This window comes from Podarcis pityusensis, assembly GCF_964106645.2.
Source record: "Podarcis pityusensis genome assembly, chromosome: 1".
Taxonomy (NCBI): Eukaryota; Metazoa; Chordata; class Lepidosauria; order Squamata; family Lacertidae; genus Podarcis; species Podarcis pityusensis.
The window spans coordinates 19,794,989-19,855,936 of NC_138028.1; the positions used below are offsets into that span (position 1 = coordinate 19,794,989).

General features: G+C 40.6%; 1 protein-coding gene across 3 annotated transcripts; it reads right to left on the reverse strand.

The window, feature by feature from the left end:
• Positions 1-7,113: 7,113 nt before the first annotated feature.
• PAPOLA (poly(A) polymerase alpha) lies at positions 7,114-59,803 on the reverse strand. 3 transcript variants are annotated; one of them, XM_080972732.1, is made up of 22 exons: positions 59,518-59,802; positions 46,953-47,126; positions 44,519-44,585; positions 43,954-44,035; positions 36,056-36,165; positions 35,693-35,746; positions 32,069-32,180; positions 30,978-31,067; positions 30,741-30,879; positions 29,196-29,268; positions 27,474-27,594; positions 26,356-26,440; positions 21,577-21,630; positions 20,162-20,281; positions 19,090-19,199; positions 17,215-17,336; positions 15,957-16,099; positions 15,231-15,328; positions 13,606-13,826; positions 12,303-12,365; positions 9,973-10,050; positions 7,114-9,324 (listed from the first exon to the last, which is right to left on the reverse strand). In XM_080972732.1, exons 1-22 carry the CDS (start codon positions 59,523-59,525, stop codon positions 9,229-9,231), a joined length of 2,220 nt encoding a protein of 739 aa, XP_080828858.1. In that variant the 5' UTR covers positions 59,526-59,802; the 3' UTR covers positions 7,114-9,228. The 3 variants fall into 3 exon arrangements, with proteins under 3 accessions (XP_080828858.1, XP_080828857.1, XP_080828859.1); XM_080972731.1 differs by having other exon boundaries at positions 15,231-15,331; positions 59,518-59,801; XM_080972733.1 differs by lacking the exons at positions 7,114-9,324; positions 9,973-10,050; positions 12,303-12,365; ... (7 more) ...; positions 26,356-26,440; positions 27,474-27,594 and adding an exon at positions 28,220-28,556 and having other exon boundaries at positions 59,518-59,803.
• Between the last annotated feature and the right edge of the window lie 1,145 nt (positions 59,804-60,948).

Genomic DNA, 60,948 nt, shown 5'->3' on the forward strand with positions numbered 1-60,948 from the left:
AGGCAGGTGATCTGCTCTTACTGAGCCACAACCCTCCTCCTGTCCCTCGGCTGCACTTTGGGATCTTTCTTAGTACTCATTCTCAGCTTTCAGAAGTGAAGAGATATGCCCCCTCATCACCTGGAAAGTGAATGCTGCCCTATGAAGCACTCACATACTGTCCAACTTTGGAAACCACAAACTGGGACGTGTGTTTTCTGACACATGCTCCTGAGCAAGTCATGGGATCCACGTCTCGCTCCCGCCCCCCTCCCCAAAAGCTTTCTTTTGAAACGAGAGAGCAGCGCGACATTTCCACACCCAAAATGGCCCCCGCAATCTCGCATGAAAAACCAGGATGTCCCTTTTCCCCCAGGGCTCTTGGCAGGTATGCACTCAGTCTAGACCTATGTTGCTCATTAACGCAACAGCCTGTGGAATCAGAACAGTGGCCCATCTGGTCCAGCATTCTGTTCTCACAGTTTTGTTTCATTTTATAATTTTTATTAGTTTCTTTTATCAGTCCTGAATCTTCCAACATCCGGCCTCATTGGATACCCATGGGTTCTAGAGTTATGAGGGAGAAAATCTTTTATCTATCTGCTTTCTCCATGCATACTTTTTATAAACTTCCATTGTGTCTGGTCTTGTTCACCTTTTCTCTATAGTAAAAACACGCAAATGTTGCACTCTTTTCTCACAGGGGAGTTGGGTAACTACTCTGTGACACCCCCCCCAATGTGGTCAGACTACAACTCCCATCATCCCTTTACCATTGGCCTATGCTAGCAGGGGCTGATGGGAGTTGGAGTCCAGCAACATCTGGAGGGTCACAGATTTTTTTTCTTTTGTATTCTGAAAACACCAGGTTTGCCTAGAATCTGTTGGGCAGAGGTGATGTGGTTCTGGCTACATAAATGTGAGGATAAACTTAAAGGTAAAGGTACCCCTGACCGTTAGGTCCAGTCACAGACAACTCTGGGGTTACGGCACTCAAATTTCAGCACTATAGGCCGAGGGAGCTGGTGTTTGTCTGCAGACAGCTTCCGGGTCATGTGGCTAACATGACCAAGCCGCTTCTGGCGAACCAGAGCAGTGCACGGAAAGGCCATTTACCTTCCCGCCGCAGCGATACCTATTTATCTACTTGCATTTTGACGTGCTTTCAAACTGCTAGGTTGGCAGGATCAGGGACCGAGCTACGGGAGCTCACCTTGTCGTGGGGATTCGAACCGCCGCTCTTCTGATCGGCAAGCCCTAGGCTCTGTGGTTTAGACCACAGCGCCACCTGCATCCCTCTTAATGTGAGGATAGGAATTAGTATATACGATCTGATAAAACACCCGGACTTTTGAGTGCCTGGTGCACTCATGAGTGCTAGAAACTGGATAATGATGATCTCAGGCTTGGAACTGTTTTGCAGAACACCTGGGGAATGCCACCTCTCTCACTTCAAAACCCACTTATATTTGTGAAATCTTTTGCTCAGTCCCCGAATTCTATTGCAACTCAGCCTGTGCAAAGTCTAAGCTCGTGTAACGAAAACAGCTCCATATTGCTTCCCTGCTTGCTCCTGCCTCCTTTCCCTTCCACTTCTTCCCTTATTTCCCTTGTGTTGAATTTTAGATTGTAAGCTCCTAGGGGGCGGGGCCCTGTCCACTTTTACACCGTAAAGCGCACGGTGATCATGCAACCACAATATCAGGAAACCGAATTCCATGTTGCCCCTGGCTTTCTGCATGCACAGAGCCCTCCACATTCATATGCACGGAGAGATAAACTAGCAACTTTCAAGAATCCGAGGAGAAGGGAGGGACAGAGGGAAGGAAGCGAAAGAATTAGGGATTCCACGTCCATTTCAGTGCACTTTCCAGCCCTGCCGCTGACTCCCTGGGTGACCTTGGTCAAATTGCAACCTCTCGTATCTTCCTTTACCCATCTAATATGCATCTAACTCCAATGGTCCAATATTTGTTTAGCTCCTGGGGCTGTTGTGAAGCTTAATTAATGTTTGCTGAAAGCTTTGAGATCAGATGATGGAAGGTGCTTATATAAAGTTCAAAATATGACAAAGACAATGGAGGGGTTTGTGTGTGTGTACCAGTGTGAGGGCAGGCGAGTAGGAATGGCGAAGTGCCAGAACAGTCGCTTGGTCATATCAGGGTTGTCCATATTTCGGCACCTAGTTTTATCAGTAAAACATATACAAAGTTGTTTAAATAAAGACTCATACATATTCAGCTGTGTACAGAACCAGGCATTTATAGATTTGGGGACAGGAGGATATGGGAAGAAGCTGGGGAAAGGCAGTTACTGGACCTCTGAGCACCTCACCATAAATAAAAACCCACCTTCTGTAGTTGCCATGTGTTGCTGAGGACAAACCTAGTTGCAAATACCAGCAAATATGTAAAATGTCAAGGAGGGAAATGAGGTTCCAAAGAGTTAATGGCAACAGACTGAATCTTCATTGCTTGATCTCTTTTCTTCTTTAGCAGAAACTTGGGATAGACTGGTATGTCATGAACATCCAAAGAAGCACTTTGTAAAAGGTAGCAAAAATGTAAATATGTATTACAATGCCCTGGCATATGCATCTTTGAAAATTCACGACTTACCTCAGTGGTGAGGAACCTGTTCATTTCCAGATGTTGTAGACTCCCATCAACCCTGACCATTGGGCATGCTGGCTGGAGATGCACTGCATTGGCTGCCCAATTCAAAGTGCTGGTTTTCATCTATAAAGCCTTAAACGGCTCAGGGCCACGATACCTCAAGGACTGCCTCTCCCCATATGAACTTACCAGATCTCTGTGTTCATCTTCTAAGGGCCTTCTTTGCGTGCCTCCTCCACGAGAAGTCTGGAGAGCGGCAACACAAGAACAGACCTCTTCTACAGTGGCTCTCAGTTTGTGAAATGCTCTTTCCAATGAGGTTCAGCTGGCACCTTCATTATACACCTTAAGGCACCAGCCAAAAGCGTTCCTCTTCAACCAGGCCTTTGGCTGATTAATATTCTGTACCCTTTAAAAGGTGTTTGTGGGAGGGGTGAAGGGGGTTATTGGCTTGTTTTGATCATTTTTATTGTGCATTTTGTGTTTTTATTTTGTATTCTTATGCTGTGAACCACCCTAAGATCTACAGATGAAGGGAAGTAAACAAATTTAATAAATGCTTCCAATTGTTCCAATTTTTAGTGTATGTGCTGTCGAAACGAGCGCTACAGATGTCATCAATAAAATAATAATGGGAATTGGGAACCCAGATTCCTAACCTCTGTTGCAAATGACTTCAACTTGGTCAATACACCTGTGCTGCCTTTTAACCTGCATATCTCATAGAATCATAAAATTTTAGTTGCAAGGTACCACGAGGGTCATCTGGTCCAACCAACTGCAATGCAGGAATCTTTTGCCCAATGTGGTCTCGAGCCCACAACCCTGAGATTAATTAACAGTCCCATGCTCTCCTGGACTGAGCTATATCCCCGTTCTTTCAAATCAGGGGTGGGGAACCTGTGTGGCCCTCCCTGTTGCTGGACTCCCAACTCCCATCAGTCCCAGGCAGCATGGCCAATAGCCAAGGGTTGGGGGGGGGGGTAAGTAATCGTAGCTCAAATCATCTGGTGAGCCACAAGTTCACCACCCCTGATTTAAACCCATTAGCTGCTTGGAGAGATTTTTGTCTGCAGGCGTTTTCAAAAGCAAGCAAAATTCCCCCCACAATATAAATCAGTCAAGACGAGAAATGTTTTTGTTTTAGATGTTGCACATGTCAAAAGTATGCACTCTGTCAGAAGAAAGTCCTGCTCTTATGCAGAAGGCGGGATGCCTTCAAGGTGCCTGCCACTGATGTAATTTGCAAATGTATTTAGAAACACGACAGTTTAAATCTGCATCTTGAATTGGAAAGCTAGCCTGAGTTTCTCAAAAGGTTTTTTTTGGGGGGGGGGGGTAGCCCTTATAGATCTCCTATGAAAAACAACAAAAGGTATTTTTAAAAGCTGTTTCAAGTGTATTCTCCAATAGTCTGGACCAAAAACTTATTACATCCAAACTTCATTAATCGAAAAGATTGCATTTCCCCATAAAACAAGACATCAACCAAAAGATTGCTACAACTCTAATAGTAAACAGAAAGTATGTGGGTCCGTTAACCTCTAAAATTGAAACTTTTTGTCCAATATGTGGAAGCAGCTAATAAAAAACTGAGTGGGAGAGCTATCTCAGATTAAAAGGGAGTGCCGAAAACAGCAAAAGGTATGATTATTAATAATACCATGGATCCACTAAAGGCTGCAACCTTGACACCATGTCTAAGCAGGGACATTTCTCTGCTGGGTCTTCTCTTGCCAGTGATAACAAAACGTGGCCTCTCTCTCTCCACTCGTGGGGAACTAACAGCCCATCCAAACTGTCTCTTTCAGACAAATTCATCATCAGTCTCTTAACTAACAACTTCGCTGCAGACAGAATGCAAAGTTTATCAAGGCTCTTGCCAAAGTCTCCGGGAAGTGTGCATTATTCTAGAACACGATGTCTGAAATAAGGATGGAGCTATGTAGAGGCATTGGCTGGCTTCACGGTTTTTCTTCCATCGTGAATTTTGCCAGTGCCTGCTCTTGCAATTTGCTGCCTGTTGCAGGCGGCAGGGGAGAGCAGAGCTGGCAGAGTTAACAGGCGCTGCAGGAATCGGGAGAAACATTGGCTGGCTTCAGTTTTTCACACATTGTGATCTTTGCATAGCACACACACCACCCGCCCCAATTTGCGATATATTGCCAGGTCAAAAATTATGAAACCAATTTCATGATATGGACTGGTTTTGGATGATATATCTCCCAGCCCCAGCAGAGAAGCCCTGGTAAAACATTATCACAGCACTGTTGTGTTAGAAAAACTTTCCTTCCAACCTCAAGTTGCTGCTGTAACGCTTTCCACAGGCTGAAATGAACGACTGTGTCATGCTACTACTGTAGAACGGTTAGTACAAAATAGGAGGGCAGTTGGGCTGTTTTGCTACCCATTTACTCCCTACTCCCCGATTCATAAACGCAGAGTTGGAAGGGACCCAACTCTGCACCACCACCACCCCAGCTACATCTCTGGATGTATGTGCACAGATGCACTGCCAAGAAGCTACATTTAGTTAGTAAACTGCCTACTTAAATACCTCTTTTGACCTCTCCCCTTCCATCAGCCCTTTAATATCTGTTTGCAAAGTGTACGTGGTGTAAAGTTCCACATCTTTACCATTTCTTAATTTTTCCCTTTCCTAATTATAGCTAAAAACTCTTCTCCCGGTACAAATTCTTTCATATATTTTTTTGAACAGCAATTTGCTAGATGTTATGTCTCCACAGACTAATTAATGCGCAGCTTTTGCATCCGTCACAAAACAATTTTACTTGAATTCAGCTTCTTCTCACTTTGCCTTTAAAGTTCATTTTGTTATATATTTATTGAAACAGACAGGGAATTCCTAATGTACTTAAAAGCAAATTAAAATCATTTCCCTGTAGTACCGAATGCTTGGATAGTATGATGCACGGATAGAAAAAGGAAAGCAGCCAGCTCTGCCATGACCTAACCTTCATCTAAGTGTGAGCACCAAACATGGCGGAATTTAGTATCAACAAACTGACATGCCTAAACTTCATTTAAAAGTCATTAAGGGTTTAAATATCAACCAAAACAGATGGGACATCCAGCAGTGGTTCACTGTGTTATCTTTTTATAACAAGGCATAGACTCTGAAGTTTGATATCAAAGTTGGCACTATTCTTTTGGTGATGATAGTGACAGATGTTTGATGCGTATAGATTTCAAATACTAGTTTGAACCTTCTCAAATTGCATCTGCTTCAATCAACAAACTTGTGATAATGTTGTTTCTGCTGAATACCAAACTAATGCTTTAAAGATGATTAAAGCAAAACTAAAATAATTGTTAATAGAGGAGGTATTCTATAACAGGAAGAACAGAGTGACTTTAAATCTCTGAATAATTTGCCTGATTTGGTAAGAAAGCCAAGAAAGAAGCATGCTTCAAGGTGATTCAGTTTTTGGAGATTTTTACACATATAAACTCTCCAAATGTACACTTAAAGAGAGGTATGTGTTTTAAAATATACACACCCAGTGTAAAAGATGAGATGTGCAAATGGTACTAGTCAGGAGTAAATGAAAATGCACTGGAACTTGGTAGTTCCCCTAAATAAATATATTTAAAATCAAAATTTAATCAGAACTACAGGCAGTTCTTTCTTGTGCAACTGTGTTCATAGGTTTCTCAAGGCGATCAATCTCAACTCCCATTCACCCAGCTTTCAGAGACACTCTCGTGTAGCTTCTGATGCTGCACAAAAGAGCTAAATTTGGGGAAAATCCTGGAACAGGGCAACTCGGTTCTGTGCAGCTTTTATAAATTGACCCAAGAATGGCCAGCTAATTTCAGGTGCAACCAGACAGTTGATGGGATATTTCAATGAAATACTGTTTGAGGCTTACATTAACACAGCTTGTTACTTAAAGTGATTGCACAACAATTAAAAAAAAAAATCACCTGTTTTATTCTGGCCTAGAGGCCAATGGGCAATTTAAGTTAAGTGAGGCACTGTTTGTAGCAGTTCTTTGTTATCATTTTGAGTTTTAAACCACTGAAACCAAAGAAAACACTGCCATCTGCTGGTAATAAAGCAATTAACAATGCTTCTTCCACAGAGATATGTACTTACAAAGCCACATTACTGATTGGTTCAAATACAAAAAAAGAAGCAGCTTCTTCAAGCTTAAAATTAAATCCCCCCCTTCAATTGTTTGTATTCATGTGCTTTCCCCCTACTCTACCATGCAAGGTTAAGTTGGACACTATGTGATAATATGTAATAAGTACCCTATTGTTTGTCTTTTGAAAAACAAAGTAGGTCGGAAAATAGCAATTTACTCCCCCCTTTTAACAGACTCAAACTGAGCACACTGTTAATTGATGGTTTTAAAACCAGCTTCTATTTACTGAATACTTTTCTCGGCATCGTTCTTTTCACATAGTTTTCCAACTAGCAAGAGACAATTAAGTCAATTTGACCATTTTGAGACACCACTATTTTACACGTTCGAAAGAAACCAAGCCACTGTGGGATTGTGCTGTTTTTTTATTGTTTTCCATGGAGAAATACATCATCTGTTTACAAAATAGCTCTTGAAAAATACAAGGAGTACAGATACTATAAAACAAAGCAACTCCAGTCATGAGACACCTACGTACATCATGCGAAAGCAACAGTCTGATCTCCAGGTTATGAAAACTAGAATTAAAAAGTCACTATACAGAAAAGATTCCAAGTTCCCAGCTTGGCAAAACTTGGGTGCAGATACATGAAACGTTTAATAAAATGAAAAAAAAAAAAAAATTCCTCATGTGTAAACAAAATGAGACTAAATTTGTGCCTGGCAAGTTCGATCTAAACTCCATAGCTACACAAAATACACAGACAGTTTGTACACTTCAACTGTTAGTTAAACCTTTTGGACTGGGTCCCGGGGGAGAGGGAGGGTGCAAGGTAATATTACGGGAGCGAAGGTTGGGTCACAGGAGGCTGTACAGGGCAAGGGCAAGAATTTTGTATACTAAGCATCGTAGACAAAAGGGCAGAAAATAAAATCTTGGTTACTGCACAACTGGGGAGGTCGGGAGAGTAAGCTGCAATCTCTTGGCTTTGGAAAATTAACTTATGGGGGGGGGAAGGGGAAGAGCAAGTAATTTTACTTTAACATGGAAATGCACATGTAGGAGGATTGAGCACAATGCAGGGAAGGAAGTCATTAAACATGCTGATCAGAAAATATGGGAAGAGCAATTTAACCATCCCCACTTAATTTTGATTGAATCAAAAGTTATATATAGCTTGTTATCTCCATCTGATAATCACTGGCATTCCTCACTTTCTGCTGCTTAGTCACGTGAGATTTTCATACCTCTTTAAACAAAGTTGCCGCTAGTCATTTTTATAGCTCTACAGAACAAAACGAAGACAACTGGGCAAGGAGAGCTTATCAGGTTTTCAAGTGTCTGCTAGAATTGTGATTTAAAAGAAAACGCTCAGAATGTAAAAACTACTTTCAGGTGAGCTACCTAAAAATAAAATAAAATAAACTTAAAATCCTATAGGGTAAGAAAGATCTGCCTTCATATATATATATTTAAAATTTGAGATGTTTGTAATGCAGACAGGACTTTTATGGAGTGTACAAAACTCTTATATTTAGTGATGAAAAGGCCATCAAGACAGAGTTAAATGCTTCACAGGCACACTTTATTTACTCCATTTCAGTCATTGGGGGGGGGGGGGGGGCGTGGCACTTGTGCCTGAAGGGCCACAGAGTTATAGAGCTTTTGTAACCACCATCATGACCAGTTAAAAGAAATACCAGCATTTGACGGACGACATTAGTCCAAATTTAGGCATACAAACTGAAACACAAGTTAAATGCAAAAGCTTTTCTCCCCCCCCCCCCGCCTCCAAGAAATATGATGACAGGTACAGGAAGGGAATAGGAGGGGATCCGATTAGCTGAATGAAAAATTATTTGCTTTTTGATAGCTGATTTGTATGCACCATAAAATAATCCTATAAATAAAAAATAGACCACTTCTTAATCATGCCCCGCCAAATACCCAATACTTGTTTTCTCAAACTTATAACCTCAAGATTTGACATTTTCTTTTAAAGTTTTACTCTGGGTTATTGGTAACAGACCATTCTCTAATTTGAAGGTTGCAGATATTGAAGAATATCTCCAATAAAAATAAAAAAAACCTATCAAGCTGAAACGCTAAAATTAGTCATATTTCAATAAAAAAGTACATAAAAGTGCATTTTAAGGGATTCTTTTGCCAGTTTAAGCTCTATTTTTGTGTGTGTGTGTGTGTTCCAAACAATGCATCAACATAAATCCAATCAGTGTCAAATATGGCTAGAAATAGTATTCCCGTTCCTTTTGAAAGGCAGTAATCCTTTGAAGTATTCAATGTAAAACTGTTGCTAACACATTTAATAGTACTCCTGACTTCACATACTAACCTGGACTTCCAGATCAAGTGATTATAGCCCAGCAAGGGAAGTGCAGAAAACACACCTAAATCCATCTGCGTTCACATTCTCGTCTTGCACTCTCTGTTCTCCATTTCAGCATTTAGAAGACAATAGGTTGAATTGGCAGATACTGTTTATGGACCCCTGAGGTTGGTTTTATCGATTCAATCTTAGTTTTATTGAATTTTTGATAACCGGAATAGGGTTTGCAGGGAGAGCAGGAATATCTGAAAGGTCTGTACTGGGCATTTTCTGATGGAGTGGAAAAGTGAGAAAAAAGTGTTAGGACACATAATTTCAAGCACAAATGGAATTAGGAACATGTCCAACAATGCCAAGTGTGTTGCATTATTAAATTCTCCCACTGCCATAATGGTTTCAGTCACGCCCAACCTCTTTATTTTGGCCTTGTAGGTAATGAAAATAAGGAGGATTGCATAAAATTTACATAAGTCTTGTCTGGGTCTTAAACTCATGGTCCTTCACCCTTCCTCTCTTTGCCATTTGGGTGGGCAGGGGATCCTGGCACAATGAGAAATGCAGTCAATCTACCCTTCTGCTAGGATGTCTACAAAGGTTGAGAAATCAAGTGACATGCTATGGTGAATGCATGAATGCTTGCAGGTGGAGTCATAGAACTGAAGGGTTGGAAGGGACAATGAGGGTCATCTAGTTGAACCCCCTGAAATGCGGGAATTTTCTGCTTGAACTCATGACCCTGAGATTAAGAGTCTCGTGCTCTACCAACTGAGCTATCCAGGAGGATAGCAAACAACAGCTTCTCATCCATGGCTGTGTGGAACAGGTCTCTGGACCACTTGCAGCATCCCCCAAACTCTACCTATCATGGAGTTATTGGTGCCTTGTGCGATTTATTACTATGAAACGAAACTCGAGTACCTGAGGAGCTTGCAGTGATACTGTTGTCGGAAGGGTTTCTGGTTGAGAGGCCATCTCTGAATCTGTATCAAGTGCTTCCTGAAAAGGCAGAAACAAAAATGGTATGAGCAAGATCCAACATAACTTTAGCACCAGGCATTTAAGAGTTGATGCTATAGCACAGCTGGTAGCACACAAGCTTAATTATCACACAGTGGGTGGCGCTGTGGGTTAAACCATAGAGCCTAGGACTTGCCAATCAGGTTGGCGGTTTGAATCCCCGCGATGGGGTGAGCTCCCGTTGCTCGGTCCCTGCTCCTGTCAACCTAGCAGTTCGAAAGCACGTCAAAGTGCAAGTAGATAAATAGGTACCGCTCCGGCAGGATGGTAAATGGCGTTTCTGTGCGCTGCTCTGGTTCGCCAGAAGCGGCTTAGTCATGCTGGCCACATGACCCCGACGCTGTAAGCCGGCTCCCTCGGCCACTAAAGCGAGATGAGCACCGCAACCTCAAAGTTGTCCGTGACTCGACTTAATGGTCAGGGGTCCCTTTACCTTTGTACCTTTACCTTTATAACAGTGGTGCTGCAGCATCTTCCACAAGCACCCTCCTTCATTAGAGGCTTTTAAGCAGAAATTGGAGGGCCGTCTATCACAGATTTTTTATTTCAGATTCCTGCATTGCAAGTGGTTGGACTGCATGACCCTATGGGTACCTTCCAACTCTACGATTCTATTATTCACTTAACATGCAGAGCATGCGGAAACCTAAGTTTGGAAGTAATAGTATTTTCCCCCCTACACTTACTGCTGTGGTAATGTATTTTACACAGTGTCCTGTTTACACACTGCTATTTCACCCTGTTTAATCTGCAGGGTGAAGGGGAAAACAGTGATTCTCTCATATTCCCTGGCACTGTGTGTGGGGAGGATGGTGCCTTTGAAAAGGGCAATGCAGTGATACCTTGCGTTACAACACTTCGGGTTACAGACTCCGCTAACCCAGAAGTAGTACCTTGAGCTAAGAACTTTGCCCCAGGATGAGAACAGAAATTGCATGCTGGCGGCGCGGCAGCAGGCCCCATTAGCTAAAGTGGTACCTTAGGTTAAGAACAGTTTTGGGTTAAGAACGGAGCTCCGAAACGAATTAAGTTCTTAACCCGAGGTACCACTGAATGAGCTATTAATGTCAAGGAGGATAGAAATAGTTACACACTATTCCTGAGATTTTTCCATACCACCTATTTTAAGCATTCTGGGGTAAGTACTGTAAACTCCTGCCTCTTACAGGTCTTCCAGGATTAGATTCAACAACCTATTGCTGGCCAAGTGCAAACAACAGGCAAATATTCAGCATTAAAATGACAGTATCTAGACAACACGGGTGCTCCAAACAATTAAAAGAGTCTCGTTGCATCTTAATGACCAACAAATTTATCATGGCACAAGATTTCACGTTGACAGATGCATGAAGTGAAATCTTAGTTGGCAGGTATATAAAGAAGAAAACTGTACGGTGGGAGTTGGATGACAAAAATGATTACAGCTTAAATTTATATTAAACAGGCACACCTTTAACAGCACAAGATTGGTGATAATTGCTGAGATGACTGTATTAATACCTGGAGGGGGCAGGGAACCATTTGTAAGAAACAGTCAGAGATAGCACAGGAACCATGGCATTGGTAAGCTAATTAACACATGTAATGTGATAAAAATCTTTTGTCTCAATTTAACCTAGAAGTGATGCCACTAAAGTGATCGATGAATTGTAATTCTGTTGTTCCATTTGATTGGCTATAGTGGACTGGATGGATCTTTGACCTCATCTAGGAGGTATCTTATGTTCTTAATATGCTGAAGCTGTCAGAAATGGAAGATGCTAATTTTTAACTGCTGTTTTCAAAGTAAACATGGATTTATCAATGCAATTTCAAGCCTGTTTTTTTGCTCCCAAACCAATCTTTTTTCCTCACTTAGGCCTCTCTGCATTATGCAAAGTATCTCCATGAGGAACAAGAAAACAAAGTAGCCCCAAAACTTGAACGTACAAGCATCATGTTTCAGAAGCTGTGGGAATCAGAGTACAGTGGTGCCTTGGTTTAAGAACAGCTTAGTTTATGAACAACTTGGATTCAGAACGCTGCAAACCCAGAAGTAGGTGTCTTGCTTTGTGAACCTTGCCTTAGGAGCAGAACATGTTCCGCTTCCCGTTGAGTGTAATTTGAGTCCCCCGCTGCTATGGGAAAGCAAGCCTTGGATGAAGAACGCTTTGGTTTAAGAACAGACTTCCAGAACGGATTAAGTTTGTAAACCAAGGTACCACTGTACTACAGTTGTATGAGAAGTTTACCTTAGTTTCTGCTTTATCGTGATCACTCGTATCAAGACAGCTAGCATCTTCATTCACTTCCTCCTGTCACAAAACAGAACAAAAATTAACATCTTAAAAAGGACACCAGGTCATGATGCAAGACTAACCTACACGGTTGGAATTAGAGGAATGTAAACTGAAGAGGATGAATGTGAGGCAACTTTCCTGTCCCCTCCTCCTGAAAAGCCTCTCCCAAGGCACAAGAATATGGATTCCCTGAATTGGATGGAAAGTATTTCTGGTGCTAATTGATAAAAATCTGGGAGAAGTGCTCTCCATAAACTAAGCTGTGGGAAGTGCCTTCGCCTGATTTTTCTCTGATCTCTCACTGCTCCCTGTGCCAGTGTGCACCCTCTGACTCTTGGGAGAGGCTTCTTGAGAACAGGACATAAGTAGATTCAAATATTTCGTTGGAGTCCAAGAACGATATGCTGAAGGAAAATAGTTGGTAGCAGTGTTTCACAAAGGGAAGGCTTGCAAAGAAGGATTTTGACAGATGGGCAGCCCCGCCGCTGTCAATCATTCAGCATCTTAATGACGGCATTTGAGTGAGTGACAGGTACATGATCCCACACACCTGTAGGATTTGGCCTGCGAGGCTGGTCCTGATTAGGATCTGCCACCCAAAAGTTCCCCACCCCTGCACTAAATCCAGACTAAAGCCAAGCAAGTTCTTTCATCTCAGCAAGAGGCCACCCCCCCAACCCCACCCCACAACAAATGCAGGTTTGATCAAATGAGTGAGTCTGACCAGAAGTGTTTGATAGTGAGACAGATTCTGTTACAGCTTGAATTGCTGGAGCTGCAGAGATATTTTTTGCACTTGTACATATCTGTATCTGCATCGCCTACAAACTGCAACAGTAAACTATTCAGACCTTAAGCTGTGTGTTGACTGGAACTGGGAGCAACTTTTGCTACATGGGTATCTCCCAAAACATGTTATGTGCAGATAACACATACATCCCTCTCACTAACCCTGCTAACTCTGGAATCACCTAGGAATCTTCCACAGGATGTCTAAAATAGCTGGAAAAAGCAACTTGTAGTGAGAAGGCTGAACTGTGTAAAACCTTTTGCTTGCATTGCCTGCTAATTCCTATGTTATTTTCACTTGTATTGAATTGTTCAAAGAAATCTCATTGGCTGTCATAGGCAACCAATGAATTCACCACCTATTTAAAAACTCTGTTCCCAGGACTGAGGAATTAATCCTATAGTTTTGGTACCACTTCCTGGCAGCATACACAAAAAAACTCAAATCAATAGTAAATAAAATTACCTCTTCAGTCTTTATTTTTTTGGGAGACTCTTCTTTATGAGGGGATGATGTCCTCTTCACACCTGCTACAGGGCTAGTTACTTTCGGTGTGGTGTTTCCTGAAGGTCTCTGTGGTTGGTTGACAAGACGGGTTGAAGACACTACTCTAGAGATGGTAGGCTTTGGTGGTGGAGAGATGGCTGGCTGTGTGGCAGTTTGAGGAATGCTTTCACTTGAAGAACCTTGGGAAATATATTGTAACGATTACCATGAAATCAAATATTCAGCATGTGATCCCACGAGCAAGGCTGTACATTTAGAACTAAAAATAAATAAATCAAGAGTTCTGTGCCTAAGTAATCCAAGTCCTACACTGAGGAATTTTGTGGCCTGGATAATTTTCTCAAATTGTGCAAATCTCCAGTGTTTTCATATTGTATGTTATTTGTTACCCAAATTTGCTTTTTTATACAATTTATTCCAGCTTTCCAAATCATGTGGCTGAGGGACACTATGGGCCATCCTCAATCACTGATTCAACACACCTTTCTGGCACCTGAGATTTCAACAAGCATTGCTCGCACACTTTAAAACATATATTTATGTCTCAAAAGGCTACCAGTTCTCTTTAAAAACAAAAAAGAGCCCAGTTTCTCAGGAATCAACACTTTATACTTCTTTTGCACTCCCACAGAATCACAACATATGTACAGCTCTGCTCAAAGACATTTCAGTTTTCAAGGTCAAACTGCATTCAACAAGAACATTAAATGGCTACTTGGTGGGGTGGAGGAATCAAGCGTTTATGTAATACATCATACTACAAAACATGGGTTTCAGTACTTAATCTTGCCCTTGGGAAATCTGGTATTGCATTAAAAAGGTTCTAAACCTTGTTGTTACTGAGCTTTAAGCAATGACTGAAGGCTCAACGGCCATGAGTTCTGTCTTTCAGTGCTCAGAGCTCCACGGCAGGAAATACTGCCATCTGAAGGCATGCAATACATCAAATTTATAAGTCACAGTATTTATGCTGAGTTTCAAATCTGGGGCTCCTTGGCAGAGCTCTCAATGCCATGACAGAGAATTCCTAATACTGACGACCTGACATTATCAAAAGCGTAACTTTGTTTATGTTACTGTCTAGAGGAAAGACAACCATTGTATCACATTCCCTATCATTAAGATACTGACCAGCACTGGACAGCTGGTTAAATAATGGGTTATTATTCACATGTTTTATTACATGCACACTCTAGGGCAGGATAAGATTTTCTGTTTCCATATTGCCAAAATATTTTAGGGGTGGGTGACAAGGACAATAAAGCTGGTAAATAACTTCGATTTTGTCAGAGGAACAATGCCGCTTAGCTGCTGTGCAATCATTGTGTAACCATATTGTGAAGAGCACAAAGACCATTTTAAAAGATTCTGAACTTCCAAAAGTAATTCTGCTGTTTGCATTTTGGCTGCTTTATCAGCATGTAATTTCACAATACAAGTTGCAAAGTATACGACAATATTTGTACTGCAAATAAGTTTCTGCCAAGTGGCAAATCACCAACAATTTTAAAGAGAGAAAAAAATGACTTAATGGACAACTAACTTAGAAAGGTAGTATTTGCATAATATTATTATGTTCCTACCCCCTGAGCTTTCACTGGAATTTGTTTGTGGCACAGTGACTTCAGAAGCCTGTATGTTGGTCACAGATGCTGCCGTCACAGCTGGAGGAGGACTGCTTCTGCTAAAATAATTTGTTTGAAAAAACACAACACATTCATGAATTAAAGCAAGCCCACACAACTTGCAACTCACCAAGTCAAATAGTTCAGCAGCATCTAGAGAGGCTTGATAAGCCTCCTGGATTTACTAACTCCCTAGGGGTGTACAAACAGGATAGCTGAACCTGGCAAGCCAGAATACATGGCTGAGGGGCTGGCGTTCAGCTTGGTGGGCCACAATCTGTACGTGCTCGAATCACAATTATCAGCATATAAGTTTCAATCCATCAGAAAGCATCAACTTGGTGAAATACCCTCATTGGCAATTCTGCACAAAGTGTTAGAAGAGACAGGCCATCAATGATAGGAGACAAAACATAGAGAGAAATAATGCTTGCTTTTGTCTGAATAACTACTCTAGTACCAGGAAGTTCTTGTAAAAGCACTATGGTTGTGGTGGCTGAAACAGTAGGATGGGAAGAAGGAGCAACGGTGCTTAATTAGTTCACCTTGAAAGTAGGGATGGATGTTCTGCATAGATGGAAATGTGCCGAGACAAGGAAAACAAACCCAGCAAGCATTTGTTTCCTTTTACTTTGAGATAAATGTGGTTTAGATAATGTTGTCATCAGATAGCTGAATTCTTACCCCTGAGAGCTTCCAGAACTGTTCAATGGACTTGTCTTCATAGCACTAGTAGGAGAAGGCACAGATGTGCTGTTATCACTATCCATAGATAAGTCTAGGCTGCTGTCGTTCAGCGCTGTCAGCTTGACCCCTTCTGTCGAATGCTGAAATCGGTGAGACCATAAATCACAAAATGCTATTCAGGAGCAGTAAGAAACTCTACTGTAATTTGGCAGAAAAATAGTGACATCCTATATGGCCACCTGTCGGCAGGACAGACTTACGATGGTGCAACAGGAATTCCCCCCGCACTGCCAAAATCTGCCCTGGAAGTGGGAGAATCTTCAGGGCAGATTTGGGAAGGGGATGGGTTACAGAGAAAGAGAAGTCTGCTCATACCATGCCTGTTATCTTTAATTCACTCTCTCCTATATATCAATACGAAAGCTTTGTACATGTGCAAATCCCTCCCCTCACTGACAAGAGTGATGCCTGATGGGGGCTTGAGTGAGGCATGTCTAACTGACACCACATCAGAAAATTCTCCATTATTTCCTAAAATTTACATTTTTGGGGGGCCAAAAAGCAAGCAAGCAACATTGCACAAACTGGATCAGATGCTGCTTTCTTATCACTATGAAGGGGAGTAGAAAAGACCAAGTGTCTAATTACAAAGTTGAGATTGCTTCATAAGCAACATTTGAATAGGGACATAGATGCTTCCGTACACCCAAGTTTGCAGTAGGTCAGTGATCCCTCCTCTTTGCCTTTTCTTATGCAATGCCCATCTCTGGACTTTATGTGAAAGGGTATTCCAGATGAGCTGGTACTTAAAAAAAAATAATAATACCTGGGGTAAGGTAACTTCATTTTCTCACAAGTTCAACAGACCTGCTACAGCAAGTCTGAGACTTGCTGCATAAGGCTGAAATCACTATTGACAGATGTCAAAGCAGTATCTCTGCAAATGCCTCTGAGGATTTTTTTAAACATTGTTCCTTTTAATCCTTGTCCACTGTTAAAAATGAGCAAGTTTCACTAACTTGAAATGCTTCAGGAATTCTGAGCAGTTACCACCCAAACTACAAGTCAAAGATAATCCCAGAATCATGTCAGAGAAGACAAGAAGAGTGGGTTGCCTACAGAGAATTTGGGTATCCTATAATTATGACTACAAATATTTTATGACAAGTTAGTATCATCAGAAATCTGGGATACTAGAATATGCTTGTATTAAGAGTATACACACATATATTTGCCAGTTCATTTGAAGCTTTACCTTTTTCTTTTTCTGAAGCACATGACTAGGTAGCAATTGATGAAGTTGCTTCCTTTTAACATGCATTGCAGCAATTTTCATTTCCATCTCAAACATCTTGCTGTTTATTGCTTGCCTATAAACTATATAACGAGAAGACCGTTAAGATGTTTTACAGTTGGAGAAAGCCCATTACTTGCCTGTCCTGAAAGAAATTTGCATTCCTGAGAATTCTGTTTTTGGAAAGAAAAATGGTACTTTCTTCAATCCTGAGAAAAAGGAATATGCACAGTGCCGCATCATCATGCCAAATGCCTTTCTCCTAACTTTTCAAAAGGCATTATGTGATTTTTACTATTTTTGCCTCAAAGTTTATCCCAAGGTGGCAAAGAAAAAGAGTTGTTACATCTTGTATAGCACCTCCTCTTGGCTGTAGGCAGGGTCACATTGCTCAGACGCTAAGGGACGGGGTTATCCACCTTCCCAGACTGACCTCACATGGCTAGCAAGTTAACAGGATTTTGCTGTAGCTCATAGTTCAGGTTCAGAAAGCTGCACCTACCCAATCACAACTGGGGGAACAGAGATAATAACCAAGGTGGTGTAAGTAATTCTGCAGAAATGTTGCATGAAGCCTCTTTTCCTTCTTGCCTTCTTTAAACTTCAACACTGCTACTAGCAATGTGGTTGCTCCTGCAAATCTGTTTTCCTCTCTTAGCACCACCAAATCACAGGACACATTGCAGCTCCCCCTGCTCTTTCTAAGCCCCCTCTCTGGTCCCCCGAAAACCTGGCCCTGAAATTCTCTGCAGCAGCATTTCACAAGGGCTTTATGCAAAACAAAATAATCATATAGACTTCTTTACATAAACACATTATTTTCTGTAAAATTATGGGCCTGATACAACAACTTACGGTTTAGCAAGGCAGTGCAAAGAAGAACACTCCCAAAGAGCTGCTCTTAGCCACTTTGCTACTCCCTGCCAGACCTTTTTACTGTCACACTAAGCCAAGGTTTGGCTTGGCATGTTATCTGAATTTGGTCTTGTGGTTACGATCTCTCCTCACTAACCACAAGCTGTAGCCAAGAACCAACAACCATGGCTTAGTTTGGCAGCTATAAGGACTGTGGGGGAGCTGCAAACTCCTCTTTGGGAAGTCATATGTTTGCAGTGTGAACTGGCACTGGAAGTGGGAGTTGGTATTAACAGCAAGATGAGAGACTAGTGTTCCACTATGAAAACATGACACCTTCCTATAACTCCAATGCAATATGGAAGTTGGAAAGAAGGAAGTTCAGTGTCAGTGAACCTTAACACAGGGATGTTAGTGTAAGAATGGAAATTCCTGTACTGCCTTGCTATGATAAACAATGCTTCAGAAGTGGAATCTCTCTCAAGAGAAGCCTGAACTTTAGAGCTCTTTCTATCCAGGCTGCCTCTTAATGGTCTTTTTTTGCTTCACAATTCTCCATTTCTATCTTTTAAAGAAAAGCTTCTTTGCAAGTTAACCCTTTTTTGCAATGTCGAAAAGTGGACAGCATTCTGCCTTTTCAGCCCTCACTAACTGCCACTATGATGATCACAGAGAACCAACAAGTTTTAATATTGCTATGTGACTATTTTGCATGTTATGATTCAGATGGGATACAGACAACTGGTCCACTGTGGAAGCTGCAGCACAGGGTGAGACCAACTTTGCTACAATTGTTACTACTGGCCCTGGTCACAGGATCAGACCATTTATACCAACAAATGTTGAAATAATTGTTTTGAAGGAAAATATTTTGCTAGCAGTTGTCAGTAACTGCAAGGACATCTGTGATCCAAGGCAAATCACAATTAACTTAGCTGTCATATTTTTAGAGATAGAACAATTTCCATGAGTCAAGCTTACCAGTGTCAGTAAAAGACTGAATGTCATATGTAAGATCAACACTCAGATTTTCAGAGTTCTCAGTTTTCTTAAACACTAACCCAATCACCCACATTGTACGAAACTCTTCCCTGGAAAAAAATAAAAATAAAGTAAAAACTACCATCACAAATGAAAACAGCAGAAAATTCTAAAAATACACCTTTCAGTAACCAACCATTTCCAACTAGTATTAATTAATTACTGCTACTCTTCAGTGGCCAGCCACAGAAAAAATCATATTGGATGCCATAATACAGTCACAAAAAACCTGAATAACTTGAGAAACGTCATGGTCTTAGGAATATTTCACTTTAAGTCATAATAGATCTACTTCTGATTTACAAAAGAGAATATGCTAAATGTAACGTTCAATAGAAGGCCAAGTTTGCCAATCTGAGTTTTAGATCCACATTAGAATTCCAGCTCATTAGTGTGATTTTCTTCAATGTGATGCAAACCCTCCCCCCGACACACATTTATTATTTTTACCTTTCAGATGCATAAACTGCACCACTGATTTTGGTCTTAAGTAATTTGCAACAAGCAATGCCTCTCCAAAAATAGATACACAACAGCATTTGACTGTTTTGACGACAATAAATGCTTTCAGCTGGGACTGTCTGGTGCCTGATCTATAACAGGAAGGTAGAACCAGAGGTGCCCTTTTGCAAACAAGGCCTAGAAAGTTTAGTTTCCCATTATGTGCAAATGTGGCTAGTGTCTTCAAGCTAGCTCTTGTGCAACAGTTCAGCACAAATGTTATATATTTTTTTCTGCTAGTACATTTCTGGATCTAAACCAGCACTTGTAACACAGTAGAGGTAGTTTAAACTATATATTGTTTAACATGCACAGCATCAATCTTTCTAATGGTTTCCATTTCCTGTATGTATTGACAAAGAACAAGAGAGTTCCTCTTCTGAATGATGTTTTTATATTAAAAGAAGTGTAAATCTTGGTAAAGCATTTGACAATACTAACAGTAAGCCTGATTCCCACCCCTTCACTTTCAGTAAGAAGTTTCTGCCAACAGTCTTATTAAGAGCCTTACTTGTCAGGATTTTCCTTGGGTGCCGGGAATGACTGAGGATTTACATGAGCCAGTGTGATGAATTCATTCTTCTCCAAGCTTCCAACCAAAATACGGATTTTTGACTCTACCAAGCCAACCCTGAATAAAAATAAGCTTGTTAATACTGAGTATTGCAAGTAAAGATACTCTTTTTCTAGTTGAGAAAAGGAAGCTCCAATTATATTAGTACTGGAAACACACACAAAAACTGGGAGGTAAGTACACATGTAACGAAATAATTTTTACTATGTGTACTATGGGTTAGTATCCAGAGATGCCATGAACAGAGTTCCGTTCACAACTCAAGGAGGTTGGGGAAACCCTTCAAACAGTGTGGGAGGGGGCAAAAAGGATGTAGGGGGAATGGGCAAAAAATGCTTCTTTCTCGTTCTGTTAAAAGGATTAAAAGACCTTCTGTAAACATTTGTCCTTTTTGCTTTTATATTCCTAAATAAAACTTTAAACCTACAATTTGTTTCTGGATTTTGACCCCCGCCCCACTGCCAGCCATCCCATTAATATTAAACATTTTGGCATGCAGAACTGAAAACTCTCAGAATAGCCCCAAAGGCGCTCTTAAAAACTGAATGAACTGCTTATACTAGAAAGAGAAGAGGGGAAATGCTGCAACATAGACTCTTCCCCATAATCCTAATACTACGATACTATACACAGGTATCTAGGAGTTAACTTAAGGTTATAGGGATTGAGCTCTCTGTGTCCCTTAATTTTAAGGAAGCCTGTGCAGTAGCAGCAGGTTCAACAATGGCTTAGCAAAGGCTGTAAACTATAACACAGCTTTTGCATTTCTAGTGAGCTACAAATCAAACCCTAAGGTGCATTATCATTCTAAAATATTTGCTCTACTTAAAAGTTTTATACTACTTTTTTTGGAGTAAAATAGCATTCAAGAAAAAGAGAGAGAAAATATCATGGCCTTCATGGCACTTTCCCTCAGTCCCTGGTTTGCAAGGCTTTCAAGTCACAGATTAGACTGAGAAAACACTTAATTGCTAGCCTATGAATAACTTAGAAAAAGTGCTTCATCAAGCTCAGCCTAGCATGCCCTTCCCGTTCCATTATATTTTAAGGCAGGAGTTCCTGATAGCTCTAATTAGCATCTGTGTTAAGACAGGTGGTCCTGAACCCAACTGCTCCTTCAGAGTGACTTGTGCAGCCTGAAACATCTTCACATCCTTAGAATATGCACTAATTATTATTATTATTTAAATTTATATACCGCCCTAAGAACCACAGGTCTCAGGGCAGTTCATAGGATAAAATCACAATATAAAAACACAAAGCATATAATCAAAATAAAAACAAGAACAATGATCCAAATGAAATGTTAACTTTAAAAGGGGAAGAGGCATAGGGAGTGGCCACGTACTCACCACTCTAGTCGCTGTTTTTCTGTTGGTGCACTTGCTAGAAGTACAATATAATGCCTTTGAAGATAAAAAAACAAACATACTATACGATCTTGATTTTGAAAGTTCAGATTATAACTGGTATATTTTCAACACCTCATGAATTTCCAATAAACAAAATCTCATTCTAAGATTAACAATGCCTTCATAGCTTCAGTCAATGGGAAGTGAATATTCATTATGTCTAAGCTACAATTAAAATTCAGGTGACCTTTAGAAGTTATTAAGTTGTTAACATTTATCTGAAAGAGTTGCATTTGTCAAAAATGTATTAACTAATAACATTAGTAGAATCAGCAGAAATACACTCACCAGCCACGTAACTGTAACTGAGAGCAAACAGGGATAAATCATAATGGGGTGGGGGGACTTTATTGGGAAGGGTAACATAAATGTATTTTTAATCAAAAGAAGCAGGCAGGTGTTATTTTTACAGTGCACTGTTAATAAATGCTCTTCTAAATATTAGACACCCCCATGATCCATACCAAGAACTGTGATAAGACTGGTAAAGAATCAAAATAGTCCTGGAATACTACATGAATGAGCAGAGCCTTTGCAAGGCTCAAGTGACACCTCAATCCTAAATACAGATTCCAATCCGAAATACCAAATGTGTTTTGCTGTGTACGAAGCGGCAGTATCGTTCAGTTGTGTGCCAACAACGCTATCCCTTTACTATTGAAATAAAATACTGCATTTGTGGGCACATGATTTCTACGTGGTCTATGAGAACACCTGTGGCAGGATGCAGTAGTGCAATGCAGAAAGCAGAATTTAGCAAACTCTCCGCATGTGCCGATTAGACTTTAATATAGACGGAAGAGCCGCAGCTCAATATTTATTTTTCTATACAATTTATATACCACCCTTCCTCCCTTGCAAAACTGCCAGATCAAGGGAGATTTTCAGGGGAGAATCAGGTGGAAGAATTCAACATCACCAACTGCTCCAGCATATACTGCCCCCACAGCAGCATTACAAAGCAAACAGGCAGTTGGATCTAGATCTGCTGTTCATCCACTTTTGTGAGTTGGATCCAGCAGAGGCTCCTGCTCCACAAACTGGACACTCCCATGGGCAGAGGGTGGCAGTTTTTGCCCTTTTCCATGAGGCCCTCAGCTGTTACAGAGGGTGCTGCAACACTTGGGAGCAGATTTTTGTGGACAGAGGGCTATAGGAATGAAGGGGGAACTGGCCTCTATTGAGCAAACATGATTTACTTGATCCCTGAGAATACTGTCTCTCTTCCTCCTGCAGGAGCACCCATTTTTGTAGAGTTCTGCTCCATGCCAATCCTGAACACACCCCAGGACTGGGAATATTGATTTGCAAATGTGGGCCTGTTGGACATGTTAAAAAGAATAAAACTTGTGTTTTTCAGAAAGGTTCTTTGTAAGAAAGCAGAATCTTATCAGAACCTGTAACTCCATTCTTAGAAACTGGTGCAAAAACATGCACATTAACAACAGATTGTTATAAATAGCAATTTAAGCAAGTCCCAGTTTACAGCTCTTAAGGTTAGTATTAAAATAAAAATAGGGGAAAATTGCCAAGGTCTGGAATCTTTTCATACACACAAATTAAATATAATGGAGGCTTGAGCATCTTGGTGCCAATATGTACAGGTTCTTTTCTGAGTGGATGTCATCATTAAGTGGCTCTTCCTCCCACAGTAGCAGTCTAATTGTTGTTGTTTTTCACAGAAATAATATATAACTCATAATATACCAACAGAATATAATAAATATAATTTTTAAAATGCTAGAAGCAGTTTTTTTAAAAGTTATGTCACAGTATGAAATAATTTGCAAAGCTATCTGAAGGGCAAAGGACACTTTCTGAAAACCATTTTACAATATGAATACTGGTGGAATTAAAATTATGGTGATTCTTGAGAGTGTGTTTTTTGTTGACTGCAACTTTAAATACCAGTCTCCTAAATAGGCCAATCAAACTGTTTCTATTGTAACCATAAACATTTGGAGTTAAGCTTTAGCTGGTTTCTGTAAGCACACAGATGAGAAATTGGCATTTGGAGAACAAACATGGTTTACTTAGCTCCATGTGTAGCTACCAAACACCCTGATCAAAAAAATCTGATCTAGATAAATTATGGATCTAGTGTGCACAACAGTTTATTGAAGATTAGACTGCAGTCAGCATAATTTGTAGAAATGCAGACAACTCTGACAAGCAATACAGTTGGATTTAAGAACGTCTTAAGAACAGCTTCTTCTCCAGAGCGATCTCGGCCCTGAATGGGAAGCCCGGACTTTGAAAGTCATCTAATCTCCCTTGCTGTATTATACTGTATTGATTAATTAGAGTTTTTATGGAGCAGCCAAGTAATTTCGTTGTCCCCGAAGGGGGCAATGACAATAAAGATATTATTATTATTATTATTATTATTATTATTATTATTATTATTTCTTATTAGTTGGCATGTAGGTTTTTCAGCTGGAGTCCAACACTGTAGTCAGGGCTGGGGCTTCAAATTTTTATAACTAGACTCCCACGAGAGGTGGTGGATTCTCCTTCCTTGGACGTTTTAAAGCAGAGGTTGGTCACCTGCCATGTATGATCTAGTTGAGATTCCTGCAGGGGGTTGGACTTGATTACCCTCAGGGTGTCCTTCCAACTCTACAACCCAGGATTTATCAAACCATTATCCAAGACTGTGGAACTCCCTCTGAACTGAGATTAGACAGGCTACCCTCCTTGCTGAGCTTGAGAGCGCATGACTTAAGACTTTCTTGTTCCAGCAGGCATTTTAAGATTGTACTTGGTTCTATGATTAATTTGTACTGCTTTATTGACCCATTTTCTGTGGATTGGTTTTATGTACACAGCTTAGAAATGTGAATAATTAAGCAGTATATAAATGTCTACAGAATAATTACTAGAGTAATTACGAACCCAAAGGTTTTTTTGTTTGTTTGTTTTAAACAGACCTTTCTAAAGTGATCATATGGCGACATCTAGAAATTCCTATTCTGAATTTTTTGGTGAATCAATTTGAGGAAAAACAGACGAATTCATGTTCATCCTTTACTGCAAGGGGAGCTGCTGTCCAGAGTGCCACTGGTATACACAAGCTCTTGGGAATCGCTAAAGGAACTCTCTGGATTCTGACCTTTTGAATGGTGTCAAGAGTCAGGGACATGGATTTATCATATATCATAGTATATCATATCATATATCATTACAAATATTTTCCTTGATGGAAACTGTTAGCTGGCCTGCTATTTGCTGCCTTAATTTAATGGATAGATGGGAAACCACTGATCTTCCTGATGTTCTTAGACAGCAATTCCCATTAGTTCCAGCCTCCAATGCTAATGATCAGGGATAATGGGAATTATAGTCTAGCAATCTCTGGAATGCCACAGGCTTCCCTTTCCTGATTGAACACCTAGTCATCAACATTTTGCATTTGACTCATTAGCCTTCTTTTTACAGCCACTGATCATGCTGGTCTGGCAATTAGATCTCTGTTTTTAACCCCCAAACATACTTAGAGGCTTCTTTATTTCATTTTCTCACAATGTTGTTGTTGTTTTTTACCAAAGGAAATTAATATTAAATAATGTGTGTATGCTAATCTTTCATGCATCGGCTGGAAGACAAGAAGGTGATTTAGCACTGTCAGGATCCTAAAACATCTTCTCAAATTAATATCATGGATTTTAACATAACTTCTTTCACATATACCTGTATTGTAATGAAATTTCTGCTTATATTGCTATGTAAGTGACAACACATATAGGAACCAGACAGGGAGAAGACTGAATATTATGTTTCGGGCAAAGTATTCATGACCTAGTTATCCAACCTTTCAATTTCAAAATCTGGATAACACTAAATGTATACCAAATCCATTTTTCTTCCTTGATGGTCAGAAAACCTACTGCAATTAGGTTTTTGTTTTTTTTAATCTATGCAGCACCTGAATTAAGAAACCTATGACAATTGAGACACTCATATCATTTATAACTGATGGATAAGAAAGGTTTACTTCATGATAAATTAGTCCTAGCATTCCTTCCACTTTGTCAAAATGAGGTGTTAAGAGAAACATCTTCAATATTCCTTGGAATACCAGAGGTGTGCACGCTCATTTTCCATTTTGACACAAAGTGGATTAGCCTCCCAAAATTTGTTTAAGATTCTAGCATTTGTAATGCAAAGAGTTAGAGGAATCAAAACACAGACGCATTATCATGATCATCAGTCTTCTTTTAATGGGTGAAACGCTGCATTGTCATTTTGTTTAGATTAATACATAACCACCCAATACAGAAAATGTTTAAGTTTCAGCTTGGAGTGGCCATCTGACCAGTTTTAACCAAGGGCAAATAAGGTAAGTTTAAAAATAAATAAAATAAACTATGTTACAACTTTCACCCAAATACAAGAAACAGTCAAGAAGCTTTCTTCTTATTAGGAACTCTTAAAATACCTGGCAAGTCTCAACAAATCCTCCAGAAGAGAGTGCTTGCATTTAGCGGGTAACTTTTAAAAAGTGTTTTACTAGTAAATGATTAGAAGCCACAAATATCTTACATTCAAATGAAATGCATACATGTCCCATCATATTTAGGTAAAATTTGTTCAATGTCGTGCAAAGCAGGGTTATCACATCTGTCCACTATAACTATTGCTAGTAAAGTTAGCCAGTTTAAATGAGTGTGAAAGTGTTAAAATACTCATAAAACATCTTTCATGCCATAAAATACATACTTGTATTTTTGAAAGAAGTTTGGAGCTTCAAAAAGTTTGGACCACTCTGCCTTACTCAGCAAAATTTCATCTGTGATAGCAAGACCTGAATTATAAAAACACATTTCAGCCTTTTCATATATTATTTTCTTCATCGGAACAACAGTTTACTGAACACAAGGAGTTAAGAGCATATAAATGAAAATACAGCTACCCAATGAAAGCCAAATGAGTCAGACCATTAGCCTACCTAGGTCAGCAATGTCACCTCTGACTGCCTAGTAGCCCTCCAAGCTTTCCAGCCTCACCTGGAAATGATAGATCGTGAACCTGGAACCTTTTACATGCAAAGAAAGTGCTGTATCCCTGAGCTATCAGCCTGCCCCATATGGAGATAATTTTGAAAGTTTGTTCATAATTTAAGTTAGATGGTGGTATACAACTCTGTACTAAGAAATAACAAACTACAGTTTATTTAAAGTTTCAGACCAAAGCTTCTTTCTCTGCCTTGATATTTCCAAATGGAAAAATATATATATTTTAAATAGGAAGTGGTGGGAATTGAACCTGGGACATTATGAATGGTATCACTGAACTATTTACTTATTTATTCAAATTATTACCAGCCCTTCCATCCAAAGGAGCCCAAGGCAGCAAACAAATAAATACGTTTTTTAAACACCTCATTTATACGGGCTATGTGCAAGTGGCGTTTAAATAAGTTTTGCTTATCGTGTTCAATTATGGCTAAAATAATTAAGATACAACACCATCTTTCCAAGTACTAAAACTGTCTTAAGCGTCCTTTCTGACCAGCATTTTACCAGTGGAACAAGTTTCCAAGAACCCATTTTTCCCCCAGTATCTCCAAACTACCATATATTTATTTCCAGCTGCTGTAAGCAAAGAGAGTACTGGGCTACTGCAATACCCAGAAAAGCTGAAGCTGGATAAGAAGCCACACTTAAGAATTGCTGCTTTCCAATTAGTTTGGAAATGCTATTTCTAAAAGCTTTTACAATTAGAAAAAGCTACTAGATAAGCATTAGCACAATGCCTGGATCCAAACTATCAACACACACAAAATCTAAGGAGGGTTATTTTCATTCTTTCAGGAATAGATGTTCAGAATTCCTTACCTTGCTTAAATTCTTCAACCATCACCATACGTGTAGAAACGGACACATTGTAGGTAGAGTTCTGCTGGGGGTATGCTGGTGTAATTATAGGCATAAGATGGTACCTATCACTGGGGTTTACCTACATATAATAACAGCCAATCAGTTTTCTTCAATCACATTTAAGTTAAAAAATGTGGATCTGTCCACTGAAAAAAAAATCCCTATGTTATATACCACTAGTGACGTCCGTGAGGTAATTAATACTGGCAGCCTACTTCAAACTCAGGAAAAGTGACATATTTTTAAGAGCAGATTAAACTTAATTATCTGTTTTCCAATTGCACCTTTACTGAATGCTAGCCTGTCTATAATTATGAAACTGGAGTGATACCTGACTGATACATGAAGAACTTTATTACCAGGCACACTACGGTTTGCAACCCTTTTGAAATATGTAGTGCATTTTTTTCCTGTAGTATATTAATTGTCATGAAGAGGCCAATTCAAAAAAGTAAAAATAAAAAACTAAGCACCCAACAGGATCAAATGTGTTTAACATATCCTTTATTTAGAACAGTATGTTTGATGAAGGAAGGAAATGTGCAGATGCATGTCAATACTTTTAAAGTTGTAATTATTTTAAGTTGAAACCCTACCATTTCCTTACATGGTTTTCTTTAGCTACTGGAGTACAAAGGACTTGTGTTACATACTGCTCATATGCCAAAGGATAACAAGGCAAAAAACAATCATAACATCTGATGTGGGCTTTTATTAAAGTAAACTTTTTATTGAAAACGAACTGTACAGTCTTCATATACACCAATTTTTGCTTGTGTTGGTCAACCAACAGGCTCCGATTCCACGCACTGTGTAGTCACAATTCTGATATCCAACTGGGTTTCAGCAAGCCCAGAACTCGATTGTGATAGCCACATTCAATAGGGAGAAAAATACCCTATTTTATAATACATGACGTGTAATTCTTGCAGGAGCCCAGGTGCAAGTAATCCTATAGTACTGCTGAAATTAAGGAGATGTGGCCCTAATCAGTGCCAGATAGAAGATTACTGGGAGTCCCGTGAAAGTAACTTGAGTTTTCTAAAGGAAAAATGGGAAAAACTAATGGCAAAAAAGCTACTTACTATTCATGGTTTAGTATAAACACCTGCCTACAGAGTAGACACCTATGGCATAAGTGTACAGTACTGGCCCAACTTTCTATGGTCATCACAGAAATCATAGAGTGAATAAACGGATGCAATACCCAATTTAAGTATACCGTAGAACCTCCGTTTATGTAACCCTCTGGTTACATAAACTTCGGGATGCGTGCGCAGCAAACCTGGAAGTATTTTACTGGGTTTCGCCCCACGCACATGTGCAGAAGCAGTCTGCGCATGTGCAGAAGTGGTCCTCAGGTTGCAGGCACCTCAGGATCCGACCGGATCTCTGGAACGGATCCTGTCCGCAACCGGAGTTACCACTGTATTCACATTTTTAAGACTGCATTTGGGGAATTTTACAGCAAAAAAGAGAAATCCCGAGGCCAAAAACGGGGGTGGGGGGAGGAGAAGGCTTCAAGTAAAAACTTGGGACAAAATTAAGTGACAGCCTACATTTTACAGAGAAAGTAAAACTAACCAGTATTTGTATTTGTAACAAAGGTAGATTCCTTAGGGCTTAAGCAATTTGTTTTAAGCAGTTTGATCTTATAGGGGGAAAAAATAATACACTAACCCTTGGGTCCCATACAGGCAAATTAAGATTGCATTCTTCTGGCTGTTTCAATAGCACTGGATTTGGCCATTCCCTGTTTAGAGAGATTGTAGCACTGAGTAAGAAAAGCACTTATTTATAACAACAAGCAAGCATGTTTGAATGTGAGCCTTCATTTTATACACCAGACGCAGAATCAGACGAAGCTTTTTTCAAAGAAAACTGCCTAACCAGCTTTCTTAAGGAATGGATTTTGTTTTATTCCCTTCAAACAACTTTCATAGCACTTAACTGACAAATGCTTAAGGTTTGGTTTTTAGCCATTCATCTTCAAATGGATACACCTTTAGAGCATACTTCTTTAGGGCTATTGTTATGCTAGAAATATTTATGGGGAACATTATTTGAATATTTGGAATCCATCTCATTCCTCATGTTCAGGATGGGTAACAACAGACAGCAGCAAGATACCAATAGTATGGACACTCCACATAATTTGGCAAATGCATGTAGAATGTCTCCCTATAAATTGTGTCTTTGCTTAAGAGACCCCCTGACACTTGGACACTGGTGTTATGTGCAAACTGATCCTAGGACTGATAGGCAGTATTAATTTTTTTAAAAAATGGTATCTTCAATGCGTCAGCTCTTCTGTCCATAAAAAGTTATTCGTTTTAAGAAGCTAACCTTATTGCAAGTTTGAAGTGCCACTCTAGATTATACTCCACACACACTATGCTACCCATTTGTCTTAGGCCTTAGAAGTATTTGGAACAGCCGGATTATTTATTGAAACCTTGTGTACCAATAGTGCATCGGTGCAATGTACATTTTAAATTTAGTATTCTTACAGGCACAGCTCCCCCAAACTTATCAGTTTTTCCTAGAGAAACCATGCAGCAGCAGCACATGAGCCAAGGTGCTACTATCAATTGAATTCAGCAAATTAACATTAGAAAAATCAAATCTTCAAAGGTTCCAAGAAGGTTTCAGATTATGGGCAGCTAGCATGTGTTGTGCAATGAACTCTGCACTTTTAATTTGAAATCTCATCTCTATATGAGAGCACATGCAGAAATTTGTTAATTCTTGTATATGGAAATAATTCCAGTTACGCAAAATATTTTTTGTGCTTTAGAAGACAGGCAGTTCACTTATCCCAGATATTCCCCTAAACATGTAGCATAATCACATCATACATGAACTGGCAAATGCTGTTCACCTTAAAGAGTTCCCATTTTAACACACCAACCCGTTCAGACTAGGTATGAATGCTGTCTGTGACCCTTTGCTCAATTAGCCCTAAAATGGATAGAGCCACACAAAAAGGCCAGAGCTCCACAAGAGCTCATGTGTTTAAGTGCCTCACATAATGTAAGTAGATGTTTTGCACCGAGGACTATAAAATAAAACCTGACAAGTGTCTTGCAATTTCTCGGAAGGGTGATTAATATTCCTATGAGTAAACTTGTTAACCTGACACCATCTGAAGGAATGTCATAGAAACAACACTAAAATTCAGGGTCTATAATAAATTTTATTTTAGTGTAATCTAAAAAGACATACCATTTAGAAAATACCAAGAAAAATTTATGTACAAGAGTTGATGCTATTGCATTTGGATAAAGCTGGCAAGTTCTTGCTACTAGCATAGCCCAGGAAACTCCACCAAGGAAACCTAGTATATTGGAATAGATGTTGTGCCCTGTTGTTGTAGAGATAAAAGACAAGACAACTTTAGTCACTTTCATTCAACTGGAAATAAGCATTTTTTAAAAATCCATTTTGTAAAACCCCACTTACGTTTAGCCCATAGTTTGATAGCTCTCAGTGTTAATCTGAAATTGTCAATATTTGGTACTAGATGGAGAATTTCATCGGTTACTCTGCAACCTAGAAAACAGAAACCATTTTTCCATCATTAATATTAAAGAAAAGACATTAGACAAAACTGGAGAGTTTTGGGATTACTTTGCTTTTTTCAGAAGAGGGGTCTTTTTTAGCCTAATTATTTTTTAGCCTAACCAATACAAAGCTATGCACAATAAAGGTTATAAGATCACAATATAATATTGTGCTATACTATAACCTGAAAGATGGTAATTCAGCATATACAATTGTCACAGTAAGGCATAGTTACAGCCAATTCTGCATTTCTGTGTCACATCAAGCACCTCCACCATTCCGTATCAATGAGAATTTATGCCTTTGTTAAGCCCTTGCTTGACTCCCATTGCAAATTATTGCACTACTTTATGTTATCTCAAATTGTTTGTGGGACTGGGATACACAGGGTTATATCTAGCCATTTTGCTTAGCTGACAGTAAGGCTTCCATCAGTGGAACTGGGAGGGACACAGATATAAGAAGAGGGGGGTGCAGGGGATCCCCAAGATTGCTTTTCTCTCAATTTCTCTGACAGCTGAGTGACAACTCTTAGATACAACCCAAACAGATTAAATGAACTGTCTGATTTAAGCACAAATTCAGATACTTTGTAACTGAACAAAATTAAGAGCTGAAATTGCATAGAGTGATATGTATGTTTGCCTTAAGCCATATTAAGGAATGGGAAAACACACACACACTTATACATCAATCAACCTTAATTCTGTCTATGGTTAACATTGAACAGACTAATTATCTTTGCAAAGGAAGGTCAGCAGAATTCAGATTCTTGCAGTGTGCAACAATGTCATTAAAACTACCTCTAAACAGTGTTTTGACAGCTACTTTAACAATTATTACACTTTTAATCAATGTATGCTGAACAACTATTATGCGATAATGAAATATGCAGTATCTTCTGTTGCCACAGAAAATATTGGTATGAAGTTTCAAAAAAGCTACCTTCTCAATTATAAAAAAGAATACCAAATGAAATTATAACTTACCATTAAGACTTCGTATGCATCTAATGTCTAAATTTTTAAGAAGACTATCATCTCGAAGGTCTAGGTCTTCAGGAATAGTCTGAAGTGCTAATCGGGCAAACAATATATCAATCTAAAATAAGCAAGAACAAAGAAGTGAAGTATGTTATCATTCCATTGTTATGCTAATCATTAAGTCTACGAACTGGTTTGGGTTTTTTTTTAAAAAAAGTCCACAAAATGTACTTTGTAGAGACAGTGCTGCTTAGTTTCTCAGTTTGTATAGCCAGTGATTTCAGGATCACCTGCTTCTCTGGACACTGGATGCAAATTTAAACTGTTGCATCACCACTGCTTTATAATTAATTATGAGACAGAAGAAAAAGAATCCTCATTTACCCCTCATAGTAAAGTAAGGATTTGCCAAGGACACAAGTTTGCATCATATTAATGAACTCGGGACTGCTGCCCTCCTTCCAATTACACTTCACCTGCCAAGCTCCCAGCTCCTTCAAACCCACCCTTGCCTACCCATTACTCCCAGCATTGCCCAATCCTCATCCCTTCACTGCTTGCTCCAAACTTCCCCTCCTCTAGCAGCTCACCCAAATCCTAAGGTCCTGCTGCTGTCATCACTTAGAGAAAAAAGGGAAAAGAAGAGGAAAGTCTTTCGCTCCTTCACCATGCTCTGCCACCAACAATCATGCATTTTGAAATGTACACTTCCTACTGGTGGCGATGGACTAAGCAGAGAAAGACTTTCATCCTCTATCACGGTAATAGTGACAACAGGGAGTGTGTGAAAGCCAGTCTGCTCACTTGCTCTACTTGACCATTTGCCTGTCGGCTCACTCGGCCAGGCTGCCCACTTGAACCCTGGAGTTCCCTTGACCTGTTGTGCATGTACGAGACTAATGGTGGGGAGCAGAAGCAGCAACAACAACACAAAAGGCAGCAGCTAACTGCAGCATGATCTTTTTCTTACAAAGGTATTACATAGCATGTAAGACATATTGTTGACAAATTGGGGAGCATTTTAGTGTGCAGCAATGGGAAGAATGCATTTAATCAGTAACATTATTTCACGCTTGGCAATAGACCCCAAGCAAACGTTTTGGGACTGCAATGAACTGTGAATGAGCTGCTACAGGCAACAGCATCTTTCTGTACTGGGGACTGTATATGTGGATGGGTCTGGACACTTTTATTCCAAGTGGGGTCAATTTTTATGCATCTTACTGCTTCAAGCTGCACAATAATATCTGAAATAGACTCTGAAATGGATGCCACAATTTCCGACTTCCGGGGTGGCGCCATCGGCAATGGCAGACTCCCTCTGATCTGGAGGGACTAGCTCCACGCAAAACGGGTCTTTTCTACTACGGCGAAACAGGGACCCTTTCAAAAATCACAGGCGGATGAAGCCTGTGACCATGGGACTCGGCGGGCACCTTTAGCGCCCCCAACCCGCAAAAGAACCCACTAACGGGCTCCGGAGCGAAGAGGGGGAAGTGGCGCGGTGCTGAGAGTCAACTGCTTCTTCCGTGGAGCGAAGCCGCACAGCCGTTGCCGGAGAGCGCTGCCTTTTTCCTGGGACAATTTGGCTTCTAAAATAATCACCCGTGAGTACTTAAATTTCGGACAATTGGACTTTAAATAAGGACTTGCGAGCAGAAAGGAAAATTGGACTTAAAAGTTTACCTCAATTTGACACTGAAACGGGAAGGTCTAAACAGGAAGTCAGCCTTCCGTTTCTTTGTAGATAGATTAAAGCAAAGACATGGCAAACTAGAGCTCAGAAAATCGCTTGTAAAAGATTAACTTTCATCATTTAAAATTGTTGAACCCCCCTTCAGAAGCAGGAGAAGAGGGGGGAATTTTTTCGGACTGTTTAAACCTGCAGAAGTGAGTGTAAAGTAAAGTAACTTTCCACCGTCCTGATCCTGGAGCGGGGTGTCTGGACTGACGTTTTTTGAAGCTCATTGACCAGAGACAAATGTTTTTGACAGATAGCTATAAGAAGAGAAATATTGATTCCATTGTGCCCCTTCGCATTTTAAAGGAACAAATATTGACAAAATATCTGAAAAAAGGAAACTTTGTTGTTAGACTTGTCTTTAAAAGAAAGAACAAATAGAAGTTTTCCCCCTAGAGGGAGACTGTGAAACTGTAACCAACTCCAGGGAGCTTGCAGCTGTTACAGATTACAATCGTGGGAATAGACTTCTGACCTTGCAGGACAATGTATTCAGAAGCTCTGTTGCGTGCTTTCTGTAAAACAAATGCCCTACTGGAACAGCTACATGAGAAGACGGACTTGATGACTGATGCGATCAGAAATTTTGAACAGGCAGTGGGAAATTATATGGAGCCCACCCAGGAATTAAATCAGGAGTGTGCCCTGACAGAACAGATGAGGGAAGAGGATGTTGCTGAATCTTGGGCGCCAGAGATGAAGGGAGCTGTGGCCCAGCAGGAACACGAGCTTTTGGACTTGACAAATGAACTTGGAAAAAGCCAGATTTGGAAAGATAAAGTTTGGTTTGGTTTGGAAATGGGGGGTTGGATAGACCCCCCTATGCAGGGATGTTTGGACCTTTCAAGTCTGGCAATGGGCCGTGAGATGTTTGGGGTTGTGGGGGCTCTTAATTTTGGAGGGATTTTGAAACATGTTCTTAAATACCACATGGAGTTTAGTGTGGACTATGGAAAAGGGGCTGATTTGTCGAGAAGGGTCAAAAACATTGTTAAACTGGAGTTCCCACGAGTGAAAGGAGCAGGAGACAAAGGAAAATACAGTTATAAATATGAAGAAGAGCTGCGGAAGGGACATGGAAGAGACTTAAGGGCCTCGGATACAAGGTTACCAGGTTAATGCGCTAGATCGATGGGATAATAAGGACTGACAAAACCCGGGACCAGGAGGAAGGGACGCTGGATGAAGATTGGATTGTTTTCATTTCTTTTTTTTACTACTAGGATTGTTTTATAAAATTGATGAATGTTAGAAGAATGTTGGAACGAAATTACTTGGCTTTAGCAAAAATGTTTAAAGAATTATGTAAGAATATTACGGTTATGAGAAGTTGGTAAAAATAAGATTTAAGTTTTAAGCTTTAAGGTTCTTTATAGTAAGATAAGATTAAAATAGATTAAGGTAATGTAATGGCAGAATATTATGAAATATGGAAAGGATTTGCTGCGACAATTAACAACTAGGATACAAAAAAAGGGAGGAGGAGGAGGTCAAAGAAAGAAGGTAATGACAGTTGAGGATTTGAGAATGATGGATTTGTTTTTGAGTGTTTGTGGTGTATTTTTGTTTTTTGAATTTGTATTGTTTGATGTGGTTTGTTTTTTCTTTCTCTTTTTCTGCTTTGTTCTCTTTTGTAATTCTAAAAATTTTCAATAAATATCATTAAAAAAAAAAAATGAAATGGATGCCACAATTTCCAAGACTAAAGTAGCATTTTTTGAGCAGTCACTAAAAAACAAGTTACCGTTGCAAGGTATATGTCCCTTAAAAGGAAACAACTGTTCATACAAATAACTTCCATGTGAGAATGGCCTCAGTGTGGACTATGTGACTAGATGGTGGACTATGTGAACAGATGGTGGTGCAAAAGCTGTTTTAATTACTCTTACCTCTATTCCATCAAAACACAGTTTGATAACAGGAACAAATGCTTCTTCAACAGCCTGAAAAATAAATATTTTACAATGACTAGTACTCATACCTGATCTTCAACAGGAAGTATTTAAGGGCCTGGCTAGGATAGCTTTTTTATTCCATTCAACTCTAATTCTACGTCAACCAGAATATACAACAGCAAGCAATTCTATCAGAAATTGGATTCCAATATAGAAATAGATATTACAATAACCTTCCAACATCACTGAAACATTATGCTTATTTAAAACAGCCTATAATCAACTCAGTTCTTAATGTACAATTATCGTAACATTTTGGGAACTTATGTCTTTCTTTAGATAGCGTAATTCACATACCCGTAGGTCTTTTACTTCTTCCTGTAGTTTCAGTTTTTCATAAAACGAGGTGAAAAAATCACTCCTGTCAACATGCCTTGGTGCAACACACAATGCATCAATATCAGCACCTAAAAGAAGTGTGAATAAACAGAGTTAGTTACCACATAAAGCCTACCAGAAAAGAGGCAACAGTGCAATGGTATCGTTTTGAACAGAAATTATTGCAGGATTCTTTCAAATACTGCACTTAAAAATGGTAATATATTGAAATACAGTCATACCTTGGTTGAGGAACGCCTTGCAACTCGAACATTTTGGCTCCCGAATGCTGCAAACCTGGGAGTGAGTGTTCCGGTTTGCGAACATTCTTTGGAACCTAACGTCCGATGTGGCTTCCGATTGAGTGCAGGAAGCTCCTGCAGCCAATCAGAAGCCGCACCTTGGTTTTTGAATGGTTTCAGAATTCAAACAGATTCCGTTTGTCAACCAAGGTACGACTGTACATTCTTTCACTCAGTATGTACAGCAGCTTCCACTTCAAGAAATCTACCATTTGAAATCAACCACCACAAGTATAATCCTCAACTTACAAAGATATAATTGATAATGGAAATATAAGTTAAAACGAGGCTCAATTTAACTTAGTTGACTTATTGTTTTGCACTGGAGCTACTTTTGGAAAGCAGCAGTGTTTTTTTAATATAAGCAAATATAGTTCACAATTTTCAATAGTTTATATGAAACTAAAATGGCGCTTCAATGCTAGGCTTCTTATCTATACCAGAGGTAGCACAGCATGCAAGTTAAAAACTCTCATATCTCCTCACTCTTAATTTATTACCTGCCTGCAGCAGACACTGGTTGAGGATATTTTTATTATAGAGTGGCAATTAGGCCATATTGAATTAAACATGAATGCTAATAAATTCATTAGTGTACCAAACAACTAAAGATTACATAAAGTATACAGTGGCCACCAAGAAAAGGCAGCCCCAACTCTGCTCCTGACAAACAATAACATATACTGAAGGACAGTACCATCCTCTGTAGTTCTGATTGGCCTGAACTACACAAGGCAGAAATGTACTTTTAATCTCATTGCCTTGCAAGGCGCAGGTGTGCTGTGGAAGGGCAGAGAGCTCTGTTGCATTAATACCAACACCTACTCTGCCAACATCAAGTGTCAGGTCCCGGCATACTTTTATTTTAGCATCAGATCCTAGCAGTTTCTGTGTGTCTGCAGAGGCTTTTAATATTTAATCAGAATTTAATTCATTCTAAGTTCATTTTAAAAACGTATCGACTTCCGGGGGCGGCGCGAACGGCAATGGCGGTCCTCTTCTGAACGGGAGAGGAGGCTCCGCAGGCAACGGGTCGTCCGCTACGGCGAAGCGGAGACCCACATCGGAAAACCCCAGGCGGCAAGAGCCTGGGGTCTTGAGGCTCGGTGGGCGCCTAGAGCGACCCTCCAAGTGCAGAAGGAACCCCGTAAGGGGCTCCGGAGCACGGAGGGGGGTTGCGGCGCTGTGAGCTGTTTCGCAGCCTGAGGAGCGAAGCCGCGCTGCTGCTGTCGGTGAGCGCTGATCCCTTTTCCTGCCAAATTACGGATCCGGATGAAAAAGCAACTAATTTGTGAGTAAAAGACTGAATCACTCGAAATTTGAGACTTTAAAAGGGAAACTTAAATTGGCTTGAACTTGGCTGTGAGCGGAGAGACGTGGAAGCAGGAAGTCCGTCTTCCGCAGCCATTGAACTTGAAAAAAAGCAATCAGCTGGAGGAGTGGAGGCTGAAAGAAAGAGACTCTAAGTCTTACAGATCTAAGCATCTATTTGAACTTGCATTTTAAAGTAAAGACTTCAAGTTAAAGATTTGGGATTTCTATTTGTACTTGACTTTCCTCCTCTTATTGGATTACAAATTTAAAAGTGAAACCCAGAGTCAGGAGCTGCCTGAGTACTAAGGGAGCTGTCAGTACTGCAGATTTGGATACTGTATATTGGAACTGGAAACAATCTGAGGGTATTGATACCTTTTAAATTTGAAACATTCTTTTTGGAGATAAATAAGCACTGTCTGCAACAAGGTAATCATTTATAAACTCTGCTAAGTATTTGTATCTGAAGGTTCTTGGACATTAATTTAGACTCTGAAAGATAGATTAAGCTCCCTCTAGAGGATTGGATTATAACAGTGATTTTACATACACTTTTTACTTTCGATTCCCTTGCTGTTTGCTTGCTCTGGACCTTTCCATTCCCATGGGAACAACTCAGTGTGACCTTGACTGACAGATAACGTTGGAATGAGTGGCACAAGAAAAAGAGGGAGAGCTAAACAAACAACTCTAACAACTCTAACCTCAGCCTTACAGACACGCAGATCATCTGTGCCTGCTTTGCCCTCAGAAGTGGAGGGTGAGGGCGAAGCAGAGCAGTTACAATTGGAAGATATGGCCTCAGGAGCATCTGCTTCTATACTAGATAAAATCTTTGAAAAATTGGAAGCTTTGGACAAGAAAGCAGATGCCCAATCAGCAAAGATTGATAAAAATACAGAATGTTTAAATAAATTAACCACACAAGTGACACAGAATGCACAAGCAATTGGACAGCTAACGGAGGCCTCAGCAGAAAATCGGAAATTGACTGAGGACACCAGACAAAGATTTGAAAATTTAGAGCAAGAGGTAAGACCACTCACTAAACAAGTTGGGGAACACCAGATTTATCTCTCGATGATAGAACTGCGAAACCGTGAGAATAACTTAAGGATTAGATCACTACAAGAGGCAGAAGAAGGAAATCTAACTGAGTTTTTGACTAAAGAATTCTCCAAGTTCTGGAACTTGGAAGAAAAGGACTTTAAAATTGTGTCAGCTTTCAGACTTGGAAGATTCATAAAGAAGGAGAGGCCCAGAGACTGTTTGATAACATTGAGATCAAAGGAGGAAAGGGATAAGATTCTGGGACTACACTTTGTAAAATCACTGGAGGTGTTGGATAGAAGAATTGAAATTTATAAAGATATCCCAAGACTACTGCTTGACCTTAGAACCGCCTATTCTGAACTTGTTAAACTACTAAGGAGCAACGCAATTCCATTTAGGTGGGAATTTCCTCAAGGATTATCTTTTACCTTTAGAGGGAGAAAGGTTAAAGTTAGAACACTGGAAGAGAGAGACAAATTCCTGTCTACACACGGAGAGGACCTTCAAAAAAGAATTGAACTACCTTCTGGGCCTGAGGCAACGCCAATACCAACATCAGCATCTGTGGAACCTGAAGTCCCTGAGAAGATACCACCCCTTGAAAAATAACCAGATAATTCAGGATGTCTCTGCAACTGTTGAGCTGGAATATTAATGGCTGTAACATTCCGGAAAAAAGGAAGAAAATATTTCATATATTAAAAAAAGAACAATTGGACATTATTTGTTTACAAGAAACACATGTGACGAGGCTCCACAGAAAAGTGTTAATAAATAAAAGATTGGGCCAGGAATTTGTATCTTCGGACAAAGTTAAGAAGAGAGGCGTAGTGATATATGCAAAAGAGAGCCTGTCACCTAAATTCCTATTTAAAGATGAACATGGAAGAATTTTGGCCATTGAGATACAATATCAAGGAGAGAAACTGCTGATATTAGGAATTTATGCACCTAATGAAGGGAAATCGGAATTTTACAAGAAGTTGCAGGAGACAATGCTGGATTATCTAGACTACAACAACATCATAATGATGGGAGATATGAACGGGGTCGTATCAACTAACATGGACAAGTCACAAAGTCAAAATGTTACAAAAGACGGCAGACTACCTAAAACCTTTTTTGAAATGACTGACAATATGGACTTGATTGACATTTGGAGGACAAAGAACCCACTAGGAAGAGAGGGAACATTCTTTTCTGAAGCCCAACTGACCTGGACAAGAATCGACCAAATATGGATTTCTAGAGGCCTGGCACCTAAGGTTAGAAAAGTGGAAATCTGCCCAAAGACCTGCTCTGACCACAATGCAGTAAAGATGGATATGACACTATTACCAACTGGATCCTTTAGATGGAAGATGAATGACAATTTGTTTAGAGATCAGGAAATTACCAAGAAGCCCAAAAAGTTTTGAAGGACTATTTTGAGATAAACATGAATAATATGGTGGAAAAAAGAATAATCTGGGACGCAAGCAAAGCTGTAATGAGGGGATTCTTGATACAACAGAATGCAGTGAAGAAAAGAACACATAATGAGAAAAAAGATAAGATCTTGGATAAAATAAAAGAATTAGAGAAGAAATTAAGAGTGAATCCGAAGTCACAGCCAACTCTGAGAGAAATTAAACTTTATCAAACACAATATTCTAAGCTGATAAATCAGGAAATTGAATGGAAGGTTAAATTAATGAAACAAAAAACGTTTGAGTCGGCGAATAAATGTGGAAAACTGCTAGCTTGGCAGTTGAAGAGAAGACAAAGATTAAACACTGTTACAAACTTAGAGGTTGATGGAAAAAACATCCAGAATCCGGTGGACATTAGAAAGTGTTTCCAGAGATACTTCAAAAAATTATACACCCAAGGGCCGCAAGATGATGTTGAGATTAAACAATTTTTGGCAAAAAACGGATTATCTAAATTGTCACAAGAAAATAGGACAATCCTGAATTCTAAAATAACACGACAGGAGATCGAACAAGCTATCCAGAACATGCAACTTGGCAAATCTCCAGGACCAGATGGGCTGACCTCCAAGTACTATAAGACATTGAAAGACTATTTGATACAACCTTTGATGGAGGTCAGCAATGAAATTATGGAGGGGAGGAGGGCACCGGAGTCGTGGAAGGAAACATTTATCACATTAATACCAAAGTCGGAAGCTGAAAAGACACAACTTAAGAACTACCGTCCCATCTCTCTCTTAAATGTGGATTACAAAATATTTGCAGACATTTTGGCAAATAGATTTAAAAAAGTTTTAAATGAAGTAATTCATAAGGACCAGGCTGGCTTTCTCCCAGGAAGACATCTGTTTGCTAATACAAGGAACATTATTGACATTTTGGAACTTCTGCAAACAGATATAAATACAAAAGCAGTTTTAATTTTTATAGATGCGGAGAAGGCCTTTGACAATATCTCCTGGAAATTTATGATGGGAAATTTAAAAGAGATGGGAGTGGGACGGGGTTTTGAAAATGGGATTGAGGCGATATATTCAGAACAGAAAGCTAAACTGATAGTTAATAATGTGGTTACGGAAGAGTTTAAAATTGAAAAAGGGACACGACAAGGTTGCCCTATTTCCCCTTTGTTATTTATTTCGGTTCTGGAAGTGCTATTGAACATGATTAGAAGGGATCAGTTGGTGGAAGGAATTCAGGTCGGTCAGAAACAATATAAATTAAAAGCTTTTGCAGATGACCTGGTTTTGACCTTGCAGAAGCCAGAGCCCAGTACGAAAAGAGTATTACAACTGATTAATGACTTTGGTCGGGTGGCTGGATTTAAATTAAATAAACAGAAAACTAAGGTTTTGGGGAAAAACTTGACTAATACAGAGTCAGAACGGTTTCAGAATGAGATGGAACTTAATGTGGTGAAAAAAGTGAAATACCTAGGGGTAAACATAACAGCAAAAAATCTAGGTCTATTTAAGGACAATTATGAAAAATGTTGGACAGAAATCAAGAGAGACCTAGATAGTTGGACAAAATTGAAACTTTCTTTGTTAGGCCGAATTGCTGCTATTAAGATGAATGTATTGCCAAGGATGTTGTTTTTATTTCAAACACTTCAGGTTTTGGACAAAACGGAGTGCTTTCAGAAGTGGCAGAGAGACATTTCCAAGTTTGTCTGGCAGGGCAAAAAGCCCAGAATTAAGTTTAAAATATTAACCGATGCAAAACAAAGAGGGGGCTTTGCCCTGCCAGACTTAAAGTTGTATTACGAAGCCGCAGCGTTCTGCTGGCTAAAAGACTGGCTACTTCTTGAAGACACTGATGTGCTGGATTTGGAGGGGTTTAACAATACCTTTGGATGGCATGCATATTTATGGTATGACAAGGTTAAAGCAAATAAGGCCTTTAAGAACCATATTGTCAGAAAATCATTGTTTAATGTCTGGTCAAAATATAAAGACTTGCTGGAAAATAAAACACCAAGGTGGCTTTCACCTTTGGAAGCCAAGGCCCGAAAAAGACCCAATATGGAGGCTAAATGGCCAAAATATTGGGAAATATTAGAAAAGGATGGAGACAAATGGAAATTGCAGAGTCTAGAGAAAATGAAAGACAAAGTGCGAGACTGGTTACATTACGCTCAGATCAAAGAAGTTTTTAAAAATGATAAGAAATTAGGGTTCCAGGTGGAGAAATCGAAACTAGAAACAGAATTGTTAGAACCAAAGATTAAGGTACTTTCAAGGATGTATAACTTGCTGTTGAAATGGAATACACAAGACGAAACGGTTAAATCGGCTATGATAAGGTGGGCACAGGACATTGGGCATAATATCATGTTTGAGGACTGGGAGAGGTTGTGGAATAATGGACTGAAATTTACTGCATGTAACGCCCTGAAAGAAAATGTAATGAAAATGATTTATAGATGGTACATGACCCCAGTCAAACTTGCTAAAATTTACCACCTGTCTGATAATAAGTGTTGGAAATGCAAAGAGTGCGAGGGAACGTTCTTCCACCTCTGGTGGACTTGCCCTAAAGTGAAGGCGTTCTGGGAAATGATCTATAATGAACTGAAAAAGGTATTTAAATATACCTTCACTAAGAAACCAGAGGCTTTCCTTTTGGGTATTGTCGGCCAAGGGGTGGTAAAGAAGGACCAGACATTCTTTATGTATGCAACAACAGCAGCAAGGATACTTCTCGCAAAACATTGGAAAACCCAAGATCTACCCACACTGGAAGAATGGCAGATACAACTGATAGACTACATGGAACTGGCTGAAATGACCGGCAGAATCCGTGACCTGGGAGAAGAGAGGATTGAGGAGGACTGGAAGAAATTTAAGAACTATTTACAAAAGTATTGTAATTTGAGTGAATGCTAAATAAGATGCTAGACTAAAACAACTGAGCACCACTAAATTCAGAAGCTTTTTTAAGAAAATAAGTAAGACTGTGAAAAATTAGCTCCTTTTGAGAATTATATGATTATGAAATATAGAAGGGATATAAGAATTTAAACAAGATGATAAATTGCTGACAAAATGTTTTAACGATGAAAATGGGAGCGGGAGGTGTGAGGAAGTCCAAAGAAAATGTGAAAATATGTTAAGATCGATGTTACATTGTTTATTATGTCTATTTTTATTGTAAAATTTAATAAATTGCTTTAAAAAAAAAAAAAAAATTAAAAACGTATCTAATATTATACCAGAACTTATAGTAGCCCCCCACAAACACAAACGAGTTGCTATCAAAATGTATCCAACTGTGGAGGAACATTCCCTCATCTTAAGATGAGCTCCTTTTGCTGTCCTAGGACTGCATTTCAGGAGTGGCATTCTACTGAACTGTGGTGGTGCAAAAACCATAATTTATTTCAATGTAATCACATTAAAATAATTAATTTTAATGGAATCACATTAAATGGTGTAGACAGAACTACCTACGAGACCATTGTGCTTTGGAGGTATGGCTAGTCACAGAATCCAGTTGTTGCTATGACTGCTATGGTACAGTCCTTAGCGATCATCCTTTCCTAATCACATGTTTGTGTGAGGGCAAGTCTCCTCTCCAAGCCAGTCATTGATGTCACTTGCAGCAGAATCGTAAAAGGTTTTATAGTGAATCTTTAGTGAATTTTTATACTTCTATTGGCTACCAACTAGGCACTAAGCAAACATATTTTATAAATGTATAAAATATTAGGTACATATTAGGGACACATTACCTTTTGTATGTACACCTAATCTATATGATCCAAATGTAAAAATTTTCCCTCCAACGTTTTCTATTACAGACTGTGGAAGATTCTAAAAGGGAGCAAACACAGGATTTGAATTTTTATAAGCAATGCAGAACCAGTGAAATAGCAGCACACTTCAAACCCTAGATGCTGGCTTCAAGCTTACTGATAGGAGCTTATTTCAGTTGTGGCACACTGATAAGAGGTAAGGGCAGAAAGTTAGCTAGTTATCATTGCTAAGCCACTATGAGAATTTGCTGTCACACTATAGCATCCTGCTAGTTTTATCAACAGAAACAGTCAGTTGCTTAAGCTTGATGCAGCAGACACTCATTAAACTGCATATTCTACAAATCTAATTAAACATCATATTTGGCTGCTTAACAGCTAAGTATCGATGTATGCAAGACTGTGTTAAAGGATCACAAATAAAATAATCTTTCTCCCACTGATGTCAATTGCTAAATGCCAAATGCAGTGGCTTTAACATTCTGCAGCAGCTAAAGATACAAGTCTTAATGTACATCTACATGAATAAAGAAATTCATACCTTAATTTCACTGATTTCCCGTATCCATTCCTTTACTAGGTTATTTAGTTTCCCCAAAATTAGAATTCTGTTGATGGAACACATTAATAAATTACACACAATGAAGAAACTGGGTTAAGGCACTTAAACTCCCTATCACAGAAAAGGGAACTAAGAGTGTAGCAGAGGAGCTGGAGAATGTTTCAAGTAATTTGTCAAAGCTAATCCAGAAATTATTGATTTTATTTAATTTATATCCCACCATTTCTCAAAGGAATAGGGTGAGGCATACATGATCACATATATTCCTCAAAGCAGCTGCCCAACAAGGATGGCAACCAGAAAAAAATGGCCTAACCTGTTCTTGTGCCTTTCACAGCAGCTTGAGCTGCAGAAACCCACCAGTGAAGCTTTCCAAGAAATGGAGATAACCACCAGCAGCTAACAGATGCAGAACAAACTGAGTTAAAGACACAATAACAGGGGCCTTTTGGCATTCTACTTGCAAAGCAGATTAGCTGAGATAAGTGGCCCAAGGTCAACAAAAGTGTGTCATAGTTGAGCTAGTATTTGAACCAGGTCTTTCAAAACTTTATCAATTAAACCACTATTTCAAATTATAATTTAATAGATATTTGGAGGAAAGTATTTTCATCCGTGGAATATTTGGCACCTACTTTTATAGCCGGGTTCCATGCACAAATCCAAGAAGCTAAAGGCACTGCCTACACTAGCTTAGTGGCTAGAGTAAGCTACAATACTGACCAAATAGTATTTGGAAGACAAGGGTTCCAAATTACTAAGGCTTCCTTTTCTACCCCATCATATGCTGGCAGACTGGGCAGGAGGGGACAATGACAGGACGGGACATACCTGATATGGTCTGTTCACAAAATAATGCCTTCCTCCAAACATTAACTTAAACAGCAAAATTCAGCACCTTATACAGCTCAAAGTCTTGCAGTATTTTATCTTTACTATAAAGACAAAACACCTGTCTGGAATTTTGATAAATACTCAACAGTTCCCCAATTTTGTAACTGCTACTGAGTGAGAAGAGCATACAAGAACCCCCAAACCAAAATTACTAGATACAGTTAAGATTTCATTTATAAAATTTCACACAACTGCATCATTTTTTAATGCTCTATTCTTTCCCATTCCCAAGTCAATACAGTGGTACCTCGCAAGACGAATGCCTCGCAAGATGGAAAACTCGCAAAACGAAAGGGTTTTTCGTTTTTTGAGTTGCTTCGCAAGACGATTTTCCCTATGGGCTTGCTTCGCAAGACGGAAACGTCTTGCAAGTTTGTTTCCTTTTTCTTAAAACCGTTAATACAGTTGCAACTTGACTTTGAGGAGCAACTCATAGCACGTGGTGTGGTAGCCTTTTTTGAGGTTTTTGAAGACTTTGGTGATTTTTGAAGCTTTTCCAAAACTTTTCCGACACCGTGCTTCGCAAGACGAAAAAAACCGCAAGACGAAAAAACTCACGGAACGAATTAATTTCGTCTTGCGAGGCACCACTGTAGTTGTATATTATTTCTTTTACTAGTAAACTCAGGTGGTGAACGCTGTTAGAATTGTAACCAAAATGTGACACTGAGAAACAAGAGGGAAATAAAAGCACACTTGGGTATTTGAGACTTTCGGAAGTACAATATATATGGTGGGAAATGACAGGGCCACCCTTTTTCAACAACCCAATGAGGACTAAACATGCTAAGTCACCACAGAGTGTCTGAGGGAAAATAAACATGGAACAGTAAATGGGAGGGGGGGGCATGTGGAGGAGAAAGGTGGAATGTCCTTGGCTTAGGGGTAATGGTTGACTGGAACTCAGAACAGGAGCACTGCTTTCAGGAGGGACGATATGCTGCATCATTCTGTTGCAGTCCCACTTGTTGAAAATACTATGTACTACTATTTCTATGATACCCTCTCACACAAATATTTGTGAGTACAAATCCCCCCTCCATTTTGTTAGTGCCTTAGAGATTTCCACAGGAAGGAAAGGGAGGTTCCAAGCAGTAAGTAAAACTAAAACATTTCAGGAGTGGTTTACAAAAATTAATGCAATTCCCACTTCACACAGCTTAGAATAGATTATTGTGTTATTGACACATTGCTGACACAGAAGGTAATCATGTCATTCACCCGTGGTATGCAATTCCTGGATGTTACCAGCATGACATGGGAGCTGGCTGTGCAGAAACAACAACTATGCTGCAACAATAACCCATCAATGAACACTTCCAGAAACTTGGATTCATGCACAAATTAAAAGACACACTTTAATGGAATATCAAGCTATTGTTCAGAATTGTATAGCATTTCTATTACTGGGACCTGAAATAATTTGAAGATCTATTTTCAATGTTTTGTGATTCCATAACCCCAGTATGGATTGTCACCTCTCCACAGTATATTACGTATCAATAAATGTCTTATTTACCTGCGTTGCAGTTCCTCCTCCTCTTCGAAGACACCAAAGGGTTTTAGGGTTTCAATTAATTTCTGAGTAAGAACACAGTCAATCTCCTTGGGGGCAGCTAAACTGATAGGTGAGGTAATGCCATAATGCTTCTGTGGTTGCTGTGTCTGTTGTGATCCCTGGGTTGTAACTGGACTAATAAAGGTAAGTAAGACAAAATTAAGAGAGATGCAACATCAACAAATCCATTCATTGCAGTAAAAAAAAAATACAAAAAATGAAAGTGTTTACTTGGGCACATGTCCAGCTGTTTCTATACTATAAAAACATAGTTACTTGAATTGGTTTAACAACCTCTTAACAACAGCCAACAACTCTGCTTTGTTCATAATCAGGGTAGTTAAAATATGGTAAATAAGCAAACCTTCCAGATTAGTGAACACAGTACAAGAGTGTGGTCCTTTATATTGAGCTCTTTGACGACTATATGGAATTAAACTGACCTACTTTGTACAGTGACTGCAGACTCAGGCACAGTACCATTGCATGTTGTATGCATTTCACTCATGCAATTTCAACCATATGTAATTGAAGGTCATCTAGTTGAAATTCTGTAAGTTGAATGCAAACAAGACAGAGAGCTTAAAAGCACTTTCTGTGTCATTTCCACTTGGGGGACAAGGCCCTTTCTGTGTTCACACAGAGATGGTTTCAAGGAGGCAGTTTGAGTACACCCATTTTTGTGTATACACGCCATCCCCAGAACATAACCCCTGTGTAAGATGTGATCACACTGTAACTGCAAACTGTTTAGAAAAACATGAAGCCTTAGAACATCAGAGTACCAAGCTGGATAAGGCCAATGGCCCATGTAGTCCAGCATCCTGTTCTCACAGTGGCCAACCTGATGCCTGTGAGAAACCTGCAAGCAGGAACTGAATACAAGAACACTTTCCCCATCTCAGTTTCCAGCAACTGGCACTCAGCCCATCTAGTCCTGCATCCTGGTTCCCCAGAGACCACCCATATGCCTTGTCTACAAACAGAACACAAAGGCAGTAATCCTCTCCTGCACTGCTCCCCAAAAACTGGTATTAGGAGGCATGCTTCCTCTGAACCTGGAGGTAGTAGTTAACTCTCATGACTAGTAGTCATCCCGCGGAATGAGCGGGAGAATTTGGAAGTAGTAGGAGGGAAAATAAGAATATTTGATAGGAGGAAAAGGAAAAGGGAAGTAGATAAAATATTAACATTTACGGGGTGCATCTAGGTATGGGAGAAGCTGAGAAGGGAGCTTTTTCCTGGCCTCTATCCCCTTACCAAAATGTGGTATTATGATAAAATGGCCCTGTTAAGGGAGCTCATCCCAAAGGAGGTAGGGGATAAATTAAAGGCGATCACAACTGAGGAGATGGAGAAGAGCTGGGGAACAGAAGGTACGGTGGAACAGGATTGTGGTACTTAGAATAAGATTAATTGGTTACGGAAAAGACAAATTTCCTCTCTGCTAAAGGAAAAAGAAGTTAAAAAACATGGAAAATGTGGAAAAAGAATTATTACACCCTTCGAAGAATTAGTGAAAGGATATAGGACAGATAGGGCTAAAATAGTTTCAAAATTTTATAATGTGTTATTAGACAAAGAGAAAGGAAAGTTTGAAAGAATATTGGAAGCTAGATATTCAAGAACAGATTTTAGATGAAAATTGGGAAAGAGTCTTTCGGCAATCACCCTTTGTTGCGACCTCTAGGATAATCCAGGAACAAGGGTTGAAGTTGGTACAAAAATGGTATTACACAATCTGGAAGTAAGAATTGTTGGAGGAAATGTGGAGTGATGTGAACGTACAGTCATATGTGGTAGGACTGTCCGTTAGCTAATGAATTCTGGAAACAGATTGGTATAGAAATATCGGGAATTATGGGTAGGAAGGTGGAAATATTTAAATTAATGGTTCTTATAAGCCTGAGTAGGACTGAGTTAGAAACAAAACAGGAATGTAAATGGGTAAAATTGATGGTAATTGCAGCCAGACAGGTTATAGTGGGTAACTGGAAAAATACAGAAGAGCTAGGGGTGAACCAATGGAGGAAAAAAATGAAAAAATATTATAATCTTAGAATATCTAACTGTGAAGATACATAAAATGAAAGGGTTTAAGGGCAGTGAGAAGGAGTCGTTGTTGGTGATGTGTACTATTTGCAGTGGCGGGCAAGTTGTAGAGTGATTTATGGAGGTGACCCCCCCCCAAGCTCTACACCTATGGGCAATCCCCCCCCAAAGCTCTACAACTTTGGACAATCACCCCTTTTTTGTAGTCCAAAAGAAAAAAATAGGGTTATACATGGGGGCATGTTATACAAGAAAAAATACGGTACTTTTGTATGTCCCACTTCTCTCACCAGTCAGTCATTGGATGAACCAGTGTTTACTGATGAAGAAAATTCTAGTATCAACTGCTCTGTGGGAAATATTGTAGGTAAAAGAGGAAGGCAGCTGAAGACTATCTTAAGGCATGACACAAGATGGACTTTTGCTCCACTACTCACAGGATCATGCACTTCAACTGCCCTGTGATAGATACCAGCGGAGAGGCAAAGAAGACTGAGCTCAAGGTAGCTTAGCTATGAACCACCCTCTCACCTTGACACATATACAGCTAGTCTACCTGCCCTGTGAGAAAGATTCCGACAACTTTTTACATGCAGATATTGCTTTCTGTGATTTCTAAAAAGGTACTTTAATGTAACTTACAAGTCACCTTAGAAGGATCTGTATCTTGAAAGGCAATATATAACGAATTGTAATGAATACTCTATCCACTTTATCCATTCCATACATAATTCTATAAATCTCAATCATATTCCCACTTTCTCTAAAGTATTAAGTCCCATAGGTTAGTTGCTCCACTCTGCTGATAACTTTGCCCCTTTCAACACCTTCTTGAAATGCGGCAACCGGAACTGTACACAGTATTCCAAACATGCTTACACTATAATTTTGTATAAAGCATACATATGTGTTGTAATTTCCAGACCTTTCTCAATGATCCCTAGCAGACAATATTTTCAATAATTCAACTGAAAGAAAAACACTTGAAGAGAAAGTTAGCGCACATCACTTAAGGTTACTAGGATAAACCCCCATCTGCAAACTTTCTGAAGAAAACCATATACAGTCATACCTCGGGTTACAGATGCTTCAGGTTGCGTTTTTTCGGGTTACGGACCGCCGAAACCCAGAAGTACTGGAACGGGTTACTTCCGGGTTTTGGCAGTTGTGCATTCGCAAAAGTGACGAATCACGCTTTGCACGTGCACAAAAGTGCCGAATCGCAACCCACGTGTGAGCAGACACGCACAGATCATGTTTGCAACCCGAGCGTCCACTGTAGATATTAGTGTAATTGTAAAAACAGGCTCAGCTGAAATCAGGAACAGGCTTCAGGAATAATCACTCCTTGCTTTCTTCTCCTTCCCTCTCTTCTTAACAGAGATTTCCCATCACTATTTCTAACAACACTGGATTCCAGCGTAGGTAACGCAAGCTCATTTTATTTCTATTCTAGAATAGCTGATATTTTCATTGTTTCTATATTTATATCATTTATAAAGGTGCTAGTACTAAAGTAGGGACAATTTCTTATCTAGACACATCTAGCTCAAAGCAACATCTCTGCAGCACTGTGCCAAGTAGCCAGAGTCTAAGTGAAATCACATATATTGGGAGCACCCTGGAGAGACCTACCCCAGAGCCCAAGGGGCAGTGGGGCTTGTTGAGGCTGCTCAGCCTCCCTGCCTAATAGCTAATGTGTGGGGTAGAGAAGCAGTTGCTGTTTCCCTGTGCATCAGCTGAGCAGCCTCAACAATGCTCTGGCTCACACAGAGGTTCTCTTCAGGTTCTGAGGAGGGTCACCTCACAAGCCAGGACTCCTCTCCAGGGTGCTCTCCATTTCTACGTTCCACTTTCGAGTTCCAGGCACCGTGTGTATGTGCGGTCGCACACAAACAGACTGTGCATAAATGGGGAGTTGCCTGTACTTGTTTTTGCTTCAAGGGACTAACATGGCCTCACCTCTGGAAAGCACTATCTAAAGTTCTACGCTACCATATCCTGAATTACCAACATTGATGCTCCCTATGAATACTGGAAGCTGCCTTATACAGAGACAGATCATTGGTCTATCTAGCTCAGTACAGTGGTGCCCCGCAAGACGAATGCCTCGCAAGACGAAAAACTCGCTAGACGAAAGGGTTTTGCGTTTTTTTGAGCTGCTTCGCAAGACGAATTTCCCTATGGGCTTGCTTGGCAAGACGAAAAACGAAAACGTCTTCCAAGTTTGTTTCCTTTTTCTTAACACCGTTAATACAGTTGCGACTTGACTTCGAGGAGCAACTCATAGAACGCGGTGTGGTAGCCTTTTTTGAGGTTTTTGAAGACTTTGGTGATTTTTGAAGCTTTTCCAAAACTTCTTTTAAACTTTTAAAACTTTTTGGGGGGTTTTTGGATTTTGGGTTGGGGTGTTTGGAATTCAAGGACTTGGTGTTGGGGAGGGGTTTGCAAGAATCTAGAAGCTTGTGTGTTTTTTTCCTGCATTTTTATGATTTTCTGTGACCATTGGGCCACTCTGCTGTTTTTTTAAAAAAAATCTGATTTGAATTTCTGTGTGGTGGGTGGCTGGGGGAACAGTTGAGGAGGGGGTTCTTCAACAAGAAGCAAAGAGTGGAAGAGGAACCTTCTTCGAGTTGTCCCCCAGAGTCTTAGAAAATGTACTGTACACTTTGTTGATTTTTAAATGTTTTTCTGTCATGTTTAGAAACTTAATTTATTGTTCCTTCAATTTTTGAAATGCTCTTTACAGTATGTGTGACTTTAAAGAGCACTTAATAAACTCTTGTTGTACCAAATTTGGCTTTGTTTCGACTTTTTTTGACCATAGGAACGCATTAATTGAATTTCAATGCATTCCTATGGGATTTCGTGCTTCACAAGACGAAAAATTCGCTAGACGAAAAAACTCGCGGAACGAATTAATTTCGTCTTGCGAGGCACCACTGTACTGTCTACAATGACCCCTACCAGCTCCCCAGGTTTTCAAACTGAGGGCTCTAAGCTCTTCCTGGAAGTGCTGGTGATTGAACCTGGGACCTCCTGCATGCAAGGCTATGACCCTTCTTCAGTCATCATTATCAGTGTAGTGTTAACACAAAAAAAGTATCACAGCAAACCAATGTATTCCGTAGTTGATATGCCATTAAAAATAAAAACAATCTGGACATCAGGCCATAATGAGGAGTATTAGCTATGTGATCAAACCAAACATACCAAAACAGTTGACTAATTTTTACTCAGAGTAAACCCACTGAAACTTAGTCCTGGTGATTCATTTCAGATGGTGACCTCTTTAGTAAATATTGGACATTTAATACTTTCATTCTGATTACCTTTTTTTGGAATGCCAGTTATCCAGATTAGCCATGGTAAATGCCAAACCATCAGGGATCACTAATAGTGGCTAACCATTTTAATGCTCGAGGACCTCTACTGAATACAGAACATTCCACAGCCAATTTAACCTAGAAGTACATCCTACTGACTTCAATGAGATTTGCTCACCAGTAACAATGTTCAGGATTGCAGCCTTAGAGCCATTATTTCAATGTAAAAGTTTTTTGGGAATCAAATCCTTTTTCCGCATTGCAACTCAATATAGTTCTGCATTTACCATATCCTTTTTCTCTATAGTCTCTACCACAAGTTTATGATCGTGCCTGCTTACTAGTTCCCAGTTCTTTGGCCAGCTCCCACAAAGGTTTGAAACAGAGCAATATGAGAAGCCTTAATAAGAAGCTATACTGTAAAATAAACTATGGGCTACTGCATATAATAATTCTCTTGGATCAAAAATATAGGAACTAGAGGGATATGGAGCCAGGAACTAAACTAAACTCAGCTTCATGTGTCTACAGTGTACTAATCTGGAGAAGAGAAACCACCATTTAAAAATAATTATAATATACAATGGAACCTCGGGTTGCGGACATAATCGGTGACAGAGGCACGTCCACAACCCACAGCGTTCGCAAGCTGAAGTGTCGTGTCTGCGCAGGTTCCATTTGGCGCTTCAGCGCATGCGCGAAGTGCGATTTAGCACTTCTACGCATGCGGCGAAACCCAGAAGTAACCCGTTCCGGTACTTCCGGGTTTCCCACGGTCTGCAACCCAAAAACACGTAACCTGAAGCAAACGTAACATGAGGTATGACTGTAATTACTAGTACTGTGGGGATTTGGGGGGGGGGGATTCCAGTTTGCATTTGTGATGCCCCCAAAGAGATCTAATTTAGTAAGTTTATTTTACTTGCAGTCAGTAAACAAAGCTAAAAACTTTGAAACTGACAGTTTCATGTCTAATACTGCATGTCTAATACTGCATCTGCAACTAGCATCCACTTGTTGTGACTAATTAAAGTATGCTAATGATAAAACTCTGCAAAAAAATAAAGGTCTGAAAAATTCTGTGTACATCACTGTTAGTTGTACAACATGCACATACATTGTTGACTTGAATTGTACTTATGAAGCTCTGCCCAACAAGATATTCAAAATGGCTTAAATTCCATTACAAGCTGCAAATGAAGAATTTATTTTCCATATAATCCAGTAATAAAAAACACTATAACCGTCACTAGACTTGTGTATTTGTGTGACAAGTCAAAAAATAAGCCAGTTGACCTATCATATGTTTTCAAAGCATCATCTTCATTAGAACTAAAATGATACTGCTATGAAGAAAGACGTAAACTTAGTGGGCCCAGCCTGATTCCCAGGGGAACTGAAGGAGGCAGTGGTGCGCCCGCTCTTAAAGAAAACATCATTAGATCCTTTAGATCTATCCAATTACCGCCCGGTTTCGAATCTTCCGTTCCTGGGTAAGGTGATTGAGAGGGCGGTTGCTGAACAGCTTGGTGGGTTTCTGGATGAAACATCGGCTCTGGATCCATTCCAGTCCGGCTTCCGCGCTGGTCATGGGACCGAGACGGCTCTGGTCGCCCTAACAGATGATCTTCGTAGACAGCTGGATCGAGGCGGGTCGGGGCTGCTGATTCTTCTAGATCTGTCAGCAGCTTTCGACATGGTTGATCACGAACTTCTGGACCACCGCCTTGCCGACGTGGGGATCCAGGGCACAGTCCTTCAATGGCTGCGCTCGTTTCTCTCTGGTCGGGGACAGAGGGTGGCGCTTGGGGGGGAATTGTCATCGCGCCACTCCTTGGTGTGTGGAGTACCTCAGGGTGCGATACTCTCCCCGATGCTTTTCAACATCTTTATGCGCCCCCTCGCCCAGCTTGTTCGGAGTTTTGGGCTGGGTTGCCATCAGTATGCCAATGACACCCAACTCTATCTGTTGATGGATGGCCATCCTGACTCGGCCCCAGACACACTGACCAGATGTTTGGAAGCTGTGGCTGGATTGTTACATGGGAGCCGGTTGAAGCTAAATCCTTCGAAGACAGAGGTCCTGTGGCTGGGACGGGGCGATATGGGATGGGGGGGCAACTCCCATCTCTTGCGGGGGCGCAATTAGTGCCAGCACCGTCCGTTAAGAGTTTGGGTGTAATCTTCGACACCTCCCTTTCCATGGAGGCGCAGATTGCAGCTATAACAAAGGCGGCATTTTTTCATCTCCGCCAAGCTAAGCAGTTGGCTCCTTACCTCTCTCGCCCTGACCTAGCCACTGTGATCCACGCGACGGTCACCTCCAGACTGGATTATTGTAACTCGCTCTACATGGGGCTGTCCTTGAGACTGATCCAGAAAATCCAGCGGGTGCAGAATGCTGCAGCGAGACTCCTTACGAGGTCATCGCTGCGAGATCACATTCACCCGGTGCTACACCAGCTGCACTGGCTCCCGGTGGAGTACAGGATCAGGTTTAAGGTGCTGGTTTTAACCTTTAAAGCCCTATACGGCCTAGGACCCTCGTACCTACGGGACCGCCTCTCCTGGTATGTCCCACCGAGAAACTTACGGTCTTCAAATAAAAACATCTTGAAGGTCCCAGGCCACAGAGAAGTTAGGCTGGCCTCAACTAGAGCCAGGGCTTTTTCGGCTGTGGCTCCGATCTGGTGGAACACTCTGTCACAAGAGACCAGGGCCCTGCGGGACTTGACATCTTTCCGCAGGGCCTGCAAGACAGAGCTGTTCCACCAGGCCTTTGGCCAGGGCACAGCCTGACTCCCTCCCTCGGCAATCTTCGCGGAGCTCTGGCCCAATGGTTGCCAGTGGCCTGAACTAATTAATTTTATAATGAATGATTTTAGAGTGTTGTTTATGCTATACTTTTATACTGTTATTGTTGTTAGCCGCCCTGAGCCCGGCATCGGCTGGGGAGAGCGGGATATAAATAAAATTTATTATTATTTATTATTATTTCTGTCATTTTCAGCAAACAAACACATCCTAAATAAGCCTTTCCTGAGAGGCCCCAATTCTCAGGAGAGACTTTTATTATGAAGATTAAATGATTTTTATCCAGCCCTGTCTCTAAAAGAAGCAAAGGGTGGAAAACAACGATGCATGTAAAAAACCCGAAAGCCAATCATTATTACAACTAATATTTTCAAAGCTTCCAGAAATAAAATCTTTCAATGTCTTTGGGAGTTACAAGGCAATGGAAAAACCCTATTCTACATATGGCCATACTTTCATACTAATTATGAATTAAACACACTTTAATCATCAACAAGTTTTATAGTAGAAAACAAATAAACCACTCTCATCAGTGATCCATTTTTTTCCACTCAAATCGACAACTTGTAGCGAGCAAAAAAAATTATGGTTGTCAAGCCCCCAATCCTACCACAAAGGGGGGGGGGGTTCTCTCTGACCATACATTACACATCCCAATATAAGCTGAGCTCAGCCTAAGGTTACAGTAAAACTAATTATAATATGGTTAGATCAATTCCAAGAACAATACAAAGACACTCAAATCAGTTGTTTAAGCACCATGCAGAAACTATGGATTCTCCCTTCAAAATGCATAGTGTACTACCCCTCTAATCAGTTGCATTTGATTCTAAAATTCAAACCAAACTAAAATTTCCCCAAAAGATTCTAAGTCCGCAATACACTTCCACAAAGTGCAATGCTTACTTACTGAGGGAGAAGGGAGCTAATCACTGTTACAACCCAAACAACCTTTCCTCCAGTTCCAGTACAGAAGAAACAGACAGCACTAGTTTATCTTTTCTGATCCTTATGATTTTATTAATCAAGGACACAACCATAATGAAAGCTTTCAATCCTACTTCCCTTTTATGTATTCTGTCAGTACTGGGAAAAGTTATAAAGTTCCTTCACCCCATGTTGCCTTGTTATGGCACTCAAAGATCTAAATAAAACATTGAAAAGCACCACTAAGCTCCATCCCAAAGAGCCTTCAACCTGGCTCCAAAGAAAATTCAACATTGACTGCTGGGGAACACTACCTTCACAGCAAAAACAAGGCACGAGAAGACACTTTATTATATAAAGTGTTTAAAAACAATGGAAAAAAGAGAAATAAAAATTCCAATGATGTATTATGTGATGCTCAGCAACCTTTTTAAAAACATTAAGAGTATATTTCTTAAACTGTATCTTACATACATGTACTCGCAAACACATTTTTGTTAGCAAATTCATCAACCTTCATAAGCAGTTTGCAGTATGTTGCGGGAGGGATGCTGTTAGAAAAAGGGGAAATCCTACTTTGTACATGCTGAAGGGTATTACAGGTACTGGATCCAAGTCCATCAAACACCAGTCCTCTAGAGCAGATGGGGGGAGAAGGAGAAGAGAGGGAGGGGAAATTCCATAGTGTAAGCAGAAGTCCTCATGGAAACTCAAAAAACACTAAAAAGGTCTTGTGGGGAATGCAGAAGTTGGAAAGCCCAGGTAGATCAGCTTATTCTGGAGTAAGGCTCCATGTAGCCTTGCAGTACCAGGAGTTACTTTTACTTTATTGAATTCTATTATTTTGATGAATTTGTTTTACTTTGTTTATTTATACACTATTGTGTTTTATATTAGTGACCACAATGTTGGTTTTTTAAATGCTATTGTGATTATTGTGAGCCACTTTGAGCTCAACATTTGTTGATGGAAAAGGGGGATACAAATATTATATCAAATTAAAAACTAGTCTCCACATTTATATCATGTATTAAACTGGTAAGTTTTTGAAAGAACCCTCAATTTCTCTCACTTAACTGAGCTCATAAGGGTTTGGATATAGCCTGATCCTCAAAAGTATGTATAGCTCTTTATTTTTCTAAAGTGGTCCTTTCAAACAGAATTATGATGTTGGCAAACAGGCAGATAAAACTTTACAATATTTCATTGTAAGTTATTCATCTGCTGCAGGCAATGTTCAAAATTAGCCAGGCATATTTTGCAGCTGGCTATCAACCACTTGTGACCAAGTAAAGATGCCTGGGCACCAGGATAGCGCCTCACACCTCCACCACCTGGAGGTGCATGCCTGGGGATCACTGTTTTCACACACTAAGACCCCATCCTATAGAATTCAGTTAGATTTTATCTGCACAATCAGAATGAATTCCAGGAACCAAAATGCTTTTTTTGTGCAGCCTGAGCAGCAGCAGCCACAATTAAGAAAAAGAGGTAGAAATAGGCCAATATGTATGTGGACTGTCCCTGGATCAAGTGACTTTTCTTCTTAAAGTTCTCAAAGTTCTTAAGTTAGCTCAAGGTTGTCAGATGTTTAATTCATAATCAATCACAGTCAATCAATCATTTGAAAAATAAGACTTTAGAGCCACCTTACCCCACAATGGCAACTAGACATTCCATTTTGGTTTAAAGAGCCATTTGGCGCCTAGCTTATATATCTGAGCTTCTAACACTGGCTGCAGGGAATAGTCTCTTAAATTTTTCAAAAGTAAATGTTAATGAAAAAATACATGAAACAAATCCATATTAGAAAAGAGGGAATGTGCTCATTATCATCACCTCAAGTCACCAACTAGTTTTTCATTCAGGATCTTACAACTTTGTTAAACTAGTTTTTGCAAGACATTCAGAAAGGAATCTGAAACAACTGTTCCCAAAAACAATTAAAAAACCTATTACATACATTTCACAAACGTATACCGACTATTAAGAATTGTCAAGGATTATTTACCTAACATACCCAGCACACAACTATGGCAAAGTTCACACAATGAAAACAAACGTTTATTTTGTAGACTCTCCAGGGGTTTCTGCAATAGAATGCAATTAGAACACACAGTTCAACCCCCAGCAAACATTGTGTATCAGAAAAGAGCTGTACACAAAATTATAAATGTAGGCTTGGGTTGTGCACATACCATGCATTTAAAAAATACACCCCCACCTACATCCTGGGAACTGCAATTTGTTCAGCATGCTGGGAATTGCAGCTCTGGGACTGGGAGCAGAACTACAGTTCCCAGAATTCTTTTCTGGGGTGTGTGTTGTGCTTTGAATGGGTTTTAAATATATGGTGTGCACACAGTGCCAGTTACCCCAAATACAATTTGTTTTTAATAAAAAAAAATGCGTTCACGAGCATGACAATGCCTCACAAGGAACACGGTGCAACCAAACGAGTGCCAACACATTTACATAGAACAACAACAACAAAGACTTTACTTGCGTAGCCAACAGGCCATAGTTTACATAGAACTGTATAGCGAGATGTTCAGCGGCCAACAGAAAACCTCTAGTTGGAGAGAAAACAAAACAAAGGAGGACGGGGGGTGGGGGAGGCTAAGGCCACAAAATAAGCTGGCCCTCTCCAGGTATTACTCAACAAGAGGCGTGCAACTTTAAAAAGCTGCAGGTGTGCTTCAGGCGAGATCTCCTAAGCAGCACAGGATTTTTCGTTCACGTTACAATTCCCGCCAGCCAGCCCCCCCCCTTCAAATAACGTGTGGCGGGGATGCGGGGAGGAAGGTGGGCAGGGATTTCGCAACACCGGCGGGAGGGAGGCGGCGATGGCGCTCCCAGCAGTTGGTTGGCAGACTTTTGCCACCATCCGGCTGATTCCGGCGCGCGGCGGGGCCTGCGCACCTCCCCAGATAGGCCTCGGCGCCCGCGAGACGCCGCACATGCGTCCTCTCTCTGCCCCACAAAACGCTCACCACCCCCCCACCAAGGCCTGAGAAAGCGGCAAGAGGGCCGAGTGTGAGGCGAGGCGTGAAATGCCCGCCGCCACTTGCTGTGGGGCTACGGCTGAGGGTCGTAGGCGCCGCCGAGGCCGCCCCCTCCTCCCCCCAAGTTCTGCGCCAGGGCAAAATAAAAGGGGGGGGGCGAGAGGAACGAGGCCCTCAGGCGCCGAAACACAGAGAGAGAGAGAGCGTGGGAAGGGAGAGGATTTGTGCGCCAAGGGAAATGAGGGCCGACGAGGCGGGTTCAAACGGAGGGCCTACACGCCGAGGAGGGAAAGCCGTGGGTCCCGGAAGCGCTCGCTCAGGTTGCCTCCGAAGTCCCCTGCCAGGCTTCCCGGGGCTTCTTCCACCCGCTCCCCCCTCACGCCAGACCCGGCCTCCACTTACAACGGCATCGTCTCTCCGGCTGTGGGTTAAGCGCCGCCACCTCTTCCCCGGAACAGTCACTCTTCCTGCCCGTGGGAAGCGGGCGACGCGAGCATGATACGGGGCCTGGCTCGGGCCCTCTGGCCGAGGGGGGAGAGCCGCTTGCTAGGCCTGGTGGCCGCCGCCGCCGCTGTTGTTGCTGCTGCCGCCGCCGCTTCCTCTAGTCCTTCCTCTTCCCCTCCGGCCTCCTAACATGGCGCCCAGGCGCTACCACAGCAACGTTCTGGGGCGAGGGAGGGGAGGGGGGCAGAGGCGTGCAGGGCCAGTTGGCGCGCTGACGCAACGGCGCCGCCTGCCCTGCGTCGAGAGACGTGCGCTCCTGCGCATGCGCCAGGCCTTTGCGTTGGCTGGCGGGAAGTGTAGTCCTTGCAGGCAGGCGAGTTCGAACTTTTGAAAGCTGCCAACGGCTGGCGCGGCTGATGCGCAGGCGCCAGAGGACAGTCCTCGCTTGGTGGCGCGCAGTTCGGAGTTAACCCGTCCTTTGCTGTTTGCCTTTCCTAAGCGGCAAACAGGAGGAGATCCATCTAGTACGCGCTTGGAGACGTTTGCATTCTGGTGTAATTCCTTGCGAGCCACTACGCCGGTTTAGCGCATAATTATCACTCATTTAATCCACTTTATAGGAGAACCGTTAAAAGTTTGTAAATGATAGAATTGTTGCAGTGCCGGATTTACGTATAAACTAAACAAGCTATAGATTAGGGCCCCTCTCTCTTGCCCCCCCCCCCCCAATTTCTCTATTGATATACTTTTCTTAATTGTATTTCAGTTCAACAATTACTTTGATAAAATACATAATTTGTTATGTGCAAATGGCTTTAGATACCTATTAGGTCCATAAATTACCATATAGCATATATTCAACACAAAAAAGTGACAATTTGTTGTTGACAAAGGACAGCTGGACATATAAAGGGCCCCATTACCTTCAGTAGCTTAGGGCCTCATCAAGCCTAAATCCGGCCCTGGATTGTTGCCTGATGAAGACAAAAACCATGAAAAACAGGGTCACATCCACTCTACGTTTACAGCACCTGGCTCCCCTGCCGCCGCCCCCCCCCCCCCGATTCCTGGGAACTGTAGTTTAGCCCTCACAGAGACAGTTCCCAGCACCATTAAGCTACAGTTCCCAGGAGACATTTCTTGTAGGTGGCCACCAGGTTTGCACACATCTCAGGAGGTATTTTGTCCCACTCCTCTTTGCAGATCTTCTCCAAGTCTGAAAGGTTTTGAGGCTGATGTGTAGCTACTCAAACCTTCAGCTCCCTCCACCGATTTTTGATGGGATTAAGGTCTGGAGACTGGCTAGGCCACTCCAGGACCTTAATGTGCTTCTTCTTGAGCCACTCCTTTGTTACCTTGGCCAGGTGTTTTGGGTCATTGTCACGCTGG

What these genes read in the sequence shown, in the direction of transcription:
- PAPOLA (XM_080972731.1), bottom strand. An exon ending in GAGGAGGAACTGCAACGCAG is followed by an intron (nt 44,586 to 46,952) that starts GTAAATAAGACA and finishes TTCCATCAACAG; the next exon opens with AATTCTAATTTTGGGGAAAC. An exon ending in ACGATAAAGCAGAAACTAAG is followed by an intron (nt 10,051 to 12,302) that starts GTAAACTTCTCA and finishes CTGCCTTTTCAG; the next exon opens with GAAGCACTTGATACAGATTC.